Source organism: Apis cerana, linkage group LG7, assembly GCF_029169275.1.
Source record: "Apis cerana isolate GH-2021 linkage group LG7, AcerK_1.0, whole genome shotgun sequence".
Taxonomy (NCBI): Eukaryota; Metazoa; Arthropoda; class Insecta; order Hymenoptera; family Apidae; genus Apis; species Apis cerana.
Window position 1 is genome coordinate 3,845,282 of NC_083858.1, and position 72,089 is coordinate 3,917,370.

At 21.1% G+C, this 72,089-nt stretch overlaps 12 protein-coding genes across 12 annotated transcripts; all 12 read left to right on the forward strand.

Annotated features, from left to right (window-relative positions):
* Nucleotides 1-10,318: 10,318 nt before the first annotated feature.
* LOC133666394 (uncharacterized) lies at nt 10,319-11,251 on the forward strand. Its single transcript, XM_062076942.1, has one exon. The coding sequence runs from the start codon at nt 10,548-10,550 to the stop codon at nt 10,986-10,988; it is 441 nt and encodes a 146-aa protein (XP_061932926.1). The 5' UTR covers nt 10,319-10,547; the 3' UTR covers nt 10,989-11,251.
* A 455-nt stretch (nt 11,252-11,706) lies between these two features.
* On the forward strand, nt 11,707-12,525 carry LOC133666451 (uncharacterized). The gene is made up of 2 exons (XM_062077409.1): nt 11,707-11,760; nt 11,819-12,525. The coding sequence occupies exons 1-2, from the start codon at nt 11,707-11,709 to the stop codon at nt 12,260-12,262; spliced, it is 498 nt and encodes a 165-aa protein (XP_061933393.1). The 3' UTR covers nt 12,263-12,525.
* Nucleotides 12,526-12,785: 260 nt separating this feature from the next.
* LOC133666391 (uncharacterized) lies at nt 12,786-13,801 on the forward strand. Its single transcript, XM_062076939.1, has one exon. The coding sequence runs from the start codon at nt 13,098-13,100 to the stop codon at nt 13,536-13,538; it is 441 nt and encodes a 146-aa protein (XP_061932923.1). The 5' UTR covers nt 12,786-13,097; the 3' UTR covers nt 13,539-13,801.
* A 260-nt stretch (nt 13,802-14,061) lies between these two features.
* Nucleotides 14,062-15,077, forward strand: LOC133666392 (uncharacterized). Its single transcript, XM_062076941.1, has one exon. The coding sequence runs from the start codon at nt 14,374-14,376 to the stop codon at nt 14,812-14,814; it is 441 nt and encodes a 146-aa protein (XP_061932925.1). The 5' UTR covers nt 14,062-14,373; the 3' UTR covers nt 14,815-15,077.
* Nucleotides 15,078-15,337: 260 nt separating this feature from the next.
* LOC133666397 (uncharacterized) lies at nt 15,338-16,090 on the forward strand. Its single transcript, XM_062076947.1, has one exon. The coding sequence runs from the start codon at nt 15,650-15,652 to the stop codon at nt 16,088-16,090; it is 441 nt and encodes a 146-aa protein (XP_061932931.1). The 5' UTR covers nt 15,338-15,649.
* A 523-nt stretch (nt 16,091-16,613) lies between these two features.
* Nucleotides 16,614-17,629, forward strand: LOC133666387 (uncharacterized). The gene has a single exon (XM_062076935.1). The coding sequence runs from the start codon at nt 16,926-16,928 to the stop codon at nt 17,364-17,366; it is 441 nt and encodes a 146-aa protein (XP_061932919.1). The 5' UTR covers nt 16,614-16,925; the 3' UTR covers nt 17,367-17,629.
* Nucleotides 17,630-17,889: 260 nt separating this feature from the next.
* Nucleotides 17,890-18,905, forward strand: LOC133666389 (uncharacterized). The gene has a single exon (XM_062076937.1). It carries the CDS (start codon nt 18,202-18,204, stop codon nt 18,640-18,642), a length of 441 nt encoding a protein of 146 aa, XP_061932921.1. The 5' UTR covers nt 17,890-18,201; the 3' UTR covers nt 18,643-18,905.
* Nucleotides 18,906-19,359: 454 nt separating this feature from the next.
* Nucleotides 19,360-19,916, forward strand: LOC133666452 (uncharacterized). Its single transcript, XM_062077410.1, has 2 exons — nt 19,360-19,413; nt 19,491-19,916. Exons 1-2 carry the CDS (start codon nt 19,360-19,362, stop codon nt 19,914-19,916), a joined length of 480 nt encoding a protein of 159 aa, XP_061933394.1.
* A 718-nt stretch (nt 19,917-20,634) lies between these two features.
* LOC133666453 (uncharacterized) lies at nt 20,635-21,454 on the forward strand. Its single transcript, XM_062077411.1, has 2 exons — nt 20,635-20,688; nt 20,748-21,454. Exons 1-2 carry the CDS (start codon nt 20,635-20,637, stop codon nt 21,189-21,191), a joined length of 498 nt encoding a protein of 165 aa, XP_061933395.1. The 3' UTR covers nt 21,192-21,454.
* A 260-nt stretch (nt 21,455-21,714) lies between these two features.
* Nucleotides 21,715-22,730, forward strand: LOC133666390 (uncharacterized). The gene has a single exon (XM_062076938.1). The coding sequence runs from the start codon at nt 22,027-22,029 to the stop codon at nt 22,465-22,467; it is 441 nt and encodes a 146-aa protein (XP_061932922.1). The 5' UTR covers nt 21,715-22,026; the 3' UTR covers nt 22,468-22,730.
* Nucleotides 22,731-22,990: 260 nt separating this feature from the next.
* Nucleotides 22,991-24,006, forward strand: LOC133666388 (uncharacterized). Its single transcript, XM_062076936.1, has one exon. It carries the CDS (start codon nt 23,303-23,305, stop codon nt 23,741-23,743), a length of 441 nt encoding a protein of 146 aa, XP_061932920.1. The 5' UTR covers nt 22,991-23,302; the 3' UTR covers nt 23,744-24,006.
* A 260-nt stretch (nt 24,007-24,266) lies between these two features.
* On the forward strand, nt 24,267-25,019 carry LOC133666395 (uncharacterized). The gene has a single exon (XM_062076943.1). The coding sequence runs from the start codon at nt 24,579-24,581 to the stop codon at nt 25,017-25,019; it is 441 nt and encodes a 146-aa protein (XP_061932927.1). The 5' UTR covers nt 24,267-24,578.
* Nucleotides 25,020-72,089: the final 47,070 nt, after the last annotated feature.

A 72,089-nucleotide genomic window follows, 5' to 3' on the forward strand; every position in this document is an offset into this window, starting at 1 on the left:
AGACAACATTCTTTATACTTTTGAATAATATCTTTTTAATTTGGACTTCTTACTTCAATATGAAAATGCAAATGTAGATATATTAAAATGCAAATTAAAACGTATTTAAAATTACTTAAGAGTTAATATTAGTCGAGTTTTTTATTGTATTTGATTGAAATGTTAGTTACAAAAATGTCAATTTATTTCAAGACATGATATGTATAATCATATAATATTGTAAAATTATTTCTTAAAATAAATTTATAAATTTTACTTATATGTAATAAATAATTCAGTCAATTTATTAGAACTTTATTGAAATAATTTGTGAAAGAAAACATTTTTATTAGAAGTTTGGAGATTGATAATAAAATGAAATGAAAATTCTGTTTCTTATTTTATATTTAATTTTAGATAATTCAAATATAAATTATAAATAAATGTTAAATTTATCTAAACAAATAAATAATTTAAACAATATTTAAAAAAAATATAAATTAGAACAGACAACAAAAATTTGTATACGTATTTGAATAAAAGATTTTTTTTGTGTATATATTAAAAAAATTAGCAGACTATTATTTTTAATAGCTTACAATTTTTTAAATAATTATTAAAAAACATAAATATATGAATATTATTTTATTAGTAAAAATACTTAAAAGTATCTATGTACAAAATTTTTAATTATGATTTAATTAACATTACTTAAATATTTAATTAAAAAAAACAAATAACAAAATATATTAATTATTATATAAAATATGTTTGTAATTAAGCTTAATGATATTTCAAAAAATTAAATGGAGATTAAATTACTTTTTTACATAATACTGATTTCTCTTTAAGCATAATTTTAAACATAAATCATAAATCATAATATTATTTAATAATTTGAAAATAGCTCTTTTAATAATTTCTCAAATAATCAATGTTTAAAAATTAATATAAATAAAAATTATTGAATTTATAAGCATTTATTCATTGTATTTATTATTTTTTATATTTTTCATTCAAATGTGATTTGAAGAATTTCTACTTTTAAAATATATATATACATAATATATACATATTAATAATATATATATATTAAATGCATATATATATTACAGTCTGAAAAATTTATAAATTTATCTAGAATAGTATTTAAAATGTAAAAAATATTTTTTTTATCAAATACATATGCAAATAATATATATAGGAAAATAATATGTTGAAAAAGAAGTTATATTAGTTAAAAAATACGATAGCATTATAATCATAAAGGCTAAATACAGTTATAAATACAGTGTTGATTTATGAGGAGCAATAAATTATAATAGGGATTAGATAGATCCAGTGTATGTTAACATCAAAAAACTAACAATAAGGAATAATCAAATTACTATATTGTAATAATACTAAGTAATGAACTAATATATATTATTTGTATCACAAATTATGTCACGAAAAATAAACTAATTGATATTATATAAATTATGATTAAATTAAAGTAATAAATATAAATTTTTAAATTAAGATGATAAACTTGATATTTAAAATAAATTATACGAATTAAATTTCACAAAATATATTTTTTTACATATAGAATCCTATGAAATCATATAATATTTTATTACTTATATAAAACATAAGATTCGATATATGTAAAAAATTAAAACTATATTAATTTATTTGTAATAGATTGAATTTGAAAATTTCTTGAATACACTACAATATATAAGTATTCTTTGATTCTAGATTATAATGTGAAATGTCATTTTATTTTTTTAAAAATGAAGATATTAAATAATTTTTAGCTTTAATCCTCATATACTCATTTTTATTCGTAAGAATTTCAAACAAAAACAAACAAAAGAAAACAAAAGAAAAAACATAAGATAATTAATTAAATTTTTAAAATACTTTATATTTAAAAAAAATAATCAAGTTTTTGTGCGAATAATATGAAATTGATTCTTTTGAATGAAAATTTTTATTTATATAGATATATTAATTATAACAATTAATAAACATAGTATTACTATTATTTTTATTATTATTAATATTTGCATTTATTTAATTATCATTTTTGCAAATAGAATTGCTCTCTGCTCGCTTATAATGCCTGAGATGCTCTATATATTGAATTATAAATTTTTGACTTTTGCAATTCAAAAAAAATTTCCATATAAGATCTATTTAAAGTCCGTTTATATCCAATCTTTTCGTATCCATTTCGTGACCTGACTGTAATCCTGATTTTTATACTATCTCAGTCGTTCGTATTTGGTAGCTTCTGATATTTTGTTTTCCGCTTCCACGGTAACCATGATTCCTCTGGCATTTTATTATACACATTATGATTTTTTATTTCAAATTAATGCTTAATAGCATGTTTTTCATTTCGTGGAATTATTAATTATTACTTAATTTCAATAATAGATTATTCTACAATTTATGCGTACTTATATATACAATTAGAGATAGATGTAATTAATTGTACTTCTGAAATCAAGCATTATAATACGTACAACAAAATGCTAGATTAATAGAAAATATATATATATATATATATATTTTTTTTAAATATAAAAATTTGTTGATGATGAATGTTTATATTTGTATATATATAAAACTATAGTAATCAATTCATATTTGGAATACAAAACAAATAAAACTATGGATAAATCTTGGATAATATCATGTATCTAAATATTAATGTATAACGACTGGAAAATATTCAGATTAAAATTTACACAGCATGATTGTGCATAAATGAATCTTAAGTGTTCAAATTAGTGCTATCAACGTTCAATTCAACAAAGGATCACCATATGCTCAATTATAATGGTAACACGAGCAAAACACGATGATCCGGGAAACCGAATTCGGATTCGTCGTTTCCGCAAATTCCATCGGTGGTCTGTTTATATTGGTGGATACTGTACGTGCCGACAACATCTCCGGTTCCGCGTCTGTCAGCACGTACGTGAATCCAGCCACAGTAAACACGTATACGAAATTTCCTTCGACCCCGCGAACGTGTCCCGCGGGACACAGAAAATCCTTTTTCTACCGAAAATCCGACCGGCGCACTTCTGGCCTCGGCGACAGTCTTTTCCAGCATCATCTCTCTTACTCTTTTTTTATCGTTCTCCCCTCGTACGTTGCATTTCGTCGCATGAAATTTAGGATGGAACTAGACTCCAACCGCCATGAAATTTTCTTTCTTCGTTTATCTCTTTCGGTTTCTACTGTTGCTGCAACCTCTGTATTCGCTTTCTTCGACAAACGAGCTAAAACATAAGAGCTGTTCTAATCTTTTCGCTCAAATTTTGTATTCGTGTATACGGAGTACTGTTTTGAATTATCTCGATTTTTTATTTTCACATGAGATGAGACATATGTTGAATTTTAAACAATAAGATTTTCTTTTCCCATGAAAACGTGACGACTTAATAAAGGTAAAGAGGGAAAAAGAAGAAGGTAATGTTGAAGAGAAAAGAAGGGGTGAGATAAAGTAAATAAGAGAACTGGTCACTGAATTGCTTGTATGAAAGATAAATCTAGTTGATCTGTTTATTGTGACAATAGAAAATAGTTTGGTGAATCAGTTTGATGGTGGAGATATATGAAGTGGAAAGAGGTTTCAAGTTTGTCATCAATTTGGAATCAATTTAAAATTCAATCCTAGAAAACATGATAGAAAATGATGCAATGATTTTAATGAGATTGAGTGAAAGAAATTATATGAAACAGAAAATAAAAGATATTATCGTTCTTCGTATTATCGTTATAATATATTCATAATGTATATACATATAGTGATTCCGAAAAATATTATCACAATAGAAGAATATGTGTTAAATGTATTGAATAAAAACAATATTTTGATTTGCAATTAATAATGATTAAATATTTAAAATTAAATATTTGAATATTTATTAAATATTTTAGAAAAATAAAGAAAAAAATAAATAAATTTGTATACAATTATAGAAAACCATTATAAAAGTTAAATAAAGTATTAAAAGCATTAAGATCTATCTATGGGATAGATATGGGAAATCTAACTCTAACTATTTTTACTATTTCTAAAAAAGAAATTTTAAATACCAGTGGCAATAAAATCATTCTTATTAAAACATAAAAAAACGAAATATTGATAAAAACAAACATAAAATATTAGCTTTTGTTCCATATAGTTAATAAAATGCTCAAATGAATAATTTTCATTGTTACGTTTTTTTAAAATAATTTTTTATTATATGAAAAATTTTTTTTTATGAATTTTTAATTAAAACTAAAATTTTATTTAAAATTCTATAAATTTTATAAGATATTTAGATTATAATTTTATTTAAAGTTCTATAAATTTTATAAGATATTTAGATTATAATCAATATTTTTATTATTTTTTTACATTGATAAGTTTTAACGATTATATGATTTACAAACATTCAAGATTATTAGAATTTTTCATGGATTTTTCTAAAATTTAGTATTTAAATTATTTAAATTATGACAAATAAAAATGATACACATATTGAATGATATGTATTGAAATGATTATCTAAAAAATGATAAATTTTTTTACAAAATTATATTTATTTTATAACTATATTTTATAACTATATTGTGACATATAATAATAACAATGAATAATAACTTATTTGAAGCTGTTGTCAATTCATAATAGCAATAATTTTTTTCGGTTCTAACTAAAATTTCTTCTATTTTCTCGAAATATTTTATAAAGTATTATTATTTTTTATTTATATTTTAGCTATTATATTTGGTCAAATATTTTTTTAAGAATAATAATATAAAATATTGAATGTTTTTTTACAAAAATGTAGTAATTAAACAAGTTAAATTTTTAATATATTACCATATTTATGAATAATATAGAAAATTTATAGATAAAATATTTTATGTATTTATTTATCACCAACCTGAATAATCACATAATTTTTCATTGTTGCATCACTGTCAGATAATCTTGCATATGTTAGTTTATTATCAAATTTAGTGCAAAAAGATTTTAATATTTGTATATATATATATATATTTTTTTTATAAATATAAAAAGAATGAATTAGATTATAATTAAAATTATAATTATAATGCATGAACAAATAATAATTGAATGAATTTAAAAAAAATATTATAGTTTTTAAAATTTATAGAAAAATGTAAAAACAATTTACTCCTTATAGCAATTAAAGAAACAGTTATTTTTTTTTTTTTGATTGAAATTTTTTGAAAAATATTACAGCCATTCTTTTAATTGGGATAATGAATTATTTTTACATTTTTTGTGAATTTTATAACATCCTTCTTCTAGACACATTCAACTATAAAATTACTGATAATATCTTGTTTTATTATACTGCGCCATTCATAAATATCCATGTTATATTTAATATAACCAATTTGTGAATATAAAATAAAATTTACTTTTTTAAAATTTATCTTATTATATATTATTGCAATAAAGTGAATGATGATTCTCTATTTGTGAAAATTAGAATTAGAATGCTAGTTTAATTTTTATTTAATTAAATTAAAAAATTAAATGTAATTAAAAAATTTAATTAAACAAATATGTTTCATTCATATATTTTTCTTTTAACCAATATATTTAAAATTATATTAAAATCAATAATGAACAATTTTATCAGATATTTTTCAATATTAAAACAACTTAAACAATATTTAAATCAATTATTACAAACAAATTTTATAAAAATGAAATGCGATATATTCAATTGGAAGAAATAACTTTATTTGAAATCTTAAGAGTTAATATAAGACCTTTTAAAGGAAATAAGAGATAATATTTCAATTTTAGTTTATTATTCAATTCTTTTTTTAAATAAAACAAACTTAAAATTCAATATTTTATTTTTTTTATTAATCAACTTTTGATTAGTTTAATATTAATTATATTAATATAATTATATTTTTATTATTAATAGAACAAATGAATTTTTTTTAAATATTTGAAGTAATATTATATTATATAATATAATATTAATTTCATACATGAAACTTACAGAATCTTTTTTATCTTATAAATATTTCTTCTATTATTACATCAAAATTTGGCACAAAAAATCATAATATTTATCTTTTTTTCTGTTTCTACTTTTTTTTTCGCTTCTCATTTTCTTGAAACTACATCAAGTTGATCAAGTTGATGAGTTTGGCAAAATTCCCAGAAGTCATCGATTTACTGATATATTTGTGATTTATATCCTTCATCATTTGATATAGAAGATATATGTATTCAAGGCACCTGGCTTTTCGTATGCTGATTTATCAATCTAATGATCTAACTGACTACTTATTAAAGACGATTGACAATCTGTAAAATATCTTTTCCCTAATTGACTGACTCATAGTTCGATTCATTTAACTTGTTGTTACATCGATTAACTGATTTGAGAAATGATAAATAATATATAATACCAGTAGATGTTGGAAGGATAGCTTGACATAAAAGAATCAATGACTTGTATTTGATTTATTGATTTATTGTATTTGATATATTTATAATAATTAAATTTAATTTAATCGAAATTTTAAATTTATTTAAAATTAAAAATTGCTAATTTATATATTATATTTATATATTTAATTCTTGTTATAAAAAAATTATTTATTACTTAAGTTTAATATATTTATTAAACTAATTAACTAAAAAATACTTAATAAAAAAGAATTTAATGTAAAGTATTTAATAATGAAAGAGCCAAGTTATTCAATTTTAAATACATAGAATTAAAATCCTTAAAGTTGAAGTGGAATGAATTGAATAAAATTTTTAATCATTTTTTTTTAAATAAATATTAATACATTAGAAGTTTTTAATTGTTATTTCACAAAAATATTTTTATCAAATAGAAATTTAATGAAAAATTATAATTTTCAATTATTTTAAATATTATTCAATTATATAAAATAACAAGAAAGAATTGTAAAATTTTATAAAATTTTTATATCGTATTTTATAAATATTTTTACAAAATTTTAAAATTATATAATAAATTATATAATAAATATTATCATTAATTCAATTGCTCGTTATTTGATTGAAGTATAATTGAACGAAACATAATTACATTACATTAATTAACACTTTCTATTAATTAGCCACATTTCGTTTCAAAATACAATTCATTACAAAATACAATTTTACATTTTTGATTACTATTATGATAATATGATATATGTGTATATTTCTTCGATATCAAGGATCGATATTTTAGTATTATGAACTATGTGAATTGATGTACCATGTTAAAATATTAAAACTCAAACACGAGCACAGAAATCCAGGAAATGGATCGACCGTGATGGAAGTATTAATTCGCATGAATAATCGACGTGCTATAATTTTTCCCTGTGAAAATATAACATAAACTGATAAAGAGATTCCGTGATAGCTGTCCGTTTCCTGAGCTTAACAGCAATGATTAAAAAGTAATCCATATTTAAATTGAGCTTCGTCGTTCATCAACTATTGAAACATTTGAAAGAAAATAAATCATATAAGAAAACATTGAAAAAATTATTTTAAATGTAATATGAACTTTTTTCTATTTTTTAAATAAGACAGAAACTCTAATCAATTTCAAATTTTTATTTTGATAAAAAATATATTAATTAATTTTATTGAAATCTTATTGGATACATATAATTGTACATTAAATTGTATGAAAACATTGATAAAAAAAATTATTATTCGAATTTTTAATTAACACTTCTTTTAAATGATATTAATAAATGATAATAAATAAACAGAATTTTTCTAATTACTTAATTATATATAATTTTTTCTAAGATGAAAATTCTTTTTAAAGATGAAAAAATGTACAAAAAGTATACAATTTTTTTAAAAATAATATTACACGTATTCATATTAATTAGAAAAATCTACAAAGTCATAATAAGATCTTTAATTATTTTTTTACATTTTTTGTTAACTATATTATATAATAAGAAGTTCATATTATATAACAAGATAACAGTATCCATATAACTACTCTTTAATAAATATTTTAAATTAAAAATTAAAAATGGCAGCATACAATATTTAATGTTATGTTTGATATTATGTTGTAGAATTTAAACATCATTTAATAATTAGATATATTTATATGTTAACATATTATCTGAAATATTTTAACATAATACATTCTGCGACAAAATGATATCAATGTTCTCAAGATTAATGCAATTTTAAATTTTATATGTATATTTATATCTCTTTTTCTTAATAATATAAAAAAATATTTTTATGTAATTTTATTTTTATCTTGATGTTTGAAAAACTATATGTATATTATTTTATTTCATTATTTAAAAAAAATAAAGTCGAATTTTCAAAAAAAAATTTTTTTTTCGGTCAGTAAGATAAAAATTAAATTATTTTAAAGTTTTATTTGAACAAATATATCTCGACAAAAAGAATCTTATAAGAATAAGAATAAATTAAAATCGATTTTACAAGGAAAAATATTACTATTCATTAGATAACAAAATATTAGAAAAAACAATTTTTTTTTTAATATTTTATTATTTTCTTTGAAAAGTTCAATATAAATATAGCTATAATCAATATTTTGTATTCATATATTTCTTAAATTTATCATGATAAGTAATTTTTATAAATAGATTCGGATTTAATATAAAAAAATACAAATAAGTTAATATAAAAAATTAATATAAGTCAATATAAGAAATGTTTTCATTCTAATAATAAATATTTTGTTGTTTAATATATTACTGTATTAGTATGCATATTAGTATATTTTATTATAAAATCTTTCCATTGTCAAATAATAAATAACATTTTATTATTTAATGTGTTTTATAAAATTTATGCTATTATTTTGTCATTTTTTATAAAAACAGGTCAAATTTCTAAATAAAGAATATAAAATACAATTGATTTTTGTGTATATTGTTAAGAAAAAAATATTTTATGTAGATATACATATAAAGTTGAATATATTACGTTTTGAAAAATACTGGAAATTATAAGATATTTTGTCACGTAATATAGACAATTAATAAATGATGTAAATGCAAATTATAAATATAAAAACAAAATATAACAAAAGTTGTTGAAATTATAGAAACGTTACGGTTACTTATATACATATCATTTGTCAATCATTCAATCTACTCACTTGACTAACCAATGTGATATTAAACAAATAAAAGAAATTCTAATGATTGCAAATTAATAATGTATGCAACAATATCGTATTTATCATATTGTCGTATTGTTAAAACTGATTTGTTTTTGTCAATTTTTATAAGAAAATTGTATAATTTATATAATCGAGTGATTGAGTTATAGATGATTTTTTTGAATGCAATCAACCGTATAAGGACACTATTGCCTCTTTGTATAATCAATTGACATTAGTTATATTATCTTGTCATTATATGATATTTAATTAAAATATAGAGATAATTTGTAACGTGACAATCCGAATTCCTAGTAATCGATTGAAATATCTGTCATGACTATTAAATGGTTACGAATCTAACAAAACCGTTGCAATCAGCTTGTGCATTGAACCATAGTACTTAACACATCGCTAGGAAGCTTTAAATTACATGATTCTTAGCAGTATATACACTATTGTATACACTATTTATTATATACACAATAATAAATTGTGTATACAATATATATATTATATATATATATATATATATATATATATTATATATATATATATATATATAAATTGAATTGTTTTACTTATTTTATAATTAAAGCTGCATTTAGAATTTTTAATTACATCATATGTGATATTTTAACAAGATGCATTCTCGGTTTGATAGGTTGCAAGAAGAGAAATAGTACTTTCCCCTCTAATTTATTTATTGCATAATTATTTGCTTCATCCAATGTTCATTTATAATCAAAGATAATTGCGATACTGCAAATTTTTCGACAGATACAAATTGTACTTTTCCCAGCATAAATTCCGATTCTGTGCATATTATCCATTTGGAATTTTCTGTGTCTTTTGCAATATCTTTACTTGAACAATTGCTTTCCTAGCAATATATTAATCTTATTATACGCATTTTTAAATATCTTATTTCATCACCATTACCATAAGGACGCTCTATCGTTAACTTCCATACAAATAGAAGTAACATTGTCGTTCAATAACGAAAAATTAAACTAATTTTCATTTCAATTGACTTCATTAAAGTAATCCAGGCTTATAAATCTCAAAAATTTGAGAATAATATTTGTGTGCTACGACTGTAAAACTCAGACAATCATCAAAGATGTCGTTAAATACTAAAGCAAATATAACACAATTTAAAATATCTTTAAGTATTGTACCAACAAGAACCACATCAAGAATCAATTACTTCTTACGTGTAAATCTTTATGTAAACTGAATACTACGTGATTGGTTGACTCAATGAACCAAGGCCCAATGAAACGAGGCCCCGCCCCTTTTGTCTCGGTGAAAAGGGTATATAAAGATCCAAATTTTTGGAAAAATTATCAATCCTGAATTTGCATCCACGAGAGCAACATGGAATTTTTCAAGAGCTTCCTACGAACTATTGGCATATTGGAGCCTACTAAAGTGGATTTCATTTCTGAATTGCCTCTGGAATTATCGCAGATAATTCTTCGCAATTTGGATGAGGAGTCTTTGCTGTGCGTTGCTCGAGTATCGCGAAAATGGTTGCAAATCTGCAAATTCGATAAAATTTTAAAACAAACTGCAAGGCTCCATAAACGACAAATCAGAAGGAAAATGAGGGAACAAATTTTGGGACGAGATTCACCGTCAAGGATTGAATCGTTAAGAAGAATACAAGAATTGAGAAGAGATAGAAATAGAGTAGCAAGTATAAGGTTAGAAACGGCGGTAGTCTTTGGTAATAGAACTAGGATCCCACCACCAAGAAATATAAAAGTAAGTAATTGCTCAACTAGAAAATCTCGTAATAAATGTATTAGAATATGAATATATTAATTTAGATTAGGTTAAGTTGTGTATTATAAATTTAAGTTTATATTTATAATTTTCTGAAGTGTTTAAATAAAATTTCTAGTTAAGTTAATTTTTAAGAATTAAATGTGATTTTGACATCTTAGCGTTAAGAAAAATAAATATTTGTATTAGAATAACATATTATAAATTATAGTATTTATTGACTGTATGCAATGCATGATATGAATAATGTTTTTAACTTAATTAGGAATCTAAGAATTCACTTTAATTGTAAATCATAGTCACACCATTAAATCGAAAATGTATAATAAGAAAATTTCATATCACAAATATTACAAGGTAATTCATCCTATTTTCATCCTATTTTCATTCAATCTCGAAATACATTAAAGTCAATTTCTCGTATATTTTTTTTCAATTTTTCAAAACAAATTGAAAATTGAAATAAAAATTGAATGTTATCATTTCGAATTGTTAATACTAATACTTGTTCATTATATTACGTCCCTTTGCTATAATATAATTAAGTTGGTAATATTATTGTCTTGAAATAATTTTTTTTTAATACACAAACACTTCAAGTTAATTATCCAATTATCCATGAAACTATTATAGCCAATATAACAAAATTATAAATACTTTTACTTATTATCATATATTATTCAAGAATCTATTACTTCTTACGTGTAAATCTTTATGTAAACTGAATACTACGTGATTGGTTGACTCAATGAACCAAGGCCCAATGAAACGAGGCCCCGCCCCTTTTGTCTCGGTGAAAAGGGTATATAAAGATCCAAATTTTGGAAAAATTATCAATCCTGAATTTGCATCCACGAGAGCAACATGGAATTTTCAAGAGCTTCCTACGAACTATTGGCATATTGGAGCCTACTAAAGTGGATTTCATTTCTGAATTGCCTCTGGAATTATCGCAGATAATTCTTCGCAATTTGGATGAGGAGTCTTTGCTGTGCGTTGCTCGAGTATCGCGAAAATGGTTGCAAATCTGCAAATTCGATAAAATTTTAAAACAAACTGCAAGGCTCCATAAACGACAAATCAGAAGGAAAATGAGGGAACAAATTTTGGGACGAGATTCACCGTCAAGGATTGAATCGTTAAGAAGAATACAAGAATTGAGAAGAGATAGAAATAGAGTAGCAAGTATAAGGTTAGAAACGGCGGTAGTCTTTGGTAATAGAACTAGGATCCCACCACCAAGAAATATAAAAGTAAGTAATTGCTCAACTAGAAAATCTCGTAATAAATGTATTAGAATATGAATATATTAATTTAGATTAGGTTAAGTTGTGTATTATAAATTTAAGTTTATATTTATAATTTTCTGAAGTGTTTAAATAAAATTTCTAGTTAAGTTAATTTTTAAGAATTAAATGTGATTTTGACATCTTAGCGTTAAGAAAAATAAATATTTGTATTAGAATAACATATTATAAATTATAGTATTTATTGACTGTATGCAATGCATGATATGAATAATGTTTTTAACTTAATTAGGAATCTAAGAATTCACTTTAATTGTAAATCATAGTCACACCATTAAATCGAAAATGTATAATAAGAAAATTTCATATCACAAATATTACAAGGTAATTCATCCTATTTTCATCCTATTTTCATTCAATCTCGAAATACATTAAAGTCAATTTCTCGTATATTTTTTTTCAATTTTTCAAAACAAATTGAAAATTGAAATAAAAATTGAATGTTATCATTTCGAATTGTTAATACTAATACTTGTTCATTATATTACGTCCCTTTGCTATAATATAATTAAGTTGGTAATATTATTGTCTTGAAATAATTTTTTTTTAATACACAAACACTTCAAGTTAATTATCCAATTATCCATGAAACTATTATAGCCAATATAACAAAATTATAAATACTTTTACTTATTATCATATATTATTCAAGAATCTATTACTTCTTACGTGTAAATCTTTATGTAAACTGAATACTACGTGATTGGTTGACTCAATGAACCAAGGCCCAATGAAACGAGGCCCCGCCCCTTTTGTCTCGGTGAAAAGGGTATATAAAGATCCAAATTTTTGGAAAAATTATCAATCCTGAATTTGCATCCACGAGAGCAACATGGAATTTTTCAAGAGCTTCCTACGAACTATTGGCATATTGGAGCCTACTAAAGTGGATTTCATTTCTGAATTGCCTCTGGAATTATCGCAGATAATTCTTCGCAATTTGGATGAGGAGTCTTTGCTGTGCGTTGCTCGAGTATCGCGAAAATGGTTGCAAATCTGCAAATTCGATAAAATTTTAAAACAAACTGCAAGGCTCCATAAACGACAAATCAGAAGGAAAATGAGGGAACAAATTTTGGGACGAGATTCACCGTCAAGGATTGAATCGTTAAGAAGAATACAAGAATTGAGAAGAGATAGAAATAGAGTAGCAAGTATAAGGTTAGAAACGGCGGTAGTCTTTGGTAATAGAACTAGGATCCCACCACCAAGAAATATAAAAGTAAGTAATTGCTCAACTAGAAAATCTCGTAATAAATGTATTAGAATATGAATATATTAATTTAGATTAGGTTAAGTTGTGTATTATAAATTTAAGTTTATATTTATAATTTTCTGAAGTGTTTAAATAAAATTTCTAGTTAAGTTAATTTTTAAGAATTAAATGTGATTTTGACATCTTAGCGTTAAGAAAAATAAATATTTGTATTAGAATAACATATTATAAATTATAGTATTTATTGACTGTATGCAATGCATGATATGAATAATGTTTTTAACTTAATTAGGAATCTAAGAATTCACTTTAATTGTAAATCATAGTCACACCATTAAATCGAAAATGTATAATAAGAAAATTTCATATCACAAATATTACAAGGTAATTCATCCTATTTTCATCCTATTTTCATTCAATCTCGAAATACATTAAAGTCAATTTCTCGTATATTTTTTTTCAATTTTTCAAAACAAATTGAAAATTGAAATAAAAATTGAATGTTATCATTTCGAATTGTTAATACTAATACTTGTTCATTATATTACGTCCCTTTGCTATAATATAATTAAGTTGGTAATATTATTGTCTTGAAATAATTTTTTTTTAATACACAAACACTTCAAGTTAATTATCCAATTATCCATGAAACTATTATAGCCAATATAACAAAATTATAAATACTTTTACTTATTATCATATATTATTCAAGAATCTATTACTTCTTACGTGTAAATCTTTATGTAAACTGAATACTACGTGATTGGTTGACTCAATGAACCAAGGCCCAATGAAACGAGGCCCCGCCCCTTTTGTCTCGGTGAAAAGGGTATATAAAGATCCAAATTTTTGGAAAAATTATCAATCCTGAATTTGCATCCACGAGAGCAACATGGAATTTTTCAAGAGCTTCCTACGAACTATTGGCATATTGGAGCCTACTAAAGTGGATTTCATTTCTGAATTGCCTCTGGAATTATCGCAGATAATTCTTCGCAATTTGGATGAGGAGTCTTTGCTGTGCGTTGCTCGAGTATCGCGAAAATGGTTGCAAATCTGCAAATTCGATAAAATTTTAAAACAAACTGCAAGGCTCCATAAACGACAAATCAGAAGGAAAATGAGGGAACAAATTTTGGGACGAGATTCACCGTCAAGGATTGAATCGTTAAGAAGAATACAAGAATTGAGAAGAGATAGAAATAGAGTAGCAAGTATAAGGTTAGAAACGGCGGTAGTCTTTGGTAATAGAACTAGGATCCCACCACCAAGAAATATAAAAGTAAGTAATTGCTCAACTAGAAAATCTCGTAATAAATGTATTAGAATATGAATATATTAATTTAGATTAGGTTAAGTTGTGTATTATAAATTTAAGTTTATATTTATAATTTTCTGAAGTGTTTAAATAAAATTTCTAGTTAAGTTAATTTTTAAGAATTAAATGTGATTTTGACATCTTAGCGTTAAGAAAAATAAATATTTGTATTAGAATAACATATTATAAATTATAGTATTTATTGACTGTATGCAATGCATGATATGAATAATGTTTTTAACTTAATTAGGAATCTAAGAATTCACTTTAATTGTAAATCATAGTCACACCATTAAATCGAAAATGTATAATAAGAAAATTTCATATCACAAATATTACAAGGTAATTCATCCTATTTTCATCCTATTTTCATTCAATCTCGAAATACATTAAAGTCAATTTCTCGTATATTTTTTTTCAATTTTTCAAAACAAATTGAAAATTGAAATAAAAATTGAATGTTATCATTTCGAATTGTTAATACTAATACTTGTTCATTATATTACGTCCCTTTGCTATAATATAATTAAGTTGGTAATATTATTGTCTTGAAATAATTTTTTTTTAATACACAAACACTTCAAGTTAATTATCCAATTATCCATGAAACTATTATAGCCAATATAACAAAATTATAAATACTTTTACTTATTATCATATATTATTCAAGAATCTATTACTTCTTACGTGTAAATCTTTATGTAAACTGAATACTACGTGATTGGTTGACTCAATGAACCAAGGCCCAATGAAACGAGGCCCCGCCCCTTTTGTCTCGGTGAAAAGGGTATATAAAGATCCAAATTTTTGGAAAAATTATCAATCCTGAATTTGCATCCACGAGAGCAACATGGAATTTTTCAAGAGCTTCCTACGAACTATTGGCATATTGGAGCCTACTAAAGTGGATTTCATTTCTGAATTGCCTCTGGAATTATCGCAGATAATTCTTCGCAATTTGGATGAGGAGTCTTTGCTGTGCGTTGCTCGAGTATCGCGAAAATGGTTGCAAATCTGCAAATTCGATAAAATTTTAAAACAAACTGCAAGGCTCCATAAACGACAAATCAGAAGGAAAATGAGGGAACAAATTTTGGGACGAGATTCACCGTCAAGGATTGAATCGTTAAGAAGAATACAAGAATTGAGAAGAGATAGAAATAGAGTAGCAAGTATAAGGTTAGAAACGGCGGTAGTCTTTGGTAATAGAACTAGGATCCCACCACTAAGAAATATAAAAGTAAGTAATTGCTCAACTAGAAAATCTCGTAATAAATGTATTAGAATATGAATATATTAATTTAGATTAGGTTAAGTTGTGTATTATAAATTTAAGTTTATATTTATAATTTTCTGAAGTGTTTAAATAAAATTTCTAGTTAAGTTAATTTTTAAGAATTAAATGTGATTTTGACATCTTAGCGTTAAGAAAAATAAATATTTGTATTAGAATAACATATTATAAATTATAGTATTTATTGACTGTATGCAATGCATGATATGAATAATGTTTTTAACTTAATTAGGAATCTAAGAATTCACTTTAATTGTAAATCATAGTCACACCATTAAATCGAAAATGTATAATAAGAAAATTTCATATCACAAATATTACAAGGTAATTCATCCTATTTTCATCCTATTTTCATTCAATCTCGAAATACATTAAAGTCAATTTCTCGTATATTTTTTTTCAATTTTTCAAAACAAATTGAAAATTGAAATAAAAATTGAATGTTATCATTTCGAATTGTTAATACTAATACTTGTTCATTATATTACGTCCCTTTGCTATAATATAATTAAGTTGGTAATATTATTGTCTTGAAATAATTTTTTTTTAATACACAAACACTTCAAGTTAATTATCCAATTATCCATGAAACTATTATAGCCAATATAACAAAATTATAAATACTTTTACTTATTATCATATATTATTCAAGAATCTATTACTTCTTACGTGTAAATCTTTATGTAAACTGAATACTACGTGATTGGTTGACTCAATGAACCAAGGCCCAATGAAACGAGGCCCCGCCCCTTTTGTCTCGGTGAAAAGGGTATATAAAGATCCAAATTTTTGGAAAAATTATCAATCCTGAATTTGCATCCACGAGAGCAACATGGAATTTTTCAAGAGCTTCCTACGAACTATTGGCATATTGGAGCCTACTAAAGTGGATTTCATTTCTGAATTGCCTCTGGAATTATCGCAGATAATTCTTCGCAATTTGGATGAGGAGTCTTTGCTGTGCGTTGCTCGAGTATCGCGAAAATGGTTGCAAATCTGCAAATTCGATAAAATTTTAAAACAAACTGCAAGGCTCCATAAACGACAAATCAGAAGGAAAATGAGGGAACAAATTTTGGGACGAGATTCACCGTCAAGGATTGAATCGTTAAGAAGAATACAAGAATTGAGAAGAGATAGAAATAGAGTAGCAAGTATAAGGTTAGAAACGGCGGTAGTCTTTGGTAATAGAACTAGGATCCCACCACCAAGAAATATAAAAGTAAGTAATTGCTCAACTAGAAAATCTCGTAATAAATGTATTAGAATATGAATATATTAATTTAGATTAGGTTAAGTTGTGTATTATAAATTTAAGTTTATATTTATAATTTTCTGAAGTGTTTAAATAAAATTTCTAGTTAAGTTAATTTTTAAGAATTAAATGTGATTTTGACATCTTAGCGTTAAGAAAAATAAATATTTGTATTAGAATAACATATTATAAATTATAGTATTTATTGACTGTATGCAATGCATGATATGAATAATGTTTTTAACTTAATTAGGAATCTAAGAATTCACTTTAATTGTAAATCATAGTCACACCATTAAATCGAAAATGTATAATAAGAAAATTTCATATCACAAATATTACAAGGTAATTCATCCTATTTTCATCCTATTTTCATTCAATCTCGAAATACATTAAAGTCAATTTCTCGTATATTTTTTTTCAATTTTTCAAAACAAATTGAAAATTGAAATAAAAATTGAATGTTATCATTTCGAATTGTTAATACTAATACTTGTTCATTATATTACGTCCCTTTGCTATAATATAATTAAGTTGGTAATATTATTGTCTTGAAATAATTTTTTTTTAATACACAAACACTTCAAGTTAATTATCCAATTATCCATGAAACTATTATAGCCAATATAACAAAATTATAAATACTTTTACTTATTATCATATATTATTCAAGAATCTATTACTTCTTACGTGTAAATCTTTATGTAAACTGAATACTACGTGATTGGTTGACTCAATGAACCAAGGCCCAATGAAACGAGGCCCCGCCCCTTTTGTCTCGGTGAAAAGGGTATATAAAGATCCAAATTTTTGGAAAAATTATCAATCCTGAATTTGCATCCACGAGAGCAACATGGAATTTTTCAAGAGCTTCCTACGAACTATTGGCATATTGGAGCCTACTAAAGTGGATTTCATTTCTGAATTGCCTCTGGAATTATCGCAGATAATTCTTCGCAATTTGGATGAGGAGTCTTTGCTGTGCGTTGCTCGAGTATCGCGAAAATGGTTGCAAATCTGCAAATTCGATAAAATTTTAAAACAAACTGCAAGGCTCCATAAACGACAAATCAGAAGGAAAATGAGGGAACAAATTTTGGGACGAGATTCACCGTCAAGGATTGAATCGTTAAGAAGAATACAAGAATTGAGAAGAGATAGAAATAGAGTAGCAAGTATAAGGTTAGAAACGGCGGTAGTCTTTGGTAATAGAACTAGGATCCCACCACCAAGAAATATAAAAGTAAGTAATTGCTCAACTAGAAAATCTCGTAATAAATGTATTAGAATATGAATATATTAATTTAGATTAGGTTAAGTTGTGTATTATAAATTTAAGTTTATATTTATAATTTTCTGAAGTGTTTAAATAAAATTTCTAGTTAAGTTAATTTTTAAGAATTAAATGTGATTTTGACATCTTAGCGTTAAGAAAAATAAATATTTGTATTAGAATAACATATTATAAATTATAGTATTTATTGACTGTATGCAATGCATGATATGAATAATGTTTTTAACTTAATTAGGAATCTAAGAATTCACTTTAATTGTAAATCATAGTCACACCATTAAATCGAAAATGTATAATAAGAAAATTTCATATCACAAATATTACAAGGTAATTCATCCTATTTTCATCCTATTTTCATTCAATCTCGAAATACATTAAAGTCAATTTCTCGTATATTTTTTTTCAATTTTTCAAAACAAATTGAAAATTGAAATAAAATTGAATGTTATCATTTCGAATTGTTAATACTAATACTTGTTCATTATATTACGTCCCTTTGCTATAATATAATTAAGTTGGTAATATTATTGTCTTGAAATAATTTTTTTTTAATACACAAACACTTCAAGTTAATTATCCAATTATCCATGAAACTATTACAGCCAATATAACAAAATTATAAATACTTTTACTTATTATCATATATTATTCAAGAATCTATTACTTCTTACGTGTAAATCTTTATGTAAACTGAATACTACGTGATTGGTTGACTCAATGAACCAAGGCCCAATGAAACGAGGCCCCGCCCCTTTTGTCTCGGTGAAAAGGGTATATAAAGATCCAAATTTTTGGAAAAATTATCAATCCTGAATTTGCATCCACGAGAGCAACATGGAATTTTCAAGAGCTTCCTACGAACTATTGGCATATTGGAGCCTACTAAAGTGGATTTCATTTCTGAATTGCCTCTGGAATTATCGCAGATAATTCTTCGCAATTTGGATGAGGAGTCTTTGCTGTGCGTTGCTCGAGTATCGCGAAAATGGTTGCAAATCTGCAAATTCGATAAAATTTTAAAACAAACTGCAAGGCTCCATAAACGACAAATCAGAAGGAAAATGAGGGAACAAATTTTGGGACGAGATTCACCGTCAAGGATTGAATCGTTAAGAAGAATACAAGAATTGAGAAGAGATAGAAATAGAGTAGCAAGTATAAGGTTAGAAACGGCGGTAGTCTTTGGTAATAGAACTAGGATCCTACCACCAAGAAATATAAAAGTAAGTAATTGCTCAACTAGAAAATCTCGTAATAAATGTATTAGAATATGAATATATTAATTTAGATTAGGTTAAGTTGTGTATTATAAATTTAAGTTTATATTTATAATTTTCTGAAGTGTTTAAATAAAATTTCTAGTTAAGTTAATTTTTAAGAATTAAATGTGATTTTGACATCTTAGCGTTAAGAAAAATAAATATTTGTATTAGAATAACATATTATAAATTATAGTATTTATTGACTGTATGCAATGCATGATATGAATAATGTTTTTAACTTAATTAGGAATCTAAGAATTCACTTTAATTGTAAATCATAGTCACACCATTAAATCGAAAATGTATAATAAGAAAATTTCATATCACAAATATTACAAGGTAATTCATCCTATTTTCATCCTATTTTCATTCAATCTCGAAATACATTAAAGTCAATTTCTCGTATATTTTTTTTCAATTTTTCAAAACAAATTGAAAATTGAAATAAAAATTGAATGTTATCATTTCGAATTGTTAATACTAATACTTGTTCATTATATTACGTCCCTTTGCTATAATATAATTAAGTTGGTAATATTATTGTCTTGAAATAATTTTTTTTTAATACACAAACACTTCAAGTTAATTATCCAATTATCCATGAAACTATTATAGCCAATATAACAAAATTATAAATACTTTTACTTATTATCATATATTATTCAAGAATCTATTACTTCTTACGTGTAAATCTTTATGTAAACTGAATACTACGTGATTGGTTGACTCAATGAACCAAGGCCCAATGAAACGAGGCCCCGCCCCTTTTGTCTCGGTGAAAAGGGTATATAAAGATCCAAATTTTTGGAAAAATTATCAATCCTGAATTTGCATCCACGAGAGCAACATGGAATTTTCAAGAGCTTCCTACGAACTATTGGCATATTGGAGCCTACTAAAGTGGATTTCATTTCTGAATTGCCTCTGGAATTATCGCAGATAATTCTTCGCAATTTGGATGAGGAGTCTTTGCTGTGCGTTGCTCGAGTATCGCGAAAATGGTTGCAAATCTGCAAATTCGATAAAATTTTAAAACAAACTGCAAGGCTCCATAAACGACAAATCAGAAGGAAAATGAGGGAACAAATTTTGGGACGAGATTCACCGTCAAGGATTGAATCGTTAAGAAGAATACAAGAATTGAGAAGAGATAGAAATAGAGTAGCAAGTATAAGGTTAGAAACGGCGGTAGTCTTTGGTAATAGAACTAGGATCCCACCACCAAGAAATATAAAAGTAAGTAATTGCTCAACTAGAAAATCTCGTAATAAATGTATTAGAATATGAATATATTAATTTAGATTAGGTTAAGTTGTGTATTATAAATTTAAGTTTATATTTATAATTTTCTGAAGTGTTTAAATAAAATTTCTAGTTAAGTTAATTTTTAAGAATTAAATGTGATTTTGACATCTTAGCGTTAAGAAAAATAAATATTTGTATTAGAATAACATATTATAAATTATAGTATTTATTGACTGTATGCAATGCATGATATGAATAATGTTTTTAACTTAATTAGGAATCTAAGAATTCACTTTAATTGTAAATCATAGTCACACCATTAAATCGAAAATGTATAATAAGAAAATTTCATATCACAAATATTACAAGGTAATTCATCCTATTTTCATCCTATTTTCATTCAATCTCGAAATACATTAAAGTCAATTTCTCGTATATTTTTTTTCAATTTTTCAAAACAAATTGAAAATTGAAATAAAAATTGAATGTTATCATTTCGAATTGTTAATACTAATACTTGTTCATTATATTACGTCCCTTTGCTATAATATAATTAAGTTGGTAATATTATTGTCTTGAAATAATTTTTTTTTAATACACAAACACTTCAAGTTAATTATCCAATTATCCATGAAACTATTATAGCCAATATAACAAAATTATAAATACTTTTACTTATTATCATATATTATTCAAGAATCTATTACTTCTTACGTGTAAATCTTTATGTAAACTGAATACTACGTGATTGGTTGACTCAATGAACCAAGGCCCAATGAAACGAGGCCCCGCCCCTTTTGTCTCGGTGAAAAGGGTATATAAAGATCCAAATTTTTGGAAAAATTATCAATCCTGAATTTGCATCCACGAGAGCAACATGGAATTTTTCAAGAGCTTCCTACGAACTATTGGCATATTGGAGCCTACTAAAGTGGATTTCATTTCTGAATTGCCTCTGGAATTATCGCAGATAATTCTTCGCAATTTGGATGAGGAGTCTTTGCTGTGCGTTGCTCGAGTATCGCGAAAATGGTTGCAAATCTGCAAATTCGATAAAATTTTAAAACAAACTGCAAGGCTCCATAAACGACAAATCAGAAGGAAAATGAGGGAACAAATTTTGGGACGAGATTCACCGTCAAGGATTGAATCGTTAAGAAGAATACAAGAATTGAGAAGAGATAGAAATAGAGTAGCAAGTATAAGGTTAGAAACGGCGGTAGTCTTTGGTAATAGAACTAGGATCCCACCACCAAGAAATATAAAAGTAAGTAATTGCTCAACTAGAAAATCTCGTAATAAATGTATTAGAATATGAATATATTAATTTAGATTAGGTTAAGTTGTGTATTATAAATTTAAGTTTATATTTATAATTTTCTGAAGTGTTTAAATAAAATTTCTAGTTAAGTTAATTTTTAAGAATTAAATGTGATTTTGACATCTTAGCGTTAAGAAAAATAAATATTTGTATTAGAATAACATATTATAAATTATAGTATTTATTGACTGTATGCAATGCATGATATGAATAATGTTTTTAACTTAATTAGGAATCTAAGAATTCACTTTAATTGTAAATCATAGTCACACCATTAAATCGAAAATGTATAATAAGAAAATTTCATATCACAAATATTACAAGGTAATTCATCCTATTTTCATCCTATTTTCATTCAATCTCGAAATACATTAAAGTCAATTTCTCGTATATTTTTTTTCAATTTTTCAAAACAAATTGAAAATTGAAATAAAAATTGAATGTTATCATTTCGAATTGTTAATACTAATACTTGTTCATTATATTACGTCCCTTTGCTATAATATAATTAAGTTGGTAATATTATTGTCTTGAAATAATTTTTTTTTAATACACAAACACTTCAAGTTAATTATCCAATTATCCATGAAACTATTATAGCCAATATAACAAAATTATAAATACTTTTACTTATTATCATATATTATTCAAGAATCTATTACTTCTTACGTGTAAATCTTTATGTAAACTGAATACTACGTGATTGGTTGACTCAATGAACCAAGGCCCAATGAAACGAGGCCCCGCCCCTTTTGTCTCGGTGAAAAGGGTATATAAAGATCCAAATTTTTGGAAAAATTATCAATCCTGAATTTGCATCCACGAGAGCAACATGGAATTTTTCAAGAGCTTCCTACGAACTATTGGCATATTGGAGCCTACTAAAGTGGATTTCATTTCTGAATTGCCTCTGGAATTATCGCAGATAATTCTTCGCAATTTGGATGAGGAGTCTTTGCTGTGCGTTGCTCGAGTATCGCGAAAATGGTTGCAAATCTGCAAATTCGATAAAATTTTAAAACAAACTGCAAGGCTCCATAAACGACAAATCAGAAGGAAAATGAGGGAACAAATTTTGGGACGAGATTCACCGTCAAGGATTGAATCGTTAAGAAGAATACAAGAATTGAGAAGAGATAGAAATAGAGTAGCAAGTATAAGGTTAGAAACGGCGGTAGTCTTTGGTAATAGAACTAGGATCCCACCACCAAGAAATATAAAAGTAAGTAATTGCTCAACTAGAAAATCTCGTAATAAATGTATTAGAATATGAATATATTAATTTAGATTAGGTTAAGTTGTGTATTATAAATTTAAGTTTATATTTATAATTTTCTGAAGTGTTTAAATAAAATTTCTAGTTAAGTTAATTTTTAAGAATTAAATGTGATTTTGACATCTTAGCGTTAAGAAAAATAAATATTTGTATTAGAATAACATATTATAAATTATAGTATTTATTGACTGTATGCAATGCATGATATGAATAATGTTTTTAACTTAATTAGGAATCTAAGAATTCACTTTAATTGTAAATCATAGTCACACCATTAAATCGAAAATGTATAATAAGAAAATTTCATATCACAAATATTACAAGGTAATTCATCCTATTTTCATCCTATTTTCATTCAATCTCGAAATACATTAAAGTCAATTTCTCGTATATTTTTTTTCAATTTTTCAAAACAAATTGAAAATTGAAATAAAAATTGAATGTTATCATTTCGAATTGTTAATACTAATACTTGTTCATTATATTACGTCCCTTTGCTATAATATAATTAAGTTGGTAATATTATTGTCTTGAAATAATTTTTTTTTAATACACAAACACTTCAAGTTAATTATCCAATTATCCATGAAACTATTATAGCCAATATAACAAAATTATAAATACTTTTACTTATTATCATATATTATTCAAGAATCTATTACTTCTTACGTGTAAATCTTTATGTAAACTGAATACTACGTGATTGGTTGACTCAATGAACCAAGGCCCAATGAAACGAGGCCCCGCCCCTTTTGTCTCGGTGAAAAGGGTATATAAAGATCCAAATTTTTGGAAAAATTATCAATCCTGAATTTGCATCCACGAGAGCAACATGGAATTTTTCAAGAGCTTCCTACGAACTATTGGCATATTGGAGCCTACTAAAGTGGATTTCATTTCTGAATTGCCTCTGGAATTATCGCAGATAATTCTTCGCAATTTGGATGAGGAGTCTTTGCTGTGCGTTGCTCGAGTATCGCGAAAATGGTTGCAAATCTGCAAATTCGATAAAATTTTAAAACAAACTGCAAGGCTCCATAAACGACAAATCAGAAGGAAAATGAGGGAACAAATTTTGGGACGAGATTCACCGTCAAGGATTGAATCGTTAAGAAGAATACAAGAATTGAGAAGAGATAGAAATAGAGTAGCAAGTATAAGGTTAGAAACGGCGGTAGTCTTTGGTAATAGAACTAGGATCCCACCACCAAGAAATATAAAAGTAAGTAATTGCTCAACTAGAAAATCTCGTAATAAATGTATTAGAATATGAATATATTAATTTAGATTAGGTTAAGTTGTGTATTATAAATTTAAGTTTATATTTATAATTTTCTGAAGTGTTTAAATAAAATTTCTAGTTAAGTTAATTTTTGTGAGTTTTTAATGGCTAATAATAATATAATAAATGAATTGACATTAAAGTTTTTTTAATTTTCATATTTGCAGCAAAATTTTCAATTTCAGTTATTTATTTTTTAATATATATTAAACCCATAGAAATTAATACTTTATATTAATTATAGAATAAGTCGGAGCGAATTGTTATTTAAAATCAATTTTTGTGTTTCATAAACATAATTTAATTATTTTAACATATTTATTATTATATTATATGTATGTAAATTTTTTTGAATATGAGTTTAATTTTTTATCATAATTTTTTTTTTTTTTATTCATATTTTTGATCGAGAAGTTTTAAATCGAAAGTGAAATAATTTAGAACTTATAAATCTGAATTTTTAGAAATTTATGTCAAAAGAAAATTTTACGTTTACAGAAACGTAACATAACATTTACAGACGTTTATATAATTATTATCTGAGCGAGTTTTTCAATATATTTTGGATTAATCTAATGAAGATAATATGACGGCTAAAGATGAATATTTTCAAGAATAATTATTTAATAGCAAATTTTTTTGCGACGTTTTATTTTATATAGTAAAATAATATAGTCAAATATTTTAGTAAAATATTGAAGAAGATGATATCGTTAACAACATTACTTTCTAATTTCATTTTCTGAATTTCATTACAAGTTAATGTAATTAATTATGGTTCTTAATTATTATTTAAGGAAGATATTTGTATAAAGTAATATTTTCATTCTAGTGTTAATGACATCATTGGATTCTCAAAGAGCGTAAATTGTAAAAATATATGTTGTGGTGACAAACATTAACTACTATAACATATTCAACTATATATTATACTGTATACAGAAGCTTGTAAAAGAGAATCTTCGTGTAGAAAATGAATATATCGAGTGAATATATTTTTATTTAGCACAAAAAAATCGACTGTTTTCAGGACCATCAATATATTAAATGTAAGAATAATTCTAGAATTTCAATTCTCTTTTAGATTTACTAAGTTATTATAGCACATTAATATCTATAATAATATATTGTTTTTTTTAGGTATTATTTTTATATTATTTATATGTTGAAAGAATTTTATTACATTTTTAAACGGAATTAAACTATTTGTTTTTATATATTTTATTTTATTTTATTATATTTTCATAAAAAGAAATATATATTGAATAATTTAAATTGTCATTTAGTTTAATCCATTTTATTTTAAAAATTTTCATTGAACCATTGAAATTTTCTTAATGCTGTAATATAGTGCATTATCTTATTGAAACTTATATATATAACTTATATTATATATATATTTTTTATAATTTCTCATTGGCCAAAATATATAATCAATTTTTTTTAGAATGACCATGATATACGAAATCTGACTAATCAATTTCTCCATAGTACATACGAATATGGTATATCGAATAACATTAATGTTTAAAACTTTGTACAAACTTTGAAAATTAATAATTTATATTAAAATATATGTATACATGTACAGATAATATTTTGAATATTTTTATGTTATATTATTAACACTATATTTGAATATTAACATTAATTACAAGAAGAAATACAATAAAAAATATAGAGTTCCATCAGAAAATTTCAATATTATTTCAAGGTTAAGATTATCGTCATATCTATATCTCTTTCGATCATAATTTGCATTTAAAATATTTTTTTACATTTCTAATAATCATGTATACTTAAAACATTATTATATATAATCATATATATTATATACATATATATTATATATAATTGTGACTATAACATTATAATCATAATATAATTCTATTGAATGAATTAGAGTCTTAATCTTAAAAAGAAAATAAAATTCTAAATTATATAGAAATTTTATGAGATTTGTATGAGATTTGTATGGTATAATATCTTATACCATACTCATATCTTTGATTAACAATAAAATACGGCATATCTATGAATGCGACCCATACATCTACGCTCGCTATGTACCTTCTGAAATATTTGCAAAATATTTGCAATTATCAATATGTTTAATTCACACAATAAATTCTGTATAATTATGAATAATTATAATTTTATTGCGTAATAGAGATAATCATTGCTTATTTATTTTTTTATGAATTTTAAATTTGAAATAATTCTTTTAATCCATAGTAGGTTTATAGATCCGAAGAATGTCAAAATAATATGTAAAATAATCCCAAAATAAATAAAATTATAATAATCGAAATGATATGTAGGATAGATAAGAAATACAAAACATATTTTGAGTATTAATTAATCATCATGATATATATAAAATTAAAATGTATTTTTATAATATTAAATCGTAGCTTTATTATCATAAAATATCATGCTTTAATCCGCATGAAAACTAAAAATCACAATTTTAAGCAATTTTGTGACATAAGTCGTTAAACATTAATGTTACTCTATTAAACCACTTTTGATTCTTAAATAATATCATGCATTAGATTTGTTTCATTTTTTGTTACAGTTGGATGCAAAACAAAATTATATTACTTAAATCTATTTCAGGGAAAATATTTTACCTACGTGAAAATATGAGAAATCAATTATTCATAAAAATATAAAAAGTTTTTTTTTAATTTCAAAATAAATATTTATTTTTACACTTATTTTTGCAAATTTATTTTCTACTTCAGATTTGAAATATATTTTGAAAAATATTTGAATATGTACATATTTTATGTAAATATACATTTTTTCAGTATGCATATTTTGAAAAGTATAATTTTATGATCTTTTTTTCTTCAAAATATATTTTTATTGATAATTTAAAAATATAATTATTAATCACAAAAAATTTTCAATCATTGTCATTATGATATTGTCTTTTCTTAATTTTTTTTAGATGGAAGTCCTATTCATTTTAAATGCAATTATATTTTCTATCGCATATTTTATCTCTCGAAATAATCAATTCTGTGATATCTGATAATAGATGAATAATTCAAATTCACTTTAGTTTCGTGGAAAATTGAGAAATTGCGACGTGAATATCTAAAAATTATGATTTATATATATTTTATATATTTTTATTATATTAGATTCATAGTATCATTATAACAATATTATTTTGACATTAAATCAAATAAAAACATCTGATAAATGCATATATATATTATATATAACAATAATAATATCACAATAATAAATATCATAATTCTTAATAATATAAATAATACAATGTTATATCTTAATGCTTAGATGCTACATCAATAATTTGATGCACACGCTGCTACATATAAATGAAATTCTATGTAATAATAATTTTTTTTGAAAATTTTTTTTCGAAAACTAAATTCAGTTATAAGTGTAGAAAAGTTATTCAAAATATTGATTTTTACAAAATCAATGAAATTGGGAAGCTTTTAGAATTTTATCTAAAAATTAAAAAATAAATAATAGAATGATTAAAATTACTTATTCCTCAAGCATGACATAGAATTCAGTAATCTTGAAATATTTTAATCTATATTGAGCTTGAATAAAAATAAAATATAAAATCTTTAACGATTGAAATTATGAAAATAGCAATATTAATATCATAATCAGTATCTATCATTTTAATAAGAAAAAATTCTTCGTAATATATATTAAGATAATAAAAACTGTTTCTTTTATAATGTATAATTACTAATAGATCGATAGATCCAGAAATAATAGTTTCAAAGATAGATGAAATTAGTTTAATTAGAATAATAGTTTCAAAAATAGATAAAATGTTTAGTTAAAATTTGAGAGTTTTGAGACATTTTTAATCAAATTTTTCAAAATTATGTCATAAATAATGATTTTTTTTAAACCGAAACGAAAAAATATTGAACTTTTATCTATTAAAAAATTGATGACAACAATTCACCAATTAATACAATTAATTCACAATTAACACAATTATTCACGATATTATTATTCACAATTAAACTCGATTTTTTAATAATAGTTCTAAAATAGCAAATAGCAACAAGCAAATAACAAATAGCAAATAGTACATAAAAAACAATCGAAATACAACCGAATTAATTACTTTGAAACAAGAACTAAAAATTATAAAAATATTTAGATCAATGAAACTTAAAAAATTTGATTATAAATGTACTAAAACTTTTAAATTTATATAATAAATAATTTTTTATAATATCATTATTCAATTATATTGACAAAATTAATTATATTGACATTATATTAAAAAATAATACATACATTAGTATCTTGAAATCAATGCACATTGTCTTCTATATATTCACAATGAGGGGGATTAGTTAGAGTCAAGCTCTTCAAAGTTCATAAGATCGTATATCATGGTCGAAACTTATAAAGGAAGCAAGACACATGATCCGTTATGATGAACATCACTACTCTATCAGAGAGAAACAGAGAAAGAGAGAAAGAGAGAAAGAGAGAAAGAGAGAGAGAGAATTCTGATTACCTATCTGACGTGTTAATTTCACACTATATGCCCTTTACAATATCCATTACATATGATTTCTTTCCTGACTTCTTGAACATTGTGTACTAAAGGAAAATATAAAATATTGAGAACGTAAAAATATTATTGATTTTTATTACAAAAAGAAAATATATAAATTTTTATTTTAAGTATTTTTATCTTATATATAATTTTGATAAGGAAATTAAACTAAAATTCTAGAATATAGTATAATATAATTTAATTATTATAATGAACTCATATTTTGGAAAAAAAGAATTAAATATAAAATTTTAGCTTCAAAAAATTTTTGACACATGAATCTTTTTATTATTAGTACAATAATTTTCGTTATATTTTTTGCAATTATTTTAGTCCTTGTCCAATCATAATTATTTATTATGATTTTTAAAATATCTTAAATGCAAATATTGATACAATTATTTCTATGTTCCCATAAAAATGAAGTACTAATGGCACGTATATTAATTTAATAAAATATTTATTTTTATTTTAATTATTTAAATATTATATTGTTCATTTTTATATTTTTGTTGACATAACTATTTATGATTGAAATTTTCGGCTTCAATAATATTGCTCAATAATATAGTGTCTTACTAATAACATATAAATACTGATGCTGTCATTTCGGCTATATTCGTTGATTCATCCATTTGTAGAGTTCTATTCTAAACGAAAATTTACTTCTATTTTTATCTGTCAAATCTTTTGTATGGCAAATACTACTGTATCGATCGAAAGTATAAATAGCAAATCTTTCATCTAATATGCATTTTATCAAATAAAAATTTAATAAAATTTTTTGCTATAATGTGAATTCCTTCGATCTGAGCAATTTTGTTTTTAGCAAATAAGATAATACTTTGATTTTTTTGATGATACATTAATGATACATTAATTTGTAATATTTAAATTATAATTTCTTTTTCAAAGCTTTTATTTATTTTCTTGCAAGAAAATCTCTTCATGGAGTTTCTATAGATATCAGAAGCTAAACTTCTTTTTTGAATGTCCTCATATTTAAATATCTTGATACTTCATCATATAATCTATATTATAAAAATACCGTGATAAAAATCTATTTTTTTAATCTTAATAGATAACTATCTTCAGAGTGATATCGAATTAATGTATAAAATATTACTTTCTCAAAAAAAGAAAAAACTGAAATTTATGAATAAAAGAAAAATATTGTTTATTAAGGAAGAAGTCAACCAGGAACAAATATAACAAGAGAGAAAGTGGCAATGAGTGGCGAGAGAAAAACCAACAAAAGAAAGAAAATACACCGTATGTAAGTCAAGTAGTATCTAGAGCTACATATGTCGACCTATTTTGTTATTACACTAGCTATGATACTGCAGACGTCTACGCGCCATAGAAATATAGAGAGGAACTAGCGTATAACACGATTAAATACCAGATGCGGCTCGTTTATAAAATTCTAGCCCCCAGAATGGTCGTTGTTGAACTCTCGATGCTATAATAAATTTCTAACTGTAGCAAGGGTGCTATTTCTGCTATTAACTGTTTGAAATTGTTAACTTTCTCATAATAATAGTATTTTTACATTTAACTAATATAAGTTCTTCTCTAAACAATACTATGTTATACAAAATTGATTAATGTTTTATATATCACAATGAAATTTTTATTTAAATATGGTCGAAATTGTGTTTGTTAATTTAAATATAATAAAATTGATAAAAAATTTAATCTAAATTGTAAATCTTGTATTTATTATCAAATAAATAAAAATAACTTTATAATAAATAAAAATTTTAGCAAAAAATGATTTTTTTATATTTTTAAAATCAAAATACAAAATAGAACCTATTCTTAAATAAAACTGATATAAACTTCTAAAATTATGTAATATTATGAAGGAAACAAATTATCATTTTACTCAATTTAATAATAATAAAAATATTCAATTTAAATAATAAATAATAATTAATTAATTTTAATAATTAATTCAAATTATTACATTTAGTTTATTTTTTAATCTTAAAAAAATTTTTCTGTTAATAAGATTTCTTTACTTGCAAGAAATATCAAATAACAATTTTTCTGAAAGAAAATTTAATTTTATAAGCATTTTTTTATAATTATAATTTATTTAACTAATTATAAAAATATAATTGCTTTTTCTTATTTAATTAATTGAAAATATATACATATTATAAATAAATTCTTTTTATTATTATATATCAATATATAATTTAATATATAATTTTATATATATACATATTATAGTGATATTATTATATTTATGTATATTATATTAATATATAAATAATTTTTTTCATTTAGGAATTATTTCTCTGAACAATCAAGAAATTACGAAATCAATCTTCATCAATTATAACATAAATATTATTTATTAAATAAATAAAAAAAATTAATTACTTGTAATGAATAATATGTTAAATATAAATATAATATATACAATATAAAGAAGTTTAAATAATTGAAGAAAAGAAAATCAAATATAGGATTAAAAAAATATACTACAATTAATATTTTTAAGAACAGTTAAAATATAAAGATAAGTAATGAGAATAAAAATATTTTAAAAAGAGAAATAAATAACTAAAAATAACTAAAAACAACAAAAAAGAAGAGAAACAAAAAGAAATCTAACATTTTAATAATAGATAAAAATAATAGATAAATAATAGCTTAATAAAAACTTTCTTATATTTTCTAAAATTTTCTCAAAGAAAAGTTAAAACTAAATTTAAAGTTTAAAAGTTTTCTCGTTGGTTATATAAATGAAGAAGTGTTATTTATGGATCGATGATTTTGAGTATATTATTATTTTACAATAATTCCTTATAATTTTGAAATTTTATAACGAGGATTAAAATATCAACTTGAGAAATATGATAACAGATAACATTATTCTATTAAGAATTATATTGAAATATTATATGTTAATTCTTAAAAGAAACCTTTTAATTTTTCTATATTGAATATTTCACGAATTGAAATATATATATATATATATATATATATATATTAATAATAATTTTAATGCATAAAGAATTACTAATTTTTAATTATTAAATTTTTAATTACTAAAGATCGTATAATTCTTCCTTTTTCGAACTATTCTTACAATTAATTCAAAAAATTTAATGAATTCCTTATATTATATGGGGATGCATCAAATTTTTGAAAGTACATATTTCTTTTTTCTTGTAATTCTATATTGATTAATAAATACATAATCAACCCTTTTTAGAATTATTATAATATAATCGAATAATTTTCTAATTTTAACAACAATATATAAATATATTTATATTTAATATATTTTGAATATGCCTTAATATTAATTATAAAAATAAAAAATATAGAATTTCATCTAAAAATAATTGTGCTTTTCATAGGATATTTTTCAACATTATTTTAACTTTTATCATTATGATATATTTCCTCAATATCATATAACTTTCAATTAAAATATTTTTTTGTATTTCAATTACTTATAAAAATAATCATGTATAGATATACTTAAAATAGATATATATACAATATTGATATATTTGTGAGACACTTCTAAAATTATTATAGAAACCAAATGTTATAAACAATTGAATTTATATATATATAGTATATTTTTTAATAATATAATATTCTTTAATAATATAGAATATAATTAACTATAATTAATATTTTCTTCTACAAATTTAACCTTTATATGAAAAATAAATGATATAAAGTATAAAATAAGTTATGTAAATATGAAAAAATTGATTAACGAAATTTTGTTGCTTGAAAATAAAAAAATTTCTTATGTATTTTTATATACATCCAAATCTACAAAAATTGCTTAATAATAAACAAATTTATTAAATTAATAAACAACAAAATATTGATTTATTATATTTTTAATAAAACAAAAGAAAATAAATATATTTAAAAAACGTTTTTTTTTCAATATTTAATAATATCATAAAGCATTATCTTTAAAATTATTATATTTTTAATTTATTATGTAATACTTTCTTTAAAAAGAAAACTTATGCAAATTCAGTTTTATTTTCTTTTAAAAGATTAATAGAGTGAAAAGTAGATATGGTGAAATTTATCTTTCGAATATTAAATGAAAATATTTCTTAATAAGCCAATAAATTCATATGAATTAATTATCAGAATAATTAGCATATTGAATTTTAGATTTAATCTTATCTATAGCTAAGAATATTATATATCTGTAAATATAATAAGAAATCTTTTCATTTTTCATGCATCAATTAATTTTTTTTTGCGGCAATTTTTATTTTTATTATTTATTTTTAAACGCTCACTGGTCGTTTTCTATTCTTTCCTAAAACCAATTAACATGCGTTATTTTAAGAAATATGCATTCGTATTTCTTGATTTTATTCTACTATAAAAATTAAATTTGATTTTATTTTATTATAGTTTTTCATGAGCATTTGAAACAAAATGTTCTCTTTATCTCATACTTGATCATTCACAGATATTTCAATTTAATAATGAAATCAAATAACAGAAATTGAAGTAATATTGCAATATAATTTATCATCTTATTAATCTATTTGAAATAATAGCTCAAGAGTTAATTTAGTAATCAATAATATTAAAATCCTGAATCAATGTGCTGATTTCAGATTTATAATCTCATAAAAGAAATAATTTATGTGATTCAAATATTCTCAATACTTTTAATATAATAAATAAATTGTTTTTGCTGTTTAACATATTTCCTGTCTAATAAAAAATATTTTGAGAATTTTATTAAAGAATAAAATGAAATAAAATAAAAATAAATAAAACATTAGTAGTGTATTTTTTATCATATTGATAGTAGAAAATTGATAAATAAGATTTCTATGATATTTTGATTAGTGTCAGAAAAAAATAAATTTCCTTCATATATTTATAAACAAACAATTTTTTTCTTTTTTTATATTTTCAAGAAGAGTAAAAATTAATTAAAGAAAAAAGAAAGTAAAGAATAATGAATGAAAATTTAATTCAAAGATTAATTTTGTTTATTTAAGTAAAATGTTTCTTTATAATAAAACATTATTGCGTCAAATTTATCAATTTTTGTAATTTAATTGTGCATATGTTTGCGTAGGTGAATTTAATATAGAAAATATTTAAAAGTGTATACGAACTTGGTTTAGAAAAGCGTGACACTCATGATGTCCTGTTAAAAGTTCCCCTTACTTTCAAAGTTTTCCGCAATATAAACTAAGGTGTGTGCGTATTGATACATGTATGTACTATTGAATAGCTTCGGCGTTATACGCTGGTCACGTTTGAAATCGAAAAGTTGTATACCTATAGGAACTCACTTTGTGAAAAGTTTCCACAAAGTTTCAACTATATGTACAACATGATGGAATTATAAAAGTGTAAGAAAGAAAAACAGTTAACATCGTGTAAAAAAAAAGGAAACGAAAGGATCGTGAATTACTTCGAGTGTAAAGTAATCAAAGATATTAATAATTACTTCACCTAAAAAACTTTTCACTTTTTCTCTATTTGCTTAGAATAAAAAAATCTACATTTTAAATTTATGATAAAAATTTTTATGATAATGATAATTTTATAATAAAAAGAAGAAATTATGTTTACATTCGTAATACAATTACATTTATAATTTTAATAATTATAAATAAAAATTTATCTTTTTATTTATATAATGAATTTTAAATATTATATATTTTTTTATAAATTTATTATATATCGCAAAATTGTATTATTTCTTTACATACATTTTTATAATAAATTATAAAGTTAGTATGGAATTAAATTATATTTTTTCATATTACTTAAAAGTATTATTTTGAAATTAATATATCTTAGAACTATTACTTTTGAATAATAATATATAACTTGTAAAATAATAAAATAAAGATTATCATAACTTTAAAATAGATGTTATATTATAAATGAAAAAAAATTCTTTAATAATGAGTTAATTAAAATTAATATTTCCAAAGTTACAAACAATTTGTTTTGATTAACATATATGTTTTTCTCAAAGTGAAAGGAAATACAGAATTACAATTTTTTATTTAATTTTTATTAATGAAGAAAATTGCCATGTATAAAATAACCCAAATATAATTACTATTACAATTTTTTTTAAAAATTAATATCGATATCAATTAATAAATTTGAAAAATAACAGTTAAAGAAAAAAATAGGAAAATTTATTTCAAAAATCTCTAAATTTTTGAAATAAAAAGTGATACTAATGTTTTATTATCTATAAATTCTCATAATATATATATGATAAATAAAATTCAAAATAACTAACAGTAAGTAGTGCAGTTCAATTTGTATATTTGTATATTTATTTTATTTTTATCAATATAATTTTTATAAGTATCTTGGCATTTTATATACTTTACAATTTTATATATTTTAATAGATTTTTATTTAGTAACTTTATATATAATTGCAAAAAAAGATTGACATGTAATTTTTATTTTTATTTCTTTCTAAACATAAAATTTTTAACATAAAAAATATTTTATTGTTTGTAATAAAATAATAACTAAATAGAATAATTTTTTAAAGAAAAAAATAAAAAAAATTTTTTTCATATAAAATTTTGTTTTTGAAAAAATTGAATTTGAATATTTATTAAATATGTGGTTCAATTTACATCAAATTTTTATCAATATTTGATTAAATTCTAATTGAGCTCCTATTATCTGAATCAGAGCGTTATATGAACATTCATTCGAATAAAAATAAAAACATAATATAACAGATTAATTTATTACACTATTGGAAAATGAATTATATATAAAATATTTCATTAGAACAAGCTGTACATTTAAATAATTGGAAATAGAACAAAATTTTGTAAAATTAAATGAATTACTATCTGCGGATATATTCAAAGAATTTAGTAAACTTTTAACTATAATCATTTTTAAACCAAGATTTAGAACAGTATGTATAATATTTTTATAATAATTTTTATTATTAATTTTAAATATTAAAAAAATTATTAATTTTGTCAAAATGATAAAGTTTCATTTAAAAAAAACTGAAATTGCATTTTCTACATTAATGCATCAACGCATTAAGTTAAATTATATTATATTTTATTACTATTAAGATATTGAGCAGATAGAATGATTCATCAGAAACAATACATTTTCGAGAGATCTTGGAATTATATATTTTTTAGAAAGTTGGAATAGAACATGGTTTTAGGATTTGAGATGATCCAGCTATATTAATCTCAATAATAATCAGCATTAACTAATTTAACTAAATGAGAAAAATTATTACAAGTATTTGCAGATTAATTTTCTAAGTACAGCATATAATATAAATCTATTTGATTTTATTAATTGTTTATTCTTCATTGAATTTATATAAATAGAATTTTATTGTATGTATATTAATTATGAATAAGATTAACTATAAATAACTATGAATTTCGAGATTTTAAACTTTTGTTTCCTCTTATATTTCATATTAAAAATAATATTCTTACTTTGCTTCTTATCATTATTACTTTCATATTATAAATATTACATATGGAATGATTTCATGAATAAGAATGATAATATATAATTGTATTTTTTAAAATTATTATATTCTATGTAATATATATAAATATATATGTAGATTTTAATTTTTCGAAAGTCAAAATAATGTTTGCTTTTAATTTTTCAATTTTATTCCTTTTTGGAACATAATTCGTATATTTTTATATTCGTTCAATGAAACTCCACAAAAAGAAATTAAGAAAATTTAAATCCGATAAATTATAATTAATCGAGAACTTATGCTCGATTTTTTGGAAATTGTATTCTATTTTCTCATAAAGAATTTTTTAGGAGATTTGTAAAATAATTTTTATAAACAAATAAGAAAATATTTTACATAAAAAGTTTATTTTATATTTTCTGAAATAGAAAAAAATTTAACAAAAATTTTCCGTTTTTATATTATAACATTTTTAACAAATTATATTGTAAAATATGATGTTATTGATTTAATTCGTTATTTATATACTAATATTTATGTATATTATTTATTATTTATGTTATTTTATTTATTTATATTATTTATATTTATATATAAATCGCGAAAACAATATTAATTACTGATAGCTAATGGACAGAGAATAATTAATATTAATCAGTAACAATATTATTCGATTCAAGAATTTCTAACAATTAAATCCATTACAAACGCATTATGATTATCAATTCTTGTTCACAATTCCCCTTCGTTTTATTATATTTATTATTAATACAATGCAAATACGATAAACTTTCATGAAAATTGATTTTATATTCAATTAATTTATATTCAAATCAAACTGTATTTATTTCATCTATCATATAAAATTATAATTAAAGATTAAAGTAATTAAGTAAATTTTATATGTATTTATAAACAATGAATATATATAATATTATAGATACAACAATAATTATGTAATATGTATCTTCTTTAGAAAATAATGAAAAAATTTCTTTTAAATATATTATTCGCAAAAATATATTGATATTACATTATAAGGAAATTTATTATATTAATTTATATTATCTTATAATATTTTTATTATAAGTGAGTATTTATTGCTTGCGAAATAACAGCTTATTCGGAGAAATAATTTTGTATAAAAATCTTTTTATATTACTATCGGTTGCCGATTTTCATTAAGCCTAGACAAAAGATGATGCTATCTAAGAAACCATTTTTGAAAAGATTTTAATCGATACTTATAATTAATTATATATTTCAGCCTTACATTTTATACATTACATTACATTTATACATTACATTTATTTCAGCCTTACAGATTATCCTAAAGATCACGGTTATTCCAGACATAGTTGACACAATACCAATCAACATTATTCTAATTTGAGGAATTTTCTTCTAACTTGAGTGTCGCGAATCAGGCATTGATCGCGATATTATTAATTATTGTCTTGCTCCATCGGGAAACTGTCATTTTCCCAATTGAATTAGGAAGAAATTTTCTGAGAACACTTGTAAAGTCTCATTTATAAAGAAAATTTCATTATGAACAAGTCGTATTCTGACTGTTGGATATGGTATAAATATTTTTGTTCTAACATCACTTTGCGATCTAATCATCGGACACGATTACTTACATGACATTGTAAGAGACCCAGCTTTCTTATAGATACGCCTACAGTTCATTTATGAAGAATAGTCACAAGAAACAGGTTCTTCATACACACATATATATCTTTACTCCAAAAATCATTCGACATATGTATCTATGCACTTAATAATTTATTACAATTACTGCAAATGCGAACATTTATATGTATATTTATTTTAAAAAATTTGATAATAATAAAATATAAATATTTATATTTATATTTTTATTTATAAAATAAATTTTAAAAATCTAATTTTAATAAAAATTTAAAATAATTTAATCTATTTTAATTTAATTTGATTTGAATGAATCTTGAATGTGTGAAATCAATTCTCAAAATTTTATTATTTTTATATCTTTATACATATTCACATATAATTTTAATATATTTTAATTTGAAAATGTTTTTTATATAAATCAATAGAATATTAAAATTTGAATTTTATAATATTAATATTTTGTTCTATTATATACTATTACAAAAATATATTTTAAAAAACGAAAATAATATTAAAATTTTATTAAGAATTGATTTTATCTCCTAGAAATTCTATTAATAAAAAAATTAGTATCACATTATCACATTATCCATTATGATATATATTCACAGTATTTCATAAAAATTATATATTATATAAAAATATTATATAATATTATTTTAATTTTTACATATATTGTATAAAACACACACATATATATATATATATATATATATATATATATATATATATATATATATATATAATATTATATTAATATTATAAATATTATATTATATATATATTATATTATATAAAACATTTACATAAAAATTTATTGATATAATTTATTAAAATTCAATACAATTGAATTTTTTTTTGATTATATATATGTTCTATTTGTTTTTATTGATAAGATTTAACAGTTTTTATATTCTGTCATTTTGTATTTATTGCAAAAATCATAATTATTATAATCAAAATAGTCATAGAATAATAATTATTTTTTTGACTAAAATGTTTTTGTCTTAAATTTAATGCATTTTTTAAATGAATGCCATGATATATTAAAATTTAAAGAATTAATTTTATTTTGTCTCATTTATTTTATAAGTTCGTATTTCTTAGAATTATAACAATCCAATAAATAAAGAAATATTTTAGAAATATTTAATTAATAAATGTATATTTTGAAAATATTAAATTCATATGTATATATTATTTTTTAAATAAAAAACAATAAATGTATTTACAGGAATTTTTAAAATACTCAATTTATATTAATTTTTATTCATTAAGAAATATCTGTAATATTTCCAGTAATATTTATATCATTTTTTATTTATTATAACTAATTTTTTAATAATAATAAAATATATACATTTAATAATAATAAAATAGTTCAGTAATTTAATTAAAAATTTCATGTAAAAATTTGCAATATCATTGTTAATCGAGAGAAATCTCCTAAACTCTAGAGGCTACTTGTCGATTCAATTTTCCTTCATTCGATGGACGATGATCGCGAAATTAAGAGACGAGACCGATAAACCAGTTTTCAACATTCTCATCCTCTCTCTACCATATTCTAAGTTCGCAAGCGTATTCCTGTGCAATTACGAATCGGTTAGTTCTGCGAAATCAGTTTTTCCGCGGGCAGTTTCAAAGTAGAATTGGAGAAATTCGTTGAATAATTTACAGAGCTGTCCTCCAGTTCTGATCGATCGTTCCCACGCTATCCGTTACTATCGTTACTACTACAATTAGACAAGCCACTCTTCTATATTTACTTTCTGTCCCACATATTACATGAATTGAGAAGTTATTCAGAATATCTGTCAAAATCGTGTTTTCAGATATTTAAAATTGCAAGTTTTTTTTTTTACCAATGGTATTGATCTATAAATCTATATAATATAATATTGTATAAATTTTATTTTTAATATAGAAAAAATTGATTAAAAAAATTAATTTATTTTTTGTAAAATATAATAAAATTTTTTAAAAATAATTTATTAAATTTTCATTTAATGTTATTTATCGAAAGCTATGTTATTTATCGAAATGTTATTTATATACGTATATATATGTATAAAATATTATTAAAATATATTATTAAAAATATATTTAAGTAAATCATTTAGATAAAGATAAGAGATTTAAGAAATTTTTAGTAAATATTTATTAAATAGAAAAGAAAGATTATATTTACAATTTATTAAATTATTTCAACAATGAAAAAAATATTTATAATAATATATTATAAATATTTATAAATCTATTTTTATGTTTTCAAATCCATTTTAAATCCATACAAAATTAATCCATGAAAATTTGATTTTAAATAATTTTATAACATTATCTTTATTCAAAAAAATAATAAACTTTTAATATTCTTAATTTATTTTTATTTTATTTATATAGATAACTATAAATTATGTAAAATGAATGAATATATCATTATTATATATTGAACATAGAATTATATATATATATAAATAAATTATAGATATATTTATATATTTATGATATATATAGATATATTTATAATTTAGAATAATTCACTGCTGAAATTTAGATTATTGTTAATATTCGTATCTTATTTCAATTTTAAGAATTTGATTAAAGATGATCCAGACATGAAATGATTCCCATATTTGCACGTATAATCCTGCGAAAAAATAAACGAGTACAACAAAAAATCTTGGACCAATCAAATTATTTATAAATTTATATGTAAATATATTGTTAAAGTCAAAAGGTGAACAACTTTATATATTACACAAATAGAGTGCTTAAATTGATGCTATTTGAAAGACTACCTACTACCGTAGGACTGTATAATCGTTTATATTATAAGCTCTAAATGAATGAATGGTAGTACTTTTAACTCTTTGCGCTAACTATAATGATTCTAATTATATTTTGATGTATCGTTGTCGAATTCTGTCTAGTTTTCTATTTCTTTCTAATTCAACTGTAAGACTGTCGCGAACCTTGCTAGTTTTTCCTTGCTTTTCAGAAAAAATATAGAGAAGGTTGGAGGAACTCTCTTAATGATCGCATTGGAGGTTTCGAAGAATGGATCCTCGCGTCGCAGCGCATAGAGGTCAGGATCTTTGCGTTCGTTTCCACGGTGGTCTATTGCATAGTGTGCAAGTGTGGCTTGTGAAGTTGTGAAGTAGTATCTTTGTTTAAATTAAAAATCTGGAAAGCGTTAGAAAAACCATGCCCGTTCATAAATTATTATTAGACTATTGGAGGTATTCGAACAGTTAAAAATAAAAGAATTATCCAACTAGTTACTCGACTGATTCATTTAATATATATAGTATAGTGATGGATAGTGCTAGAGTTTTCTTGTGTATATAATGTATATAATATGTGAAAATATAATATATGAAATATAATAAATTTTCGATAAATAATATATGAAAATTCTTTATTCTTTTTAAGGATTAATTGTAGAAAGTAAATTTATATTTATTTAGCAAACATAAAAATTGATATATGAAAATATCAATTGAAGTTTATTTATTAACGAGTTAGTTGTTGCAACCTCTTTGAAAACTGTACTTAAAATATGTCGCAATATGCCGTAAGTAATATTCGTCAAACATAGAATATATATGGTTGTTAAAATATAGTGTTAAATTGTAATAAAATTACTATTTTATTTTTTAATTTTATTACTGATATGGCTTTTGTTCTGAGATGATAAATGTGTGAAAAAGAGATTTGTTTCAGATAAAATTGCTTAGATTGCATTCAAAATAAAAATTATAATTTTTTAAATAATAATTTACTTCTAGAATATTTGGTAACAAAAATATAAGTTTTAAACGAGACGTCATATTGTAATATATTGTATATTGATAATTATTAATATTTTTTTTAACTTAACTTATTTATTAAACTTAAACATATATAGTTTGTATATGAAAGAAAAAAATTTATGAAAAATTAATTACTTAGAAAAAATATTAATTAGCAGCTGCTGTTGATATGAATAAAACAATAAATGAATAAAGCAATATATAACATTATTTTGCAAGTCCAATACCAATATCTTGATTCTTTCCAAATATTTTAGCAATTTTATTTGTTGGATTTATATAACCAAAAATTCATTATATTTGAAATGCAAAAATTTACAAATATCAATAAAAATCTATTTGCAAATATTATTATTAAAGAAAGAAGTCCTAATACTTTCTCTTGTAGAAAAATATATCTGTAAAATTGGTTATTTGGCAATACTTTGTAAAATTAATAATGCGATAAAACATCTTATTCCATTATTATTTATTATCTTTTTTTATTATATATCTTTTTTTCATTCTTGATCGCAGTTTCAAATTCGGATGGCTTTATAAGAATATTAAGCATATTATAAATAATATTATAAATAATATTAAGCATAATATAAATTCCGTTCAACTATAATATTTATCAGATTATTATGCATTATACCATATTTCTTATTTTCTTGTGTGAACACACTATCATTTCATCATTATCTAAATACTTATATATATTTATAAAAGAAAGAATAATTACTTTGTCCATACTATATATAGTTTTTTCATAATAATTATTTATATTTTTTTATTTGTTTGTTTTCATAATTTAGTCTAGATCTCCAAATATTTAAAATTTAAAATATATTTAAAATATTTAAAATATCTTAAAATTTATGAATATATTTTAGTTTTCACTAAAATTGCAATAACACAATGAATATTCTCGTCATAACACAAAATATTGTCATTTTTTCATGGTGACTATACTTATTAAAAACAGCTAACTGCTTAAGTTATAAGCAATTGAAGTTTGTATTAGATGAACCGTGATAGATAAACAGTTCTACTTATTGCTGTCGCAATTTATTCTGATTTCATAATTTATTTTACACAAATTTAAAAAATTTATAATATATAATAAACAAATCACTTTAATTAAGATATTTTTGTTTATCATAACTTTTGTATTTATTTTGATTTCTAAAATTGTTCCTTAAAATATCTCATGAATATTAATATTTTGTACATTTGTTTTTTTCAGATTACAAAAATTAATATCATTAAATATAAATATAATATAAAAAGAAATGAATCTCAGTTTATTATTCATATCCTATATATATTTAAAAAAAAATATATAATTTTTGAAATATATTTCAAAATATAATAAACATATTTTTCAAATGTAATTGCAATCATGAATATGAATATTTTAAAATGAACATTTTCTTAAATATTTTATATATTTTATATTTAATATGATTTCAAATATAATTTTTTAGATTAGATTAGGTAATATTTTAATTAAGAAATCAATAGTAATTGCGCATAAAACATCATATAAACATTTTTCGCTTTATCATATTTTTCAAGGAATTATTTAAATCTCTTTCATTATTATTTAAATTTTATTCTATGGATCCATATAATATTCAAGTAAAAGATTCCACTTTCTCGAATATACTTAATATTCTTGGTCCAGGCGTATCAAAGTTCCTTCAACAGAACTTCTGGAAGAAAAATTTTGGAAAAAGATCGTAGAAATCATTTCAATGTGAATTTTAAATGAGTTATCTTCGGTGGGTAGACAAAGTGGTTTTCATCAATAAATCATGTTAATTCATTTGTTTATGAATTAACTTTCAATGAATATTAAACAATTATTCTCACTTTTTATTTTTATGCAAAGTTGATTCCATTTATATACGATAAATATCTCATTATCATAATATATATAATAAATACATACATAATAAATATGCACAAAATAATTTTTATATCAAGTACTATCAATTGTAAATTATTTATATTTCTCAATTATGTATTTTTTATCATATAAAATAACATTAAAATTAGCATGAAAATAAAGTGTGAAATAATTATATGAAAATGAAGATGTGTTGTTAGTTAAAATTATGTTCACAACTAGCACTTTACCAAAAATATGAGATAGATAGATAAATTATAGAAAAGCTCTCTATAATTTATCTATCTATTTATAAAAGTATATATATTCTATAAAAACGGATAATATTGTAATGAATTTTTAATTCTTGTTATTAGATGCATTATTTGATCATTTTTATAATCCTATGTTAGAATATGACTTTTAAATAAATTTACCAAACATTGCACTGTAACTTACTAGCATCCGCAGTTAAGATCGAATTAAATCAGAAAATAACTTCCAAGAATTTAATTGAAACAAAAAGAGAAAACGTGATATACCAATATTTATGATGCATGGATATATGCCAAAATAATTAATGATTAGATTGAATTTCATTCGGCACTTTAAGATTTCTAAAAATTGTTAAGAATAGCAATGAACATTTAAATGAACAAAAATTCGAACGCTTAAGCGAGTGATATTCTATTTCTACATATATATTTCTATAAGATATTATAAAAAAATAATGTTTAATTTATATTGTTTTTGAAAAAAATATTTAAAAAACTCTTAAGATTTTTTAAAATATTTCTGACTGGAATATGAATATAATTTTGAAATTTAATATTTTTTAACAATGTCAATTTCAATGACAATCATTTCAAATTTGAGGAAATTTATGACAAATATTCGTAGATTAATTTTTTCAAGGACTAACGAATCTTATATTGCATTTTAGTTTATGTCGAAAAGTTTTTTGAAAAAATTCGAAAAGATTTTAAAAAAAAAGATTTGAAAGGAAGATATTGCCTGATCAATGATTGACTCAAACTACTATTGATTGTTTATATCTTAGCGACTGAGAAATTGCGATCTTCCAAAATGAAAGAAAGTTTGAAAATCACGAGCTCTTTTTTGAATCAAATCGGAAAAAAATTAGAATCTATTTAACCATTGAATTATACTAATTTTCTCGATTCGTCATAAGATATTGAACTTTAGAAATTATCGAATCAATATAACATACTAAACTAAAAAAAGTTCAAGAATAAAATTCACTAGATTTTGTATTTTCAGTGATTTCATACCTTCATATTAAATTTATATCTAAAGTTATAATTATTCGAATCACGTTATAATAAATAAATTTTATTATTAAGAAAATTCTACGAAAATTAGACTTAATAATTTCAATGAATTGATTTATACTTCTTTGAAATTTATGATTCAGAGAATTTTTTATTTTTATTTCATTTTTATTTTATTATATTATTTTATTTTATTATTTTATTATACTTTATTGAGATTGTAACTCCTTGAAAATTGTCGCTTATTACATATTTTGAGCTGACTCTTTCAAATATCAAATAAAAAAGCATCATAAAAGCGAATACGAGAATATGTGAGCATTATTTCTTCAATCATCTTCTCTTTCCACGAAATAACAACGAAAAAGACTCTGATCATTGATTGTATTAATTTTTATTAAAAGAAGATAATCATTATTTAATTTGTTCTTATATAATATTTAATTTTTTTAATAATAGATTCAATTGATCAATAAACAAAAATTATTTGATTATATTATAATATATCTTTTTCTATATAATTATCATTAACTTTACACTATATACTTTTTTTTTTATCATAACAATCTACAACCTAATATTTTATCATCAATTATCTTTACCATTCTTCCACGTCTCTTCTACTGGACATTCCATCCAAAGTAAACAACGTAACGTAACAAAACACGATGTAACAGAAGACTTTAAGTTTTCATCTGTTTTCTGACATCGTTAGAAGAGTTTCAAATTCCTATTTTCAGGACGAAGCAGTAAGTCTCCAAATCGGAGGAGTTGATTTAATGTGTATTGAACACAAGGTTGTGAACTAACTACACTTCGTTACCTTTGACGTCGCTATGAAAAGGATCGATTCGTGGCTGGGAGTGTCTGTTACGTGTGTATTTGGTGACGTCGATTTATTCAGGACTACGTTACGAAAAGAGGGTACGCGTGCCTCGAGAAGTTCAGGGCGGAATAATTTGCCAGTTGATCTACTCGCGCCCAGTCTTTCTGTTTTGTTTGACTCACTATCCTCCCTCGATGGTTGGGAAAGTTTTCGGGAAACACGTGAACTCGACTTGGACAGGATCGTCCTTTTGCTTGTACGCTCTCTTTATTAGGCTATCGAACTTAATTTTCCTTTTTGTAAAGAATAAATAGTTTTCTACTTGATTTGGTTTTTAGCTATTTTAGTTAATCTTGTCTTTTTTTGTATTTAATTATACGTTAATTATTAGGAGAATTAATAAATATATGAATTTATAATTTTGTTAAAAAATATAATAGAATAAAATTGTTAAAAAATGGATCTCAAATTTTTTGTAAAGATCTAAGCGGACACTCATCGGAATAATTTTATTAAATATTTGTCAATATTAAAATAATTTGAACAATTATTTACAAAAATTAATGTAAAATATTTAATTATATTTATAAGTTTCGAAAAATTTTAAAATCTTTAAATTATTTTAATAATATTTTATAGATAATAATATTTTATAGATTCTTTGAATATTATTATTTTTTTTATTATAATTTTTTTTAATAATCTAATGAATTTTTTTAGAATGATATCGAAAGAATGTAAATAGTAAAATCTCTCTTTTCATCATTTGATATAATATTTTAAAGATTTTAAAAAGTCAAATTATTTTACTTATTTATTACGAAAACATCTAATGGATATTGAACTTATTTCATCAACTTTATTACAATTTAATCAAATAACCATTTCGAAACAAGCTCAGAACTTTCAAGTATTTTTTTCCTTTCTTCTTTTCTTTTGTTACCGGGAATCAGATTCAACGAAAGAGGAAATCATTTTATTTTCCTAGCTCTTTGGTTGCTATAAATTATTCGTTATCTTCATAACTTGGATATATTCATTCTCTGTTATCTTCTCCACTTCGAGCAGCGTTCTTTACGGTGGTTTTACTCGAACTCTAAGCTAGAATACTTTAATTTCTGCTTCTTAGTAGACTCTACTTTCTGGTCGAATGTACGCCACTTCACAAACCAGAAAGAATTTGTAAATCACTGTTGTTGATAAAAAAATATTTGAGAGCTCTTTTAAAGATTTTTTAAAAATATTTCCATGCAAAATTTTCTCAAAAGTTTATTTATGATTTTATGCTTCTTTTTAATTTAAATAAATTTTAATTTTTTATTGATATTACGAAGTATAAATTTTACTGTGAGATGATTAATTAGTAATAAAATTATCGATATAAATCAACAAATAATAATAAATATCATATTTAAGTTAATTATCCTTAATATTTTATCAATATCAAATTTGTATATTAATTCCATTCTATTTTTTTTTTAAATGATTCGTTATTCACGTTTTCGTAATAAGATATATATTGTATTACGAAATTGCTTTCAACAAACTTAATTAAAATCTGAATATTAACCTGAATAAAATTAATTTGACATCGATCGAACTGAAGTTAAAAGATTTAAAAGCTTTCATGAATTTTAGAATTTCATTTAAAATAGAAATAAATTGTTCTATCTTCCTGCAAGGTGTACACAAGATATGATATGATATATTAATATAATATATTCATGGGATATATTTGCATCGATTAGAGAAATCAAATAAGATCATTATATTGATATAAATATTTATATAAAATTGGTATAAATATCAATAAATTTTACTTATCAATTTATTAAAGTATAAGTTCTGATTTTTAAAATTGACTTCAAATTATAAAATATAAACTATATAAAATATAAAGTTAAAATTATTAATAATATATATCGATTATTAACATTATAAACATATCGATTATTTCAGCTTTATATTTTTTACTTTAAATATTTTTACATAAAAAAATTATGTCTTTTAAAATTTCATTCTCATCAGATATATGATATTAGAAAAAAAAATGGTTTAAAAAAAATTATTAGAAAAAGAGATAATCTCATTTCTGAATAATTAATTTAAATAATCTTGAAATATTACACTAATCATTTTGAACAACTTTTTCTTATATAGTTTTTAAGATATTTTCAAAAATTTTTTTCAAAAAATTTAAGTTAATAATACACTTCATTCTAGCATTGACGATTGTTTCACAGTAACTTCATTCTTATACAAAATAAATAATATTTCGAAGTTATTGAAATCAGTATGATCGTTTTTGTTTTAAATAATTATCAATGTATCTATATATCTATACTATTATTAATAATTGAAATTAAATGAAATTACATAAATACAATATTTCATTTTATATATATTTTTTTTATGAATGTTTAAAAAATATTTTTGAAATATTGCAAAATTCCATTAACAACAAATAGAACATTATATTATAACAAAATTATATTTTATAATATTTTTATTATTATTATTTAAATGAAATTTTAATATAATATATATCATTAATTTTAATTTTAATTTTTCATTAATTTAATATTTAATATTAAAAAAATTTTATCCCATTGCTTTTTTTTCTATTTCATTCGCAACTCTATGTCCTCAGTCCATAAATAAAATTTCGCTAACAAATATTCACGAATCTCAAAATTCATTTAGATGATATAATTCACCTGTGATTCTATGATGTCAACCATGAGATAGTAAGAAGCTTAGAATCTCTTCGACTAAATTATTAGATTATTCACGAATCGAGAATGTTCGATCGAACAGGCGAAAGGAAGTTCATGAAAGGTTGTTTCTTTCGTCACAGATAAGAGATGTAAGCCGACTTCGTAACATTGAAAGCCGTCGAGATAACCATGAATAACCAATTCATTTTCACGACATTCAATGTACTTCTACTCGTTGTAACGCGATGGAATAGATTCGGCAAGTTTCACGCCACTGAGAATCCGTGGTTGATTTTAATAAATTATTAGCGGTGAAACATTGCACGGATTAAATGATCTGCATGTTGCTTTTAGCTTTTGTACTTTTCGCTTTTTAAACTTTGACACAGATTCTCCTTCTAAGAAGAAACAAAAGTAATAGAAGCTTCACTGACTGATTCATTTTTGATTGAATATGTGTTGTTTTTGTCTCTAAGTCTTTAAAACTTCGTTAGATTAACAATTAAATAAGTTATTTGAATTCATGTTAAAGCTATTTTAACAATGTGAACTTATTATTTATCTTTTCAAATTTCTAGTTTATTTTAGTTTTTTTATTTTCAAAATGCTTATATCTAAATAACTTGAAACCATTTTATCAATGTGAATTTGATTTAATTTGAATTTTGACTTGAAACATTTTTATAATTTCTTCGATATAATCTTTTTTCGAAAATCTTTTTATATAAATTTGCAATATTTTAATATTCTTTGTCTTCAAATTATATTTGAAATAATAAATTTATATAATACTTTCAGCATTAAATATAAATTCGTGCAAATTTATATTAGAAATAATTTCATATTAATTAAAACTGGAGCAATAAAAAAATTTTTGAAATTTTAAAAAATTTATGAGAAATATAATTTTTTGTGATGGATGAAAATATGATATGTAATAAAATATCTGATGATACAAAATTTAATAATACATTCAAAATTTTTTTCATTATTTCAATAAACATTATTGCCTTTGACATCAAACAAATTTTAAAAATATCTATTGTTTCAAATTGAATTCAGGACACTTGAAATAACTTTAATTAATTTAAACTTTGGAATCAAATTACTAATTCTAATTATAGTGGAACCTCAATTAACTGGAATTCGATTTTTGTTTAATCATGATTATCCGAATTTCGGTTATCTAACATAGAAGTTATATGCAATATTATTTTGCTTTAGAATAATGTTGTCAAATACAATGTACGTATCTCATTATATCAATACATTATTTTCGTTATTTTATTTTATTTTTAATGCAAATATCAGTAATCGACTAGTCATAATTTCAATTAACATTTCAAAAAATGAATGAAAAAAAAAGAAAAGAATAATCGCTTCATCAGAAAAAAAAATTGATTTAAAATTAATAAGTCATTAAGATTAATTTTTCTTGATTTTTCAAGAAAGTCAATTTTTCGATAAATCAATCGTTGAAAAGAAAAAGACAGAAATAAAAAATTCTATCGAAATAGTGAGATGCGAACTAATAATCCAAATCGGAAGACATTTAAAAATTCCATAATAGAAAATGCTTTATATGCTTTATATATAAGAGAATATGAAAATATTTATCATTAAATATTTATATTAAATATTTATATTCAAACTTTATAAAAGTTTTTCGAAATGAATAATAAGAATAAAAAAATTTACTATAAATAAAAGATGATTGAATAAGAGATGATTTAAAAAAAAGATATAGGTCAAATATCTAAAAAAAAAACTATTTGCTAATCATTTGATAGCACGGCGATATAAAGATACATTTTAACGCTATTAAAAACAAATATTTAATTTCAAAACAAATCTATATTACAAATTGCTATTATTAAAAATGCTAGTATTAAAATTAAAGAAAAATGCTTCATGTTATAAAGAAATAAAGAATGTGTAACTACTTTAACATATGTCAATGCTTCAGAGAATCACGTTCTTTTTACTTATTGTTGAAATAAAAAAACTTAAGCGCATTGAAACATGTTAACCAAAATATTTTACCTTATAAATATATTTACTTATCATTGGATAATCATTTCTATTTTTTGAGATTGGTTTTATGCTAATTTCGTGATAGCTGTAACAGAATTTTTAAAAAGAAAATCTTCTTTTAAATCTTCTGTATTACTAATAGATATATCCAGCAAATAAAACTTTATGAAAACAGACATAAGTGAAGTTGAAATGATAAATAATTCATCTATGTTTAATATTTTTTGTAAAGAATAGATCAAGATGTTTTAAAAATTTCTTGAAAAAAATTATTAATTAAATTATTAATTAAACAATTCTTGATGCTACATATTCTTCCTTAAAATGTTATAATTGCAATTTTTTAATTAACATTAAAAAAATAATTTACATGCGACTACATGGAATCGAAAGAAGAATATCATAATTTATAAAATTATAATTTAATCTTTGATTTGATTTATTTCAGATGTACAAGATCAACAATTCCAAATATTAAATAAAATAAAGTAAAATATTTCATATTATGCATAGTATAAAAAGGTACAAAAATATAAATAATGTGACATAAAAAAATGATTATTCGAAAATGAATTAATTAAAATAAATTAATTATTCAAATTTAATGTTTATTATTATTTAAAACAACGACGATATTAAAAAAACTTTTTTGATAAAATTTTTCCGCAATAAAACATTTATTAATGTTTAATATTAACAAAATTAAAAAAAAGCATAAATGCATATATACAAAATATTACATTCATTATACAAAAAATTTTTTACCAAATAAAATGTTTATAATATAAATTATATTTTTAATTACTTCCTGCTTTAAGTTTCAATCAGTACATGGTTTTCAATTTAAGCAAGATTTCCTGGATGAATTTGGTAATCGAGAACTATATTTGAATTCAATTAATTTGATTAATCTTGAAGAAAGATTTAGATTAATATACATAAAACTATATTATATTACAATAAATAAAATTTAAATCATACTAATTTTTTCAAAGCAATATGTAATATTTCAGAAATAGGATACATGCAGCAATTTGAATTTGATTTTACATACAAAATGAATTAAAAAAAACATTTTCCTCTTTAAGATTCAGTTTTTGAGAAAATCGAATTTAAAAAACAAATTTATATAACTTTATTTATATTTAATTAATTTCCGATAGAATAAAAATAAAATTCGAAAAATTAATCTAGAATTTTTGCATAAATTTAAATATTCAAAAATGCACATGATATTAAAAAAAAAGCAAAATATTTAAAGTATAATACTGCACATTATAATATATTTTGAAGATAAAGATATAAAGATAAGTCTCTATTTAAGCTTTATTTCTTAATCACGTTCATAAAAATTTTATTTTGCATAAACATTCGATGTCTAATTATTATGTATGCGAATATAATTCAAAATGTGAATAAAATTTTTTTATTTGAAAGATAGTTTCTGAGAGAATTAAAAGTGAAAATTCATCGAATTAATAATATCAATATCTGATTATTTCTTAATATATTCATTTTCAATTTTCTTGAAAATAACTATTAAAATAAGAAAATTACATTTTTCATTTATTATTTTTTATTTACTATATTTCTGTATTGAATAATTAATAATGTATATTACAATTTCAATTACATTTCTTTTGAAAACAAAATTTTTGAAGCTAGTTTGTTAATCTTATTTTATATCAAATAATCCTTGATCTCATTTATCATAAATTTCTGCTGAATAAATATATATACGCATGTAATTATTGTATATAAATATTATATATTTATATATTATATATTATATATTATGTATTTATATATTATATAAAAATTGAATATTTACAATTATAGAATCAAAAATTTAATATAAAAAATAAGTGACATTATAAATTTCAATCCCAATTCAATTTCTCAATGCAGTATCAATAGTTTTTTTTATTTTTATTATATGCTTTTGCTTTATTTCTATAAAATTCAAAAAATTTCCGTTTTGAGAGAACACATATGAAATGTTTCAACTAAATATTTGAATATTTCGATGAAAGAATATTTACCCAACTTCTAAGATCAAAAAAGATATCAATAGATATAGATTTCGTTCGTCGAAGTATGAATTCAAATGAAGTTCGAATCTCAATCCCGTTTCTGCTTCGAATCTTATCTCGAATATCAATCGAAATCCAAGATGCAACAATACGATTATAGGAAAGAGAATATCGAACATTCCTTGAGCCGGTTAAATTCTACAATTCGATTAATAGCTACGTCTTAATAACAACTAAAACCGGCTATATTAATTTAATATCATGAAAATCTATACCACTAATTATTAATTATCTAATAATAGTTAATAATAGCCATATATAATAGTCGTATAGATTTGTGCTTATCTATTTCAATATTCCATTTATTAAAAATAACTATTTAGAGAATGATCATTGGCACATAACAATATATTTTCTATTGGTTAAAATTTCTAAATGTATCTTTTTCATTTTTTTGTTTTTGTTTTTTTTTTTGATAATAATATTTTATTATTTATATGACATAAAATATTTATGTCAACGTTTATTATCGATGATTGAATTATTGATTGAATTGAATTTTTAAGTAATTATATATAATTTTTAGAATATAATTTTTATATATAATTTTTAGAAGAAAAATATTATATAAATAATATTTAATCTAATAAAAGAAATAGAAAAAAAAGAAAAATTGAAATTGAAAAATAGAAAAGATAAAAAAATTAAAAAATTGAATATGAAAAATAAAAAAAGATATAGAAATAGATTATTATTTTATTGTTAACAAATTGTATTTGTTTTTTATGGTATTTTATATGACATTTAATATTAATATTTATTAATATTTTATTGGCAATTTTTAAATTTTTGAAAGTATTAATATATTAATATTAAATAAAATAAAATAAAACTTTTTAGTATATAAAAAAACTCATAAAAATAATAAAAGAAATATTTTTAATACATAAAAATTGTTCGTTTTTTATTTTTTTTATTATATTTATCAAAATAACAGTACAATTTTAAATTATTTTTAATCAATGATGCATTATACAAATATATTTATATATTTTTATTTATAATATTTCTAAGAAAAACATGTTTAATAATATAATGAATTCAATGGCATATACTAAAACAATATATTATATTTTGAAAAAATTTATAAATTATAAATTATGATTTTTGTATAACATAAAAAACAATTAAGAACTATATAATAGATATATATAGATAAATATATATACATAATATATTTACATATATATATACATAATATATATACATATATATTTAGATAAATAGATATAAATATATCTTATATATTTTTTATCCATTTTATGGTCTATCCAATATCTATTGATTCTTTATTTCCTAATTTAAATCTTCAACTCGAATGTACTAACTGTTTATATTTCTTGTTTAATTTCTGTTTTAATTTCTTGTTCTTTTTTCTTTACTAAATATCTATCTCTTTCGATACATTATATGAATATACTTTAACTTTTTTTTCTTTATATTACAATTTTATTTTCATTGATTTTTGAGTTTTATTTCTTTTTATTATTTTTATTTCTTATTTGTTTTTTTCTAGATTTGTTGTAAAATTCTTGACTTAGCCCACTTCGTCTTTATCTAAAAAAATAATGGATCAAACCTTTTCTTTAAGAGCGTATTCTGTTTGGTGTTCTTTATTCTCTCTTCATATTTTAATATTTGCTTCAAGATTGTTTTTGCTTGTCTTTTTATTTTTTTTTTATTAAATATCCCGGTATATGTATTCTCAATATTAACATTTTTTATATATTCTTGAATTCTACTTTACTTACTTTGAATACTACTTCGATTCTACTTTTCTGTCTGTAATCCCAAATTTTTGCCCTGTATATCATTATACTTTTAACTATAATATTGAATATTAATATTCTCTTGTTATATGAATTCCCTCCAAAGATTCTCTCTTCTATATATCAAATCAGATGCTATTATTATTCGTTATTATATATTATTGCTATTATTTTTACATTTTTTTCGTAGCTTTTTTTTAAAAATAGGATAGATTATTTTTTCATTCTATTTTTCTAGCTATCTCTCATTTTTCTCAATCTTTTATAATAATTATTTTTTATAAATATAAAAAATATAAAAAATTAAGGATACTTTCCTACATATATTTATATTTTATTTTTCAATTCACCTTTGTTTGCTGCTTCTTTTTTTTAAATTTTCTAATAACTTTTTATATTTTCTTCTTCCATCTCTCTTCACTGTTTTTCTCATCAATTTGAACTTCTATCTTCTTTAGTCTTTTTTATATTTGAATTTTTGCCTTCCAATAATAAAATTTTTCATAAATGCTTTATTCATTCATAAATGCTTTCCAATTCCTTTATCTAAGTTTTATTTTTCTTTGATTTGTCTTATATATATCTATATCTTTTCTTGAATATTCATTTCCATTATTCTCTCTCGTTTTCGATTTCTTTTTTTCTTGTTTTTTATTCTTTTCATAACTTTTTATACCGTTTTCTCTCTGCTATGTAACCTCTTTAATTGATTGAAACTTTCTTTTTTAACGTATTATTATTAAATATTTTTTTATTATTTTTGCATTCGGCTTTCTATCATTTTTTTCTTTGCAAATTCCACATTCTTCTCTTTATAATTTTTTTTATATCAATTCTTTTATCGTCCTTATTGATTTATTTATTTCCTGTAATTTATTTTTCTTTGATTGTTTTTCTGAATTGAAAGTTATTTTTTTTTTCGAATTCTTCATTTTTTTCTTCTTTATTTTTTCTTCTTTCATTTTTTCCATAATATTTTCTTTTATTATTTTTTTCTGATATTAATTCGTTCTTTTATTAAAATTTTTGTCGATAATTAGATTTTATTAATCATTAGATTCCCTGGTATTCTCTATTTTTTTCTAAATTATCAAACTTTTTCTATCTCTATTATTATCTTCTAAGTTTCTATAAATCCTTAACTTTAATCTTTGTTTCAATATGTACTTTAATTTTGTTTTTCATAATTTCTATCTTCCTTTTTTGCATCTCTATCTTATTTAAACTTTTTCTTATATTTCTGTATTTATATTTCTTCTTCTTGTTTTCTATCTTTTTTTTTTTTGCACTTCTTATATATAAGTACTTGGCAGTTTTCTTTTTATTCTTTTCTTCCGCAGATTTTCGATAAATTATTGCAATTTTCCCAAAAATATTTTTAATATTTTATCTTGGATAATCCATCTCTCTGCTAATTTTTATTTTTCATTATTATTTTGATTTGTTTTTTTTTGTAGATTGTGAATCTGATTTATAACTTTTTTGTTCTCTTTTTATTTTATGAACTTTTTCTTTCGTCATATCTGCATCCTAAGTCTTCAAAATATAATTTTTACCTTTTTTTTTTGAGTTTTTTCTCTATTATTATGTTTTTTATTTTTTTCTGTATTTCTGTCTTTGTGCTACCATTTTCTATTTTATCTTCGTCTAATTCTTTTTCTTCATTATTTTGATATTATTTTTCTATTTCCTAATTTTTTCTATACTATTTTGTCATTTATTATAAGTTTTGTTCTATTTTCATTCTTATTCCTTATTCTATATGTAAATGTTTTATTGTACCAACCTTCTTGTTTCTAATTCTACTTTCAGCCTCTTTATTATTATATTTTTTCCCCTTCTTTTTATATATTTTAATATATTTTTTAATATACTTTTTAAATCCTACATTCATTTATTTAATGAACTTTTTTTTTAGTTATGTTTCTTGTGTCTTTTTTCTTGTGCCTTAATTCTTTTTCTATTTTTTTTATCTTAGCTTCGATTTAGCTTTCGATCTTCTTTATTTATCCTATTTTTTGAATTTTTTCTCAATTCGCTTTTGTACTTCTCTTTTTTTATTTTTTATGTTTCTCTCCTACAATTTAATTGTTTTATTTTTTTTATATTTACATTTTCATTATTTAAATTCCCAAAATAATTTTTAGAAAACAATATTTCTCTAATAATTAATTTCTTCTTTATAGTCTAAATTCTTCATTTCTCATTATTTCTGATTCGCTATTTTCGTGATATTTGAGTTTTTTTCAAGTTATGTTCTGCATTATTAAATATTTCTGATAAAAAATTAATTTATTATTTATTTTATTCTGTAAAACTCTGAATGATCATATTACTCTATGCCATTATACTGTCATTACATCAATATAATTTCCCGTCAATATTTATTCCATTCTATGCAAAAATTGTTTACAAAAAATAGATACATAATATTTATATAGTAAACTATTTTTTAGACAAATAAAATATACAATGTTTCTGATTTATTGATTTGCTCAAATATTTTAAAAAATATAAATAAAAGAATATTTTAGATAAAAGTTATTTAGTATAAATAGATATTAAATATAGTATTAATAGTTTTTATAAATTGAAGCGTAGAAATCATATGAAAACTTTAATTTTTTAAATATATTATTTTAATTATCTTCTTTGTAATTCGATTTAAGAATAGTCAGATCTCTACAAATTTACTTTTATAAGTTGAATTTCTATTGTCACTGCTTCTCAATTAAGTTTAGAGTTTTAAATTTATATCATAAAATGTCATAAATCCAATAATTTATCTTTTTTCTTTCGATCATTAAGATTCAAATAAAGAATTTATAAGATGACACAAATCATATTTTTATTTTTTGACTTTTGATACTTTTGTTCACATATCCTTGGAAACTAATTGTTTTTCGTTAAATTATAATTATGTTTATATATTCATATAATAATAATTTATATTTAAAACTGAATTTTTTTCCTTCGAGTCGATTTAATTTGAATATTATTAATTTTCTATATATCGAATTTTTATTAAATTTCTTTTATTTAAAAATTTTGATAAATTGAAATTTCTAACTTGATCATATAACTATATTTTAAATTTCCTCTTGAGATTTAGATTATCGAGATTTCATTGGATTGATATATTTTACATATGTGATATATTTGATATATTTTTTTTATTTTATAATTCAATATTTTCCAATTATTATGACATTTCATAATAGTTATTATGATATCTTTAAAATATAAAATATTTGCATTTAATGTTTTGTCATATGCTGTAATGATATTATAATTTAATGTATAATTATTTCAATTTTTATAATTGATAATTGATAATTTTAAATGTCATTTGCACAAGCATAGTTAGAAAATAAATTTTTAAGACTAGAACGAATAAAACAAAAATATACTCGTTTACAAAATTAGAGCAGTATGAAAAATTGATATTTAAATTATTATAATTTTGTAGAAAGAATTGCACAATCTACTTAGCGTTATGTCAAGAATGAAGCTTTTACTTTCAAGTTAATTTTTTCAAAGGTTCTTTTTCGCTGGAAATATGAAACTGAAATTATTTTTTTCTTTTTTTCTTTTGAAATTTTTTAAATTTAAACCGAATTTAAATAATTTTTTTTTGGAATTTGTTTTTAAATAAGTAAATAGTCATAAATAAGTCTTATATAATAATCTCAAAGCAATTGATTTTTTCGTTTTATAGCAGTTTAAATGAAAATTAAATTTATCACTAGTATATTAGAATAATCCAAGATAAAGCACAAGAAAGTTGTACGATCAGACTTGTACTTCATGTTCGTATTTAATATGTGTTTAGCACATGCTTGACTTATACTAGGCATATATGCGGTTAGTCTCTAGTTAGCATATTTAGTATGCATGGAAATGAATATTATCTCCTCGAAATCTTATCACTCCTTGGCATCGTTCTTATGTTTAAACACGCAAACTAGACACAATGTATAACTTCCTCATATATTGTATTCCATAGATTATATATATATTGTATTCCATTATTCTAATAAGCGTTTATTCTAATAGATTATTTTAATAAAACGTTTAATTCTTATTGCAATTTTTAATTATTTTATGATTTTGCTATATACAAATTTCATAATTGATTTTTTATTATTAGTTTATTAAGATTTTCAAAAGTTTCTCAAAATTATATTCGAAATCATTCAAATTTTCATAATTTTAAAAATTTCGATTCATTTCGAAATTGAAATTCGAATGTCCATCATTAGAAACATGTATGATGCATAAGATATTAAACTATTAATAAATTATTTAAGAAAATGAAAGAGATAATTAAATGTCTTTGATTATATTAATATTACATTATATACATTATATTAATATAGAAGCCAGATAACATCAATAATCGATAACGATAAATATTTCTATGAAGATAATTGTGTTAGTAATATTCAATATTCAATATATTAATCATATCTATATGTGCAATATTTAATGCACAATATTAAAAATATCTTACTAATATCTTGTAAAATAATAATTAGCTAAAGCTATAATTTTATAGGATTCTCTCTCTTCCTATTATCTCTCCAAATTTCGTGTTGATCAAAAATTTATCCTAAAATTTTTGTTAGAACAATTTTTCTTGATAATTTTATTTTTATAGGTTTCACATCATGCGTGTTTCTAATGATGAACGCTCGAATTTTAGTTTCGAAATGATTCGAAATTAGTGTTTAAAACTATAAAGACTGGAATCATTTCGAATATAATTTTGAAAAACTTTTGAAAATCTAATAAATCTTGCAAAATTTGGAAGTCTTAATATGATTGGAAGTTTTAAGAATTTCAATAGCTTTTCTGGTATATATAAAAGAATCAAATTGAACAAAAAAAAATAATTAGAAACAGATTTGAATATCAAAGTAATAAAAGAATAGATCGATAATAGAAATTAATACAATGCATGCTTATTTCTTTATCGCTTCAATTTAAACGTTTTTTAATTTTTTTTGAATTTTTTTTTATTCTTTTTAATTCAATTTTATCATATGAAAAATACTATCGAAATTCTCAAGACTTTTAGACTCTAGACTCTAGACTTCTAGACTTCTAGACTCTAGACTTCAAGAGATCTAAATATAAAAAATTATGTCTTATTCCATTTTAAAACTCTTAGATTTTGTACTATATTAAAATGATTCGAATTTTTCATCATAAAATATGATGAAACGAATTACTTATATTCTATTTATGTTTTCCTTGTTTTTCGTTCCTACGTTTCACAAAATTAAAATTAAGATATTTCCTAAGTAAATAATTTTTTGATATACATAGATTAATTTTTTACAGAGAATATCGAACTGAATCAACTAAGGCATAAAAAATATATAATTTTGTTTAAAAATTATTAAATGAGAGATTTTTTGAAATTTTCAAAATTCCTTCAATTACAGAAAAAATATTAAAACTATTGTAGTCTCCTTTATTGAACAACTTTTATCAATAAAGATTATTTATAAAATCAAAAATGGATAAATATAGATATTTAGAAATATTTTAAATATAATATTATAATAAAATAACATAATAAAATTTAATATTATTATAATACCATAATTATAATATAATTAATAGAGCTATTTTAATGTTCTTATTAAATGCTCCATTGTGTATGAATTCGAAATAATAACGTATAAGCAAAAGAGCAATTATAATATAAAAATATTATAATAATTAAAGAATATGTATACAAAAGTTTTCATAATTTTAAATGAAAAACAATATGTATTTATTAAGATATAAAATGAAATACAATTTGTGAAAATTATTTTTTCTTTTAAATATAATATTGACAATAAACTTATGATTTTATAATGATTTTTTTTTAATTACCTTTTTTATTTTTATAAATTTCTAAATTATTTTTATTTAGTATTTAATTTATTTATGTATAATTTATTTATGATTCATATCTAAAATTACATTCATACATATTATAATAATCATACGGAATTAATAAATTAATAGTTACAATTAAACTGCGTTTTAGAGAATAGCACTTGATATAAATTTATAATCTATTATTTTGTATTAAATGTGTAATATATAATAATATCATAAATATCATTTGGTAATTAATTATTTAAAAATATTAATTTATTATTCGAGAATACTTGTGTTAATTAAAAAATAATATATTATCAAATGTACCAAAATATGAAAATATAATGAAAATGTAAATATTATAAAAATAAATTTCATAAATTATATATAATAATGTATATAAAAGAATATTAAAAAATAAAAATTAAATTAAATTGAATTTAAGATTAAATGGTCAGAATATAAAAAAAATGAAGATATTATTTTTAGTTTCAGAACAATGAAATAATAATATTGAAATAATAATAATATTATTCAAATCTTGCGAGATTTCGTAATGAATTGAGCTAACCAGATATCACAAAATAGTAAGAGAAATTTTCCTCGATCTTATATGAAGCCATATATTCAATAAATTGTACATGACGAAGATCATCGTTGCTTAAAGATAAAATGCAGAAAGCACAAATGCACAAAGAGAAAGAAGAGAAATTAGAATAAGAAAATAAGAGAAGAAAAACTGTTTCTAATATTTAGTTAAAAATTACCAAGGGTTAATAATTTTTCATCTCTGCCCTCATCATTTTTTTATCTCTTCCCATCTTATATCTGTTTCTCATACTTTTCAAGACTAATCTATCGATCCTATCCCACAATACCGATATGCTTTGACGTTTGAACAAAATTAATGGTAGCATTCTCTCTTCAGATTCTTCGATCTTTAATTACAATCTCTGCTGGTGGACAATTATGAAACCAAGAAATGTCTCTTCAAGATTCTTTGTTCTATGATTCATCTTTTCATTTCTTTTTTATGAAGTTCCTCGTCATTTCGACATCATGTATTGAATATACAATATAATCAATGTTATTTGTCTCGAAATAGTGAATTTTTACATTTCTTATCACAATGATAAAAATTATCTTTGCTTTCTTATCTATGCTTTCTTGTTAAAAATGAAAAATAATTATCTTATTTTAATATTAATGAAAACTGGAAATTGAAGTTTTCTTAGACAATATTAAATGAGATTCCTTTGTTCTTTAAGAATTGCGTTTGATTTTAATTATCGAGATTATAAAGATATTTTATTCAAAAATTTATCTGTGATCTATTGATTTGAAATTTAAAGAAAATGGCGAAAATAAAAATTAACCGCAAATTTAAAATTTTAGGATTTATTCATTTCCGAAATATTAATGAGAATCCTTCTACTATATATTGAATTCTATATTACATATATATATATTATATTGCATTTTATCTATTTAAATATTATTAATATAACTATTTATTACAACAATCGCTATCATCAATTGTTACATAGCTGATAATATAATATCTATCCTTTCAATATCTATAGAATATCTCATCTACATTATCTGTTTATATAAATATATTACGGAATTAATAATATTTATGCTTAAAAGAAGCATTATTTAATCGGAATTTCAGAGATATTTTTGTATAGATATAAAATATATATAATATAAAAATATATACAAAAAAATATATATATAAAAAATCATAAAAATGTAAATTAAAAATGCCATCAAAAGCTTGTCTGATTTTAAAAAATTAATAAAAATGAAACGAGAGAAAAAAGAAATGTGAAAAAAAATTATTTAAATTTATTATTTTTATTATATAAAAATAAATCATAATCTTCATAAATATATTAACAAAGATATCCACAATAATATCAACAAATAGAATCGCATTATTGCATCGTATCACCAAATAAGATTTTCTTTCTCTTTTTAATTTTCTTCATCTTATTTTCTACTTCCTATTATATAATTCCTACGTAGATTGTGCTTTATGTCATATTTTACATATATATATGTATATATATATTTTTCAATAAGATTGCTATTTTAAGAAAATTGGGCTATTTTGAAGAAGAAATAAAAAGAGAATAGTAAAAAATTAGTCAATGAATTAGTTTATATTGTAAATTAGGAATTGAATTGACAGCTCATAAGCTAATTGTAACTCATGTTTCTTCGTTTGTTCAAAAGAATCATCGAAATAGAACAATCCCATCATAGATCTAAAAAAGTTTTTTTACAGATGCCTTACTATCAGTAGATTATATAATACTTTTTCAATTACTATTCACGTATTACAATCATATTTTATATATTTTGTTTCACTGACTATAGATGTAATATTTGTTAGTATGGTTATGATAGGAGAATCGATTAATTAATTAAAAGTGTGAGAAAAAGGATTAGAGGAATCGGTTAATAAAGAATCAGACTTGATGTTTGACAGATTTACTGTAAAAAGATTATGTCCGCTTACAAGATATAACATGTGATACAATATAAATGAAAATAATGTGATATCAATTTTTTAAAAGAAAATTTTTGCATTATTGCAATATTTCTAGGTTTAATTTCTAGGTTTAATTTCTTGACTTATGAATCTTGATTGTTAAATCGATCGAATACTTGAAATGCATATATAGCGAATGAAAATAAATTTCCAATTAAAATACAATAACTTTTTTAAAATTAGATTAAACGAATTTTGAATTTTTTAAAAAAGAATAATAAAGAATAAAAAAGAATAATTTTTGACAAGAATAAATAAATACTTTATTACATGACATATGAAAAATTTTTTGAAAAAATTGCAATTGATTGTAAAATCATAAAGAAAATAGTAAAAATTATTTCGTTTTTTATTTAAGCTTGTAATGAAAATTTGAAATATATATTTGTAGATTTATGTCAATTATATATTTATTGAAAATTAAAAAAAAATTAATTAATCTGTTGCTTGCAGAAATAAATGACAGACATTGAAAAATTTATTAAAAAGATTTATTATGAAAATCCTAAAAAACTGTGATTTTTAAAAAATATCATCTTTAAATTTGTAACTCACAATAACTGATTTTAAAATGAAATTTTTAACATATAAATAATTGATATAAATCTACAAAATATATTTTTTAACATATAATTTTTAACATATAAATAATTAATAATCTATAAAATATATTTTTTTTAATTTTCAATACAATTCATATAAAAAAATAATAAAAAGCAAGCCTTTATTATTTTTTTTATAATTTTAATCAATTGTAACTTCAAAATTTTTTTTATGTATCATATAATAAATTAATTCTCCTAATTTTTAAAAAAATTGAAGTTATTTGATTAAATTTTAATAATTATTTCGTTTTAAAGAATAAATTTATATTTTTTATATTATTATTTATATTATTTATATTTCTGTTTACTACTTTACATATCTAAATGCTTCAATCTTTTTCGAAACAAATATAATATGTTTTAGTTGATCAATTTTTCTGTTAAAATCATAGCGATATGAAACAGCTTATTAAAATTTTTGTACTGTTTTGATAGAGAATAAGGAATCGCAATATAGAATATTAATTTTAACTATTTAAAAAAAAACAGTGAAATGTAAAACAAAAAAGAAAATAATAAATATAATAATCTTTTTTAATCTTTTAATATCAAAAATCAACATTTCGATTTATTAATAATTTATAAAATATTCTAAGCTTATATGTTCAATATTAATGAAAATAAGATAATATATACATAAAAATTAATTAAATACTTATATTAAATAAAAGTAAAAGTAAATACTAGTTTTCTTATGCATAATTTTTTTATTTATTTACTGTTAATAAATGAGCTCAAAAGTTATTCGTATGTAAAATTAATGATTTTTGCATTGATAGATTATTAAGATGATATATTGTTTTCATTATGTAAAATGTGATAAGTTAAATTCGGTTACAAAAATATATTGCATATTTTTGTTTCTATTGTATTTATTCTTTCATTAACATATAAATTGATAATTGCAACAATTGTTTATTCAATACAAATCGATTCAATATGAATAAAAATACCTTATTAAATTATAATTATTGTTGATATTTTTAACTCAGTATTTTTAAAATTATTTAATAGGTTTAAATAACTGTTATCTATATATAGAAAGTGATTCCATTCATTGGACGAATTATAGATATAGTGTTTTAAGTAAGATATCAAAAATACTTAAATAGAATTAATTTTTATAGAATTTTAATTGCTAAACTTAAACATGTTTAAATTTTATTTGACAATTACTATCATTAAAAGATATAAAAAATAGATAATAATTTTTAATCTAAAGAAATTTTTAAATTTAATCAATTTCTACTATATTATACTTTTTCAAAACGAAATAATATATTTTGTTATTTTAATTTTCTTTTTATTTTAGCATAATGTTCTTTGAATTTGAATAGAACATAATATTCTTAAGAATTGTGATTTCTTTGATCTTGGAGATATGAATTTGCATAAACAATGATATGAATTACGAATGATGAGAAATTAAAATGATTAAAGTTTGGATTTTTAGTAATTAAAATATTAATTATTTTGAGCGCATATTTTAAGCAAAAATTTAAATAAATATTATTTTTAGTGTATCAAATTAAATTAAATCATATTATTAAATTAAATCATAATCATTAAATCATATATTAAATCAATCAAATCAGACTTTTTTTATCTTTATTATATAGTCCAATATTTTGCAATAATAATTGATTTTCATTAATGTATTAAGAAATTTTTAATACATTAATATATTCATAATATATTTTTGTAAGTTATTATTATTATTATTATTATTATATTTTGTAATTTATTTTTTAAGCTATTTGCATAGATATATTTCTTTCTTAAAATATATTCATTCTTATAATTCTTGGATAAAAATAAATATAGAAGATAATCAGATTCATTTTTATTTTTTACTTGTAATCATTTCATTAAAATTCATCGGGATTAAATCCATTGATACTTTTAATATTATTATAATAATAACCATATCCATAATCATAAACCTGTAATTTAATTTGTATATGTAATATTAAATGTGAATTCTTTTCTATGAGACTTCTAAAAAAGAATCTTTCTCAAAAATCTTCAAAGAAATCTTTTCAAAGAAAATCTTTTCTAAGGAAAATTATTTCTAAAGAGAACTTTTCTCAAAGAAAGTCTACATTAAAGAGAACTTCTTCCAAAAAAAAACCTTCTCAAAGAGATTTCTTTCCTTCTCAAAAGAAAACTTTTTCAAAAAATAAAAAAGAAATTCTTCACAAAGAAGATTTTGAAAGTTTTGAGATAGATTCAAATCTATTTGCAATATTTTTGTTTCAATATTTGTAATAAAATCTATTCTAGAAAAAGTTTTATTTGAAATAATTCTAACATTATTAAATTCTATATTCTAATTTTAAAAATAATAAATTTTAAATTTAAAAAACATTTGTTCAAATTAAATATTGATTTAATTAAACTAAATGTTTTAAAGTACGAAGATTTTGAAGTTTTGAAATATAACATGTAATATTCTATATATACTTACTCAAAAAAAACAAAAATGAAATATGAAATTAAAAATTTCAAAGTTTATGATAATATGAATTATATAGTTTCGAATTCATACGATTGGCAAGGTATTTATCGTGCTAATTTAAAATAAAATATAAATATCCATAATATAAATTTATATAAAAAATATTATCTTTTTTTATATAAAATTTTATATTGCTTTTCATATTAAAATTTTATCTCTATTTTAAATCACGGAACTAATTTTTAAATTACGGAAATATTATAAAATACAAGATTGTACAAAATATTGTTTATTCTTATGGCAGATGATATTTAAACATTTTTATCTGGATATTTAAATTAGTAATTAAGAATGAGAAATATAAACATAAAAACTAGAAATTTTGATAAAAATTTAAAAATATTTTATGCTATATAAAAAATATTACAAATAATTTTAAATAAATATTTTCAATATTTATATAATATATTATATATATATATCATATATTTATTTATACTTATTTATATTATATTTATTTATATATATTTATATAACTTCATAGTATAGTATATTTAACGCTATTTATAATAATAGACATATAATATGCACATTGATATTTAATTATTTACAATACACTATCATATTATATAATATGAAATTTTGTTTCTTAGGAATATTTTAAAAAGTAAATAATTTTTCATTACATTTTTACATTTATATTTGGTACAAATATTACATTTGTTTCATTACATTTGGTACAATTATGTGTGAAATATTTCTTTTTCATATAATTTTTTTAAATATTTTTTCTATCTTATGAAAAAAATAGTCTATTTTTATTAATAACTTTAAATTTCAAATAAATTTTCTATTATATTTTTTCAAGATCATTTTTGGAAAATTATTAAAATCAAACATTTAATAAATAAAAAAAATGAAAATAATCATTAAAATGAAAAACGAAATTTTTTAATAAATATATTATTATAAATATATTTTTTTAATTTTTGTTAAAATTAAAAATAGAATTATTGTTGAAATTAAAAATAGAATAAAATTTTCGAAAAAAATATCGACTGCCACCATTGAACAATTTTGAATATCATATATAATTATTTTATATTATTTATACAATTATATTATTTTATATCAATTGCTTGTTTTACATAGCAAAACAGTATAAAAATTGATGACAGAAACTAATTTGAAAATATATTATTTTTGATGTATATAATGTATATAATATGTTAAATTTCTCTAATTCTTCTTTCTAATTAGTAGTGAAATTGATTGATTAATAAATTGAATAAATTGAATGATATTATATTGAAATAGAATGTTAGATTGCCATATCTATTCTGAACGGCCATTAAAATAGAAAAATACCAGGTCAATAGATTGGTGAACGACTGTGACTGAGTTTGATTCTTATTGAATGTTTGAATTTATCGTATATGTATCATATATATAGTATAGTTTAAATATGTGAGAAGCTTTTAACCGATCAATAATAGCATATTAAAAAAAGTATATAAAAAGTATAAAAAAGTATATAAAAGTATAAAAAAAAGTATAATAAATAAGAGCGAGAGCATTGATTTATGTTTCTTTTTTTTTTTATTGAATTCTGACTTTTCATTATTTATCTATCTATTGATAGATTATTCTGTTTTGAACACTTGAAACAGTCTCAAATTAGAAGATTTGATTCAATCCAATTTTAATTCAATGAATAACAAAATAGTGAATATTTAATCATTATTAGATTCATATCAGTATCTAAAATTTATATATAATTTGAAAATAAAAACTAGAACTTTATTGACATATCAATGCAAATAATAAGATTGTAATTTCATATAATAAAAAAACATAAAATTTTTAAAAACATAAATATTTAAGAAAAATACTGTAATATGTGAAAACAGAAATTTCAAAAATCAAAAACATTAAAGAAAAATAAACAGAATGTTTAAAAAATGATGAATTTTTATTAATTTTATAATAATTTTTAATTATTATTTATTTTTAATTTTTATATTTTATAATTCAGGATGACATGGTTTTGCGAGTGAAATGATCATTGTAAAAATTATAAAATATAATTTTTTATTATTTGTAATAATATTTGTAATAATATTATTGTATATTACATATGAAATGCATTAATTGCTATTTTCATTAGTTTTTAATTTAAAAATCAGGTAATATATATTATATATAATATAAAAATTATATAAAATATCCACGAAAACTTTTTATGTATCTTTTAAATAACCTTTTATAAATTATAATTTGTTGACATTTTACTAAAAAGTAATGATTTTTTGAAATAAATATAATGTTAAATATAATATTCAAAGTTATATTCATGTTTGATAAAATAAAATGTATGATAAAATATTATTAAAAAAATAAATAAATCATCATTTCCTAATTTTTAAGTTAGATAGTTCAAATATTTAGAAATTTTTTATTTTGAGATAGATATCATAAAAATATATATATACATATATCTATTTTGATTCCAAACATTATTTCAGATTTTTAATAAAAAGATATTTTCCTAAATAAAGAAAAAAGATCAAAACAATATTACAAATGTTAATAAAATTATGATATATATATATATATATATATATATATATATAATCCAGAATCTAATATAGAAACTGCTACATAAGAGACAACAGATATGTTATTAAATCAGATTAATCTAATTTTTAATATCTTAATGGATACAATATAGCAAATCGAAAAATATAAAAACCATTATGTCATTATTTTAGTATTTGAAAATATTGATAAAAAAAGAAATATCGAAAAAAGAAATCTGCAATTTAAAAAATTTCAAACAAAAAATGTTTAAAATAATTAAATAAAAAAATAATATATAAGATTTATCTTATATATTAAAATAATCTGAAAAATTTTCAGATTTTCCAACACAAGAAAATGATATTTCGGGAGAAAAGAATAATGTGTGAAATGTGAGGAATAGTATAAAATCATGTGAGAAACAGTATAGTGCATCATAACGAGATTGGATTAAATGTTTGTAAAAAGTTATTTAAATATTAGTTAAATTTACATAATTATTTTAAAAAATAATATATTTATTTTATATACATATTATATACATATTAAAACATTCTTTTAATATTATTTTAACATTACATATATTCTGATCAAAAATATTATGAACCAATAAATCGATTAAAATAAAACTATGGAATGTTCGTGATGGTTTGTGATTCTTCATATTTAAAAAATCTTCAGATTATTCAAACAAAATATCACCATATATATAATCATTTCTATATTGAATAAATTTTTGTTAATAAAGTTTTTTCATAAAACCAAAAAGATATTTAAATATTTTATTATTAAATTATCATTTTATTTTAATCTTTTCTATCTAATATTTGAATTGTTTTATTCGTTTAATTCTTATAATGTCTTTTAAATGAATTAATTTATAAATATCCTTTATTAATATAGAATTAATAAAAGTTTTATACTATTCAATAATATTATTATAATATTATTATATATATTCAATTATATCGATGAAAATATCACTATATACAATACCAAATGAATAATCAATTAATTAAGTGCATAGAATGTAATGCAAAAAGGGATTTATTCCCTTGAATAAGATTCTAAACGTCGCAATATAGAAAGGTTTCTAATCAAAAATATGTCTCATCTAATATGCATCCTGATATGCATTCCGATTTACAACGCATCTGTATCGAGAGTGCTGTAAATTACATTCTAATGTGTTATTCATGAAGCAAATGTAATTATCTGATAACGTATGTAATTTAATTTTTCGCATAATTTTATCTTAACACATTGATAGTTTCTTTATGATAGAAAACATTGAATTGAATAAAAAGGATGATTTTTTTGAATTTTTTGAGAAATTTACATTTATTAAGATTAAAGTAAGATAAAGTTATATTAAATTTTTTTAAATACCTAATTTTTAATAAATAATTTTTCGATCATTTAATTTAAAAATATTTTGTATTTAAATTTTTTAATAATCTTGAATAAATTATTTTTTTTGTATAAATATATATTTTGTATAAAATATATAATATATTTTATATTTAATATATTATAAATATAAAATAATATAAAATATATAATTGTGATAAATGCGATTTTTATTAAACTATTTTTAATTTTATTTATTTCATATTTAATTCGTATTTATTTCGTAAATATAAATCAAAATGAAATGATATAAAATAAAATACATTTTAAAGTTATATAATATACATTTTTATATTTTTTATTTTTTAAAATAAATTTAATTTATAAAATTAATTCTAAAATATGCTTAATTCCAAATTATTTCATTTTAATTTATCATATATTTTTCAAGATTAATTATTTTATATCTTACTTTCAATTTTTTACTTGATATCTTATACAATATTTAAAATTTTATAATTCTTTTTAATTATAATTTTTCACGAAAATTACAATTTTTATGAGAAATTATTAAAATAAGAAATATCTGATTTTTAAAATAATATGGCACAATATTTACAATTATGTAATTTGATAGTATACGGTATGTTACAGTATGATTGTTGTAGTATAAGATGATAAACTAATAATTAGAAAAAGTTTTATGGTAAGCTGAAAATTATAATGATATAAATTGCATACCAAATATTTCATATTTATAATCTTATATTTGAAAAATGAAATTCATTCTTTGTTGATTTTAAATTGTATTTATATTAATAAAGAATTGAATCATTAAAAATTTTTATAAAAATTATAAAGATTTTATAATTAATTTATATTTTTATATTAATTAATATTTAAATTATTTTAAAAATTTATTGGTATATATTAAATTCAGCTTATAATATATTCATAAATATATCATAATAATGTATGTATCAATAAACATCTATATTATATGAAAATATATATTATATGAAAAATGATTTTATAAAAAATCTATTTCTTTAATTTAAATAACATCTTTTTTTACAATTTTCTTTCTGATATTTATAATATTTATTTTAAGAACTTATGATGATTTTGATGAGAACTTTGGTTATGATAATTTTGAATATATAATTTCGAAATCAAAAGTTATTTTATATTTTGTTTTCGTATTCTATAAATCTGAAAAATACTAATGTATTAAAGTATGTATATATCTATTTACTTATCTATTATATATCTATTATATATATATATCTATTCATCTATATATCATTACTTTTTAATTATATTGTATAAATATGTATTTATTCACTTCTATATATATGTACAGTATAATTGATTGCATTATTATACATGTTACGAATTCTGTACATGTTAATGCATATTCATTAATATGCTGCTGATCATGTTGAAAGATATATCATGAGTATTATCAAACCAGATTTACGACCGACGATCGATA

Coding starts and splice junctions, on each gene's coding strand:
- LOC133666387 (XM_062076935.1), top strand. CDS start 16,926: ATGGAATTTTTCAAGAGCTTCCTACGAACTATTGGCATATTGGAGCCT.
- LOC133666389 (XM_062076937.1), top strand. CDS start 18,202: ATGGAATTTTTCAAGAGCTTCCTACGAACTATTGGCATATTGGAGCCT.
- LOC133666388 (XM_062076936.1), top strand. CDS start 23,303: ATGGAATTTTTCAAGAGCTTCCTACGAACTATTGGCATATTGGAGCCT.
- LOC133666395 (XM_062076943.1), top strand. CDS start 24,579: ATGGAATTTTTCAAGAGCTTCCTACGAACTATTGGCATATTGGAGCCT.
- LOC133666452 (XM_062077410.1), top strand. CDS start 19,360: ATGAACCAAGGCCCAATGAAACGAGGCCCCGCCCCTTTTGTCTCGGTG. Junction 19,414..19,490: donor CTTTTGTCTCGGTGAAAAGG/GTATATAAAGAT, acceptor GGAATTTTCAAG/AGCTTCCTACGAACTATTGG.
- LOC133666390 (XM_062076938.1), top strand. CDS start 22,027: ATGGAATTTTTCAAGAGCTTCCTACGAACTATTGGCATATTGGAGCCT.
- LOC133666394 (XM_062076942.1), top strand. CDS start 10,548: ATGGAATTTTTCAAGAGCTTCCTACGAACTATTGGCATATTGGAGCCT.
- LOC133666397 (XM_062076947.1), top strand. CDS start 15,650: ATGGAATTTTTCAAGAGCTTCCTACGAACTATTGGCATATTGGAGCCT.
- LOC133666391 (XM_062076939.1), top strand. CDS start 13,098: ATGGAATTTTTCAAGAGCTTCCTACGAACTATTGGCATATTGGAGCCT.
- LOC133666453 (XM_062077411.1), top strand. CDS start 20,635: ATGAACCAAGGCCCAATGAAACGAGGCCCCGCCCCTTTTGTCTCGGTG. Junction 20,689..20,747: donor CTTTTGTCTCGGTGAAAAGG/GTATATAAAGAT, acceptor CATCCACGAGAG/CAACATGGAATTTTCAAGAG.
- LOC133666392 (XM_062076941.1), top strand. CDS start 14,374: ATGGAATTTTTCAAGAGCTTCCTACGAACTATTGGCATATTGGAGCCT.
- LOC133666451 (XM_062077409.1), top strand. CDS start 11,707: ATGAACCAAGGCCCAATGAAACGAGGCCCCGCCCCTTTTGTCTCGGTG. Junction 11,761..11,818: donor CTTTTGTCTCGGTGAAAAGG/GTATATAAAGAT, acceptor CATCCACGAGAG/CAACATGGAATTTTCAAGAG.